Consider the following 72,089-nt stretch of genomic DNA (forward strand, 5'->3'; position numbering starts at 1 on the left):
TCTACGGGTATCACCCGTCGACAAGTAGGTTGCTATACTAATAGGTTGCTTGGATACCAACATTTATCATACTTTTTTTTGAATTGCTTATCTAAATTGTAACATATTATTTTGAGTTGGTGACATATGAAACCAGAAAAATTAAATGGAATTTTATCACAAGCGTGACTATGAATCAATAGACTTATTAATTGAACTTGTTAGACATAAGGGGTGACAACCTTTAGCAAGTTTGGGAGAACAAAACAACCCCTATACCTTTGAATTTTTTTTCTAAAAATATAAAGGCTTATTTGCGGATTGGAAAAACATAAGATAAGAAAAACATAATAATATGAAAGGAATTAACGTTGTGCTTGATTTCAGCTCGAGCTGCCGCCACAGTTGTTGTTTGCGATGATTGCACTGGATCAATGCAAAGAGAGAAGAGCTTGGACTGGATTGTCATTTTCCATGATGTTTCTCGTGATCAAACGGACGATATGACACCAATCGACGACAGACGACGACGCCTCGAGATTGAACCCGCACGACCAAAAAATCTTCCCCAAAACACCCCCCTCTCTCCGCACCGCACCTCATTTCCCTCTCGCCGTTGCCTCGCCTCCCACCTCGCATGCCGCCGCCGCCGCTCGCCGCCGCCGCCCTCCGCCGCCACGTCCTACGCGCCCTCCTCCCCCAATCTCGGCACCTCTGCCTCCTCGCCGCCCACTCCCCCTCCCCCTCCGACGACAGCGACTTCGAGCCTCCCGACCACCCCCTCCCCCGGGCCCCCGACGGCGACGGCGAGCTCGCCGCCTTCCTCCACCGCCTCTCCGACGCCTCCACCGCCGCGTCCTCCCCGAAGCACGCGCTGTCGCTTCTCCTGTCCTCGCCGCCCCCCCCGGGCCTACCTCCTGCCTCCCGCCGCGACCTCCTCGTCCGCGCACTCTGGGAGCTCCGCCGCGACCCGGACGCGGCGGCCCTCGCGCTCCGGTGGGGGGAGGAGGGGTGCGCCGCCGCCGGGGAGCGCGCGGGGCCACCGCCCCCTCCCCCGCCGCCTGCCGAGGCGTGGCACCTGGCCATATGGGCCGCGGGGAAGGCGCGGCGGTTCGACCTCGCGTGGGCGGTCGTGCGCCGCATGCTGCGCCGCGGGGTGCTCACCAGCCGCGCCATGGTCATCGTGATGGAGAGGTGGGTTCTCTCCTCTTCGTAATCTGTCTCCATTTTTCTGTACAGAGGAGTATATAGCTTTCCATGTTGAGATAAGAAACAGCTTTGTGATAGTGCTACTGCTATGGCATAAGTATTTGATTGCTTGGGCAGTATTCAACTGTTGTTGATTGGCTTGTCAGAATTATGTGTTTGCTACTTGTTTATGGTGATGTATGCCTGCATTTTGAATGATTTGGTCCGCCTTACTGATTGGTACTGCCACTGAATGTGCGCCTCCCTCAAGGGACTTGTACATCATATTGATTTGGTGAACAAGCAGTTATCAGCTTGCACAATCATATTAGGAAGTAAAAATGTTGCAAACAAGCAGCTTCTATGGATCCAGGATCCACTTGAATATTATGTTATAACTGTGCTATTGTCTATGATGGTCAACAAATATTCATGGTTGGATCGATTTATTGAATGGATTAGTGTTTGGGAATATAAAGCTGTTGCAAGTCCGTAAGTTACCATTTCCTGTGTTGTTAGTGTTTTAACTAGTGGTAATTCTGGGATTTGGCTCCTTTAATCTTGTTGAACTTATGCATTGGATGAAAAATATATACGGGTCCATTTGTCGTCTTGCTGTGAGGGGGACATCATAATGCCTGCTTTGCAGCAGTCCATATTGTAGTAGCACTTCTTTTTTTGTTTTTTTTAGTTGAGTTGTTTTTATTTGTTGCATAATGGTCGACGGTCATCTCACTGTAAGGACATGGCTATTTCAGGTATGTAGCTGCCAATGAAGTGAACAAAGCAATCAAGACATTTGATGCAATGGAGAAGTTTAAAACGGAAGCAGATCAAACTGTATTTTACTCCCTTCTTCGTGCTCTTTGCAAAAATAAAAACATAGAGGATGCTGAGGAATTGCTTCTCGTGAGAAAGAAATTCTTCCCACTTACTGCAGAAGGTTTCAATATTATTCTAGATGGTTGGTGCAATGTAATCACTGATATAGCTGAAGCAAAGAGAATTTGGAGAGAAATGTCAAATTACTGCATTACTCCTGATGGCACATCTTATACCCTCATGGTCAGTTGTTTTGCAAAAGTTGGAAACCTTTTTGATACCCTGAGGGTTTACGATGAGATGAAAAAGAGGGGTTGGACTCCTAGTATTGCTGTTTATAATTCTCTTATCTATGTCCTGACAAAAGAGAATTGCATGAAGGATGCACAGAATATATTCACTAGAATTATCGATGAAGGCCTCCAACCAAACGTCAAAACTTACAACAGTATGATAGTTCCGCTTTGCGAAAGTCGCAAGCTTGATGAAGCACGGATGGTGTTGGAGGACATGATGTTGAAGGGAATTGTTCCAACCATTTTGACATACCATACATTTCTGAGACAAGAAAACATTGATGAAACCCTGAAGCTCTTGAAAAAAATGAAGGATGATGGCTGTGGTCCTAAGAGTGATACATTTCTCATGCTTATTGATAGATTTTTTCAATTGAATGAACCTGGACATGCTTTGAAGCTCTGGAATGAAATGAAAAGATATGACATCAGACCTTCTTATTCACACTATATGTCAGTTGTGCAAGGTTTGATCAAACACGGATGCATGGAAAGAGCTTTAGAGTATTATGATGAAATGAAGGAAAATGGCTTTGCTTCTGATCCAAAACTTGAAAATGAGTTCAGAACCTTTTTGTTGGCCAACAGAGACCATTGGAGAGGAGCTGGAAAATATAATATTATTCCACAGCGTGGCAAACATTTTGCAAGGCGGTCAAGAATTCAGTGACATTCTGTGCCATTATTATGAGGACTTAATTAACGAAGGTGCATATTTTGGTCTGAACAGTTTGCCCCACTTATCTCTCGTGATCCTGACATCTGAGGTACATATAGTCATTTGTGACTAATGAATAACCACTGAACTTTCCATGAACCTAATTTCCAAATAGTAGCTAACATAGCTTTTTTTTTTTGTTGCTAACACTTCTGAAATTATTTCCTTTGAGCTTGGATTCCACCTACAAATTGTTGCCCTCCACAGAAATTTCTAATGTGGTCATGGATCATTAATATCATCTTTTAACTCAAAAGATGTTAATCTTGTATGTTATTCTATAGACAATCTTTTCACGTCTTTGCATGTCTGGAGCTGAAACAACTATTGTTTTTTTTGGGCAAATTTAAGGAATCAGACTTTTATGGTTTTTAATGGTTTAGCTTATGCCAGAATTAGGGATATCCTTCTCTTTGCGATATTCTTTTAGAGCTACAGTTAGTAACAGAATGTTAGCCCTTATGATGTAGAGATAAGTACCAACGTCAGACCTTTACTATGGGATAAACATGCTTTTGACATATTCCATTGGCCAAAAAAGAAAATTGCCCATCATCTTTTAGTAATTCACATCTTTCTAGTTTTGCACAAGCCTCTGTTTTTGTTAAATTGGAGATGCCCGAAGAAATCAGAGTAGTAAGGTAGCTGCACAACATTGTTATTGTCTTCTACATGAACAATATTTACATGTCTGATGCCTCAACTGAAGTATATATATATATATATATATATATATATATATATATATATATATATATATATATATCTATGATGCTGCATAATATTGAAATTATTCATTAGTGATTAGTGTTTATTGAGTGTAACAGCAGAATCTGAAGATCAGTGTATGTCTAACTAATGGTACAATGCAGTTACTGTCACCTATATAAACGATATCTACTACATATCCTAAATCTCTACTGAGTATGGACGTCTGATACTTTCAGTACATTGAAATTGTTCATCAGACTTTATTCTTTATTGAACATGAAAAATCCACAGTTCAGTACATGTAGAAGAAATATGACAAGGGAACTATCTTGTTGGACTTGGGCACCATATTGCTAACTAATGGATAATTCTGCCCACTAATTATCAGTATTGTAAGACTTGATGGCATATATTTCAAATTAGAGAAATTGACTCTTGGTCGGCCAAAGAGGATCTTGTAGTTGTGTTGTATTTCCTAGAGATCGCACTACTTTAAGTTTCAAAAATATGACATCACCTCAACACCTCCTAAAAACGTGCTGCTGACTTGGGTTTTTGCAGCAGGTTACTTTCAGTTGGGTTGGCCGTCATCACTTTGGCCATATCACTGGGGCTGGCCATCCCAGTCCTTGCTACAGAAGCTCCACAGCTGAGCACAATAAAAATATGAAGGTACAAGATTTCCACCCTTTGAATGTACATGTCCTTCATGTTGTGAATCCTGCTTATCAACAACACAATGACCTATAGTTCACCAACTACACTCCTGTGCACCTCATTCGTCAAATCCAACGGCCCATCTACGTTAGATCCAATGTCTCAGGTCGCCTCTACCTCCCACCTAGCATACTTCCATCCCTCAATCGCCACCCTTGCCAATCCCCGCAGCATCACTCTCGTCCTCTCCCCCTCTTAACCCTTGACGATGCCGCCGTCGTTGCCTCGAACCTCCATCGCTCCCCTAATCTCCCAATCCACCGTCCCAGCCCTCGCTTTTGAACTCTAGATGCCATTGACGTTGCTCTGTCTCGCCTTTTCACCGTTTGCTTGGCCCCCTTCCCTCCCCCCTCACCCTCAAACCCCAGACGCCATCGCTGGCCGTAAGAACAAGGCAGAAGCAGGAGCAGGCGGGTGAGCAGCTCGGTGGAGCCACGGGAGCTCCCTCAACCACGATAGGCTGGCCAGCGTGGAGGGTGACCAGAACGGCTCGTCGGCTGACAACAGGTGGCTTCGGCAGGATACGCTGGAGCTGCTCACGATCCGACCCGAGATGGACACGGTGTTGCAGGAAGCCACCCTCAACGGGGCCATTTGGGAGGAAATCTCCAGGTAGGTAGTAATTCACCTTATGCTAGCTCTAAACGGCCACACACATGTACAGTTAGATGCTAGCACCGGTAGGTGGTTTCATACTTCACCATCAAGAAATGAGAAAAACGATGATGGATGTGCTATGACTTGGCTTGGGTCCACCAAGCCTAGTTTGGAGCACGTGGCGAGGGAAGCAAGACCCAGCTGTCCTGGGCCCCTTGTCAGGGAGCCCGAGTCACGATAAAAACAATCGTCCATGGTAATTCTCCCATTAAATTCAAGGGTTTTAGAGGGGATAATGACAACATGGGCATTCCCTCGGTGATAAAGGCATCGTAAATCCCTGCTTGTACCATAAAAGGAAGGGGTCATGCCACATAGTGGAGGACTTTTGGGATAGGAACCCTTAGAAACGCAACCCTAGAACCCTCATCGGTGGAGAAACCATCTTTGGTCGGTCGGCCAAATTCCACAATAGTCTCGGTTCTAATAAAAACCGGGACTAAAAAGTATATTTAGTCCCGGTTTAAAAGTTGAGAGGTACTTTTTGATCTTACCGGGACTAAAGATCATTTTTAGTCCCGGTTCAAGAAGTTGTGGGTTCAAGACAGACCCCAATTATTTTTACTCCCGGTTGGTATAAACAACCGGGACTAAAAATAGATCTTTAGTCCCGGTTGTTTATATCAATCGGGAGTAAAGAGTACCCCGAACCGCGCACCACCAACTCGGATATTATCCGCGCGCACTCCTCTCGATCTCCTCCCCTCTCATTACTCCTTCTCCATCCCTTCCTCTCCCCCTTCATCCCCTTCCTCTCCCCTTTTCCTTCCCGTTCCTCCCCTTCCCCTCTCTGAGCGGTGGCCGGGCAGGAGCAGCGGCGCGTGACGGGAGCGGCGGTGGCCGGCCGTCTGGGTGTGGCGGCCGGGCGGGCGGGTGCGGCGGCCGGCCGGCCGAGCTAGCGTGGAGGCCGCGAGGACGGTGGTCGGGAGGCCGGTGGCGCCTTCCTCTCTGCTGCCGATTTTTTTTTAATTTGTGATTCATTGGATTTGATCTGTGTGATGTATGTGATGTTGGATCTGATCTGGGAGATGTGATGTATTTCTTTTAGGATCTGTGATGTATTTTTTGTTTGAGATTTTGTGATGTGATGTATTGTGATCTGTGATGCATTTCTTTCCAATATGTGATGTATTTCTTTCCAGATTTGTGATGCTACTTTTATTTGAGGATGATTTGGGAATATGATTGGGGATATTTAGAGAGCAGATCGATTTGAGAAAAAAAATCAACCGGGACTGCTTCCACCATCTTTAGTCCCGGTTGGTAAAGATGGATTTTTAGTCCCGGTTATTTCACCCGGGAGTAAAGATGGGTATCTTTAGTTCTGGATTCGTAGTCCCGGTTGCATAACCGGGACTATAGGGGGATTCCCAACCGGGATTAAAGCCCCTTTCTCCACTAGTGCCTAGTTCAGTGAGCAAGTTTGTATTATGCACTCTCGCATCCACATAGTACCAAACACAGGAGTAGGGTATACTTCCGAGTAGCCTAAACCTGTATACTTCTTGTGTCCTTATTGTATTTCTTTTTTTTACAGCCCACGCGAAACGAACATGACCTCAACTTGCCCCTAGCCGAATCTTCATAGGGGGGTTCCCTCTTCGCCGTTGTGCGAAAATTGCTTCGGCGAAAGTGTAGATTTGTGTCGCATAGATTTCTATGAAAAGTACTTTTGTAATCCATGAACTTGTTAGATTTAATAATCTTTTTATAATATAAAATTGTGATCAAAGTCACACCTCCAAGACTCTGGTCCACATCATGGTCTAGCCACAGTTAAAACAAATTCTCTCTTAGGAAAGCTCAATAGAAAATCCAAGAGATCAATACCGATTTCAAACAAAGCATCTCACTTTCGATTTTAGCAGAGAGCATTCTAACCGGAGTTCATCCAAAACAAAACTGTATATCTTCATATATACGCATGTTTTGGTTGAAAGTATATGAATGTACTTGGAGAACTGGAAAAAAAATCAAAGAAACCTAGAACTACCTCAGAAAAATTATACAAATATATGAATTTCATGGTATAATAATCCTATAATATTGCTATAGGAATATCATATATAAGATAATGTTCATATTTTTCAATAAAAGGTACTTAATTAGTTCAAGTACTACTATGTCATGACATAATTTCTCCTGCCCCAATAAATATTTTCTAGCCACGCTTCCATGGTTTATTACTCCCTTTAGTCTCACATTTGCTTCCTCTCACCACAGAATTCTGTCTTGTTCACGCAGGGGCGCCACATGAACGTCTCAAAATCACCAGAAGCCGCCGCCCACTTGCCAACCTCACTGAAAGGGATTAGGGGCAGCGAATTTATGCGTTCCTCTCTGCTACTTTCTACTGTAAACAGCCAGTCGAAACGTAATGTGATCTTGTTGAGAGCAGTGGCGCTTGCATGCAGCCGTTCCATCAAGCGGGCTTCGCACTTCCGTCCTCGGAAGCCACTTATCTCAACTTCCGTGAGATGTGGAAGCGAGATGATGCTAGTTTGATTACCAGCAGCAATGGTGGAATCCTGTGCAAATGCAATTAAATAAAGGAGCAGCAAATCTTAGCATGTCTGGAGACAAGAAACTAAATAATTGTACTACTCTGGTTATAGTGTCCGTTTCATGATTCTTGAAGTTTAGACAAGGTATTAAACAATTACTACCTCCGTCTCAAAATAGGTGTAGCCGTAGGTATTCGTGTTCAACGTTTGATCGTCCATCATATTTGAAAAATATATGAAAAAAATTAGTCAGACATAAAGTAATATTCATGTTTTATCATCTAATTAGTCAGACATAAAAATACTAATTATAAAAAAACTTCAAATAAAATGAACGGTCAAACATTGGACATGAACAGTACAAAATATATTTTGAGATAGAGGAAATAATATTTTGAATGTTAATAGTAACTTTTAGAACATTTAGTTTAAAGACACCAGACCACGATGTACAGATTAGTCTTATAAAAAGTACTTTTAAAAGATAAATATTTACTTACTTTTTATATATGTTACAATAGAAAATCAAAGATATGTTTTTAGAGACAATGTCGTTATCCAAAACGTTAAATTATGGAACCAGAGAGAGAGAGAGAGAGTAGTCATGCAGTAAAGTTTTTTTTTTTCTACTGTCGTCTAAGAGGTTGTGATACCATAACTTCTATAACTTCTAATATTATTTTGTTGTCAGTTAACACATCACAGTACTTAAAAACCTGAAAAGAAAGCTAAGCGAGCGAAATGGACGCAACGATCAATGCGAGAATGCAAGAGGAACTCACCATAATCGGGGTGGTCATGTTGAGCTGAAAGTATCTGAGAGAGTTACATCGTGCAAGGAGACATGTTACGCCAGTCATAAGAGCACGTTCGTTTAGGGTAGAATCCCTTATTGTCAAAGATGTGACTCCGGGCAAATGTGGTACATCTTTCATCATGTCATCAACCTCTTCTTTCTCTTCCTCTATGAATTCCTCTTCCTCTTCATCTATCAATTCCTCTGCCTCTGCATCCCAGATAACTACGTATTCCTGCACAGAGGATAATCAATGTCATTCGAAAAAGATATATATGGCCTTGTTTAGATTCCAAAAAATTTTGGCTAAAAACATCACATCATGTTTGGACAGATGCATGGGGCATTAAATGGGGAAAAAAGAAAAATCAATTGCACAGTTTGCATGTAAATTGCGAGACGAATTTTTTGAGCCTAATTACGCCATGATTTGATAATGTGATGTTACAGTAAGCATTTGCTAATGATGAATTAATTAGGCTTAATAAATTCGTCTTGCAGTTTACAGACGGAATCTATAATTTATTTTGTTATTAGTCTACGTTTAATACATCAAATGTGTGTCCGTGTACTTTAAAAAAATTTTGGTACACGAACTAAACACGGCCTATATAGAAAAATATGCATGTACAGTTTATAGCTTGGATATATATTATAATATATAAGTACCCCTTTTTACAATGGTCATTATAATATAAGTACCCCTTTATACCATTCACCGTCTTTTCTAATCCAATTGATCATTCCTATTTATACTACCACAAGTTAACTATTCATAGTAAAATATATTTTTTTCTATAGATATATAGTTGTACTACTCATAAATCAACCCTTAAGATTACGACTACTACTAGTGACAATATTGTTAGTTAAAATACTCCCCCGTAAAGGTACTCATAATATACATATAGGAGGGATATAACTCGCATCTATCTATTATATTGTTAAAATAGCTTTGAAAGGAGGCACCACGTTCGCTGTGAGGGCTAGAAATTCTCACATTAATCAGAGAAAAAGAAAAAAAAAGAAAAGGAGAGTCAAAGTAGAAATACAATCTAAAAATAGCTGAAACGGAATTAAAAATAAGCAATATTGAATGAGATTAATCGAAATTCAAAATAAAATCCAAAATTAGAAAAAAAAGGAGAGTCCAATTAGAAATATAATTTAAAAAATAGCTGAAATTCGGAATTAAAAATAAGCAATATTGAAAGAAGTTTCCATATAAGAACCCAATATGAGATTAATCAAAATTCGAAATAAAAATAAAATAAAACCTAAATTAGAAAAGAAAAGGATAGTCCAAGTAGGAATACAATTTTAAAATAGCTGAAATACGAAATTAAAAATATGGAATATTAAAAGAAGAGTCCATATAAGAACCCAATACGAGATTAATTAAAATTGGGAATAAAAAAATAAAATCCAAAATTAGCAAAAAAAATAAAATAAGAGTTCAAGTAGGAATAGAATTTAAAATTAGCAGAAATTCGGAATTAAAAATAAGCAATACTGAAAGAAGAATCCATATAAGAACCCAATATGTGATTAATTATAATTCAAAAAAAAATATAATATCCAAAATTAAAAAAAATAATAGGGAGCTCAAGTAGGAATAAAATTTTGAAACAACTGAAATTAAAAATAAAAAGTAAAAATATTAAAAGAACACAATACAATATTAATTAAAATTTCAAGAAAAATAAATTATGAAAATAGAAAAAGAAAAATAAGATTTCAATTAAGAATACAATTTATAAATAAGTAAAATTTGTGATAAAAATAAAGACTATTGAAAGAAAAGACCATCTAAAACATATGACGAGATAAATTAAGTAACATGCCTATAACGGAGTAGAGTGGTGGCGGTTGATATGACATATAAAAACTGTTAATAAAACACCAAATATAATCCTAACGATGATTAAAAGGAGGGACGATAAGCAAGCCGTGAAGCAAACGAGCAAGACGGTTACTGGGACTTATAGAAAGTAAAAAAAAAAACCCCATTGATAATCATATTCGATTTTTAAAATCTCAATGACAATAAAAAGGAGAAGCACCAGGCGGGATGTATAGGAGTATAGTTGCAGAGCCACCGACGGTTGACTGGACTTCTAGAAAATAAAAAATAAATTCCAACTATAGTTATGTTTGATTTTTAGAATCACGATTACAATAAAGAGTAGGCGGTGGACGGGCCGTAAAGGAGCATAATGGCATCATTTGACAAGGCTTCGAAAAATTATAACAAAAAATAAAACTCAACAAGACAATAAACTCTAAAAACTATAAGGTCCAATTTTTAAATGTTCGAAACTTCTAAAAAGTAAAAAAAATGATAATCATGTTCGATTTTAAAATCTCAATGACAATAAAGAAGGGAGGCAGCGAGCGAGCCGTAGAGAAGTACAATTGCAAAGCTGCTGATGGTTTGGTAGGACTTGTGAAAGTAAAAATAAACCCAAACGATAATTATGTTATATTTTTAAAATCTCAATGACAATAAAGAGAAGAGACAGTGGACATGCCATAGAGGAGTATAATGGCAACGTTTGACGGGATGTCCAGAAATTATAAAAACGAAACCCAACGTTACAAAAAACTCTAAAAACTATAATATCTAATTTTTAAAGGTTCCAAGGAGAATGAATAGAAATAGTGGTAAATCGACCAGGCAAATAAAGAAGAAGATGACATAAGGGGTAGCAACTGATGTGACTTTTAAAAAACTATATAATTAGAAACACGGGATGATAAGGTTTGGTCTTTCAAAGTCTTAAGACAATGAGATAGCTATTTAATAAATTTTAAGTAAAATCAACTTAAAAAATATATGATTTTGTTTGGGTGCTAGCCGCGCAATTGCACAGGCAACCCAGCTAGTTATTAACATATGGGAATAAAAACCAAGGAGTGTGCACATATATACTCCCTCTATCCCAAATAAAATCAATTCCTGGAGGCTAGTTTAGGATTCGTGTGAAATTACCGAAGTACCCTCATTAACTACATCCATCAACAATCCCAATCTCTGCAGTCACATTAATTTACTACTAGTACTTTAGAGGAGTAGTACTCAGAGGAGAAGAAAAAACGAAATGCATTGCCGCAAGGAAGGAACATCTCTCTAATCTAAGAAAAAGAAATGGTTTGAATTCACATATAAGAACAATAGCAAGAACAAAGAAGAACCAAGAATAGAGGAAAAAAAATAGCAAGAAGAAAAACAAAGAAGAACTAGGAATAGAGAGGAAAAAAAATAAAATCGGGATCCTACATCCTCCGCCACCGCCGCATCCATCCGCCGCGCATCCATCCATCGCCGCTGCCGCCACCGCCGCGTCCATCCGCCGGGCCGCATCCATCGCCGCCGCCGTCACCGCCGCATTCATCCATCATCGCCGTCGTCGCCGCTGCATCCATGTGCCGCCGCAGCATCCATGTGCCGCCGCACGCCGTCGTTGCAGCATCCGTCGCCGCGGCTTTTGCCGCCGTCCCTGCAGATAGGAGCGGAAAGATGGTGGAGCTGGAGTGAGAGATTGAGTGGGAGGATGACAGAGGCAGAGGGAGAGAGAAGCGAAAAGAGGGAGGTTGGGAGAGGAAAGGTTACCGTCTGAACAGAGAGAAAGGAAAAGCTGCGATGGCCTGGCTCCTTCTGGACTACCCATGACCACGCAAGATATTAAATGTGTCTCGTTTTCTAGGTAAGAATCGATTTTTTGGGGGACAACCACTCCATCCTAGGAATCGGTTTATTTTGGGATAGAGGGAGTACACCTTATCTGGAGAAACAAGGCGAACACCAAGACTTTCGACGGCAGTACAACGCCGCAGGAGATGAATGGGGCCATCGTTAATGCCGGCGTCGCGGACGGGGTGCCCACGAGAGCTCAGGTCGATCTCCCTGAGTCCCCGCACGCACGACAGGTCACCAACGTCGAGTTGCTCTACGCATTGCCACCTCATGTCTATCACGTTGTTGGAGGATCTCAACTCCTCCAGCCTCGGCGCCGAGATTCTCAATGTTCCAGGGGCGTAACAGCACATCTTGAGGGAGCGAAGATTCGGCGTGTTGAGCTCAAGCACACCAAACGCCCGGTTCCTAGGGAACTGTTGCAGCGAACGTCGGCGTCGAGCCACAGCGCTCGATTTCAGCCCGACTACGCTCACCAGCCGTAGCTTCCGGAGCCGCGGACAGCACGAGCCGGCTGAGTAGGCGGCTGCTATCGGCTCCATCTCCGGCGCCGACGAGCCGTATCCCCTTGAACGAAAGGTCCACAAGAGAGTCGAACACCACGGCGGTGGCGGTGGCAGCAGCGAGGAGCCGGAGCCTTACATAGGCTAACGACAGCGTCATGGTCTCCAGTCTCCTGGAAACCATCGAAAGATCGTCCAGATCTATGGTGTTATCGTCCGCGAACCTGGGATCCTCCGGCAGGTGAAGATCCAGAGCGAGAGATTTCACCGCGTGCCGCTGCCGCATGGCGTACCGAATCCACGCGGCGACGGCATGCGCGGCGCCGCGGTCATACAGTTGGATGGAGATCGCCAGCTGCTCGATGCCGGCTCTGGCGGCGCGCGCGTCGAGGACGTGGTTCACGAAGGCGACGAACCGGTCGAATTTCTCGCGCCGCTTCGGCTTCGCGTCAACGCCGTCCTCGGTGAAGCCGAAGCGCAGGGAAGGAACGCGCGTCGAGAGGTGGCGCCACCGCCGCGACGCCGCGCCCGCGCGCACGACGTCGGCCATGGTGGGTAGGGAGTCGAGGACGTCATCGTTGAGCTCGCTGATTAGGTCGTTTCCCTCGCCGCCGACGCGTCTTAGTTTGCCCATGCGCACCGGCCGGCGGCGCGCGGCACGTATGTATGGTGGGTCGTCGTGGAATTAATCTGGATATAACAGTGATTGATCTGTTAAATATCCGATACGGGTAGGGGTGAAAACGGTACGGAAACATTCCGGATTCCGGGCCTGTTTTCGGAAACGGAATCAGCCGGTCGGAATTTTTTCGGAATGTCTCGGAAACGGAATCGAAAACGGAAATATTTTCTCGGAAACGGAATCGAATTGGAAAATTTCCGGAAAAAATTATCAGAATTTCCGAAGTTAAAAAGGCCCATAGAATCAATAGTCTATAACTCGTCCCCAAGTTTCAAGCCCAACCCAAATCGCGGCATCTATCCAAATAGTGGCTAACCCTAGAGGAGAGAGACAGCCACACGGCATCGCAACTTTGCGAGACTGCAAGCCGGCGGCAGAGCATCGCACTCCACCCACTGCTAGCGCCCACCGCCCGGCGCCCACGCCACCGCTGGTCCACCGTCCTCGGCTCCTCGCGACCTCGCCCCCACCGTCTTTGCCGTCTCGTACCGCCGCCATCTCGTGACGCTGTCCAGCCATTTCGCAGTGCCGTTTCGCGGCCGCGGCGCTGTCCCGCCGTTTCACCGCCGCTACCACCACTGACGACGACGCCACAGCCACACCAAAGAGCCGATGACGCCTCGCCTCGCAGTCGCAGTAGCAGCAGCAGCCCAGCGGCAATAGCCAACAGCCCAGCGGCAGCAGCCAGCAGCCCAGCGATGAGCCGACGAGACTAAACCATTGATTTGATTTCTTTTGTGCTGCAGATTTATGATGGAATCATCAAATGTAAGTAGCTGTTTTGTGATTGATCCAAGTACTGTACTGATGTATTGATGTGTGTTGCTGTTCTGTGATGACCGAAACAATTGATGAACTATGTACTGATGATGGAGTAATAGCTGATAGCAGATTAGCAATATAGCACTGAATAATAGTGTATACTATATATCTTATACAAGGGTGTTTTGCTGTAATTTTTTTTAAATATTTGTTATGCAAATTATATAAAGGTATAGAAGAATATATTTTGCTGTTGAGACGATTTCATATAATTGTGTTGTATGATGAATTGTTGATTGTTGAGACTTGAGAATTGGACCTGACAAAAGTTTGAAGCTCAGTTTGAGGGGTTCTTGTATTCCAATAAATTTTCGTTACCGTATCCGCGCCGGTTCGTTTTCGCTCCGTTTTCGGTTTCGATAATATTCGTTTCCGTTTTCGTTTCCGGGGATTCCGATTCCGATTCCAATTCCGAAAAAAATATGGAAACGAAAACGATAAAGATTGTTTCCGTCCGTTTCCGTACCGTTTTCACCCCTAGATACGGGTCACCTGATACAACGGCAGTAGATCGTGTACGAATTAATCCCCCAAAAATACACGTATATATCCAGATGAAGCCCAGCAGAAACGTTTGGCCCTAACAAAAATTGATTAATTAATACACCAGTTGGTGTTTCTTTTTTTGCGAGGAAATACCCCAGTCGGTGTTGGTTGAAATATAGGGTAGATTGGACTAACAGTCCAATAATTTTGAGTTATTTTAGAAAAAAAATGCCCTACCGTGGAGGGGCACTGATGTTTGATACTTAAGTAGTACTAGTGGCATGCCAGTACTAACACTACGATAATATTTTATAATCTGAATCAAACAACCAAAATATGTGGATGATCGAATTAAAATCATACCACCAATAAAAAAAAGAATTAATTAAACCATACATCGATCATACATTTTTGTAAGATTTCCATGTAATGAAAAAGAAACAATGAAAGCATACATCGATCATACATTTTTTTAGGTTGCCACGTAAGTTTGGCGATCGATCAAAATTTTCAAGTTGCCATAAAGATTTCATGCCCTATTTTTCAGTTCGACAAATCTGTCGGGTAATATTTGATTTTGGCATTCCAGATCTTCACCGGCGGACTCAGCACTAAAATTTAGCTACGACAGATCATCACACCAGGACGAAGTGTATGGTATTTTAAAAATGAAGTAACAATTCTCTATCTCTATCTCTATCTCTACTTATTATTATATAATAAGAGGTGCTTCCATCGTCCGTAAAAAAACCGTGGGAGAAAAAAACCGTGCTAAAAAAACCAGGCAAAAAAAACTATGTCCGATAAAAAAAGGACGAAAAAAAAAAATCCGCGGACGAAAAAAACCGTGTGAAAAAAAAACAAAGTCCGATCAAAACGGGCGAAAGAAGGGAAAAAAACCGGAAAAAAAAGAAAAAAATAAGTCTGATTAGGGGCGAAATAAAGGAAAAAAAAAGAAACTAATCTGACTCGGTCTACACGGTAAAAAAGGACGAAAAAAGGAAAAAAAAATAAACGAATCCGACTCTGTCGACGCGGTAAAGAAAAGGGCCAAAAAGAAAAAAGTATATGTCCTATTCCAAAGAAAATCGAATCCTATTATATGTGACACGGCGTGGTAAAAAAATAAATCGAATCCGATTCCATCGACGTGGTAAAAAACAAGCGTAAAATTTTTTTCTGTCCGATTCCAAAAAAAAGTTGTGAAAAAAGTTTTCCGTTTCTCTCTCTATCTCTATGTGTATCTCTATCTCTATCTCTACTACTTAAAAATTAAAAAGTGTTTCCGTCGCCCATTCGTGAAAAAAAGCGTGAAAAAGAAATCGGCGAAAAAAATCGAATTATATGTGACGTGGTAAAAAAAAATTAAAGATGTTTCTGACATCCGTAGTAATGAAAAAAAGGCAAAAAAATGAAAAAAAAGGAAAGTCCGATTCAATATCTATATATACCTAATTAAAAAAATTTGTATGGCTTATGGGTTATAGAAATGCCATCGCACGTGCGATTGATCCCGCTTTAATCCCTTTCCGATGGCAAAAAATAAAAAAAGAAAAGAAAGAAAAAAAATGAGAGACCGCATCAAATTTGGACCTAAATTCTAAAGAAAACACTACTACAAGAATACAAGATCAGATTCAAGAACACTAAGAAAACACCGACGCCGGAAGGCGAGGGTGTCGCCGTCGCTGCTGAACCGCCACCGCCGTCGCAGGGATGTCGGTATGTCGGGCCGCCGCCACATTGTTTTGAGAGAGAGGGGGAGGGGAAATGATTTAAGGGTTAGGGTTTGGGCCGTTGAACTTTTATATAGGTCGGGATGACCGTCTATCAGATCGGACAGCTCTGGCTTCTCCCACGTCAGGCCGAACGCCATTCCTAGGCTGCCCACACGGAATAAGTTCACTTTAGGTCGCTTAAGTTGTTCCTCCCCGATTCTATTCCCAGGCAGCCCACACTATTGGGCCGCCTCATTGACCATGTGTACGCTCCGTATGTAACAAGTTCACTTTAGGTCACTTCAGCTTAACTTTTTTATTTCATTATAAATATATTTTCTTAAAGGCCTCATATCATGTAAAACTAAACCTTAATCATATAATATTTTTATATTTGTTATAATTTTAATTACCCATCGCAACGCACGGGTATTTTTTCTATGTCAAAAAAAAGACCACGATATACGAGTGAGAGATATATACCACACACACCCGCAGGCTCATGTTTTACTGAACTGACAACAGATTTTCAATTACAGGTCTAATTGTTTTATTTAGGTGATTAAATTTGTTTTCATTTATATAATTAGTTTGCTCTATTTAAGCTTTTTGAAAATTGCTAAAATTTGAGAATAACTTTCCTACTTCGTAATATATTATTTTTAGCTAATGGAATTAATGGAAAATTAATTATATATTTTTATCTTTTTGACCAAAGGTCACTGCAATTTTATTTCATTAATATTATTATTATGATTATGATTCCTTTATTTTTTTCCTACCACTATACATGATTAAAATTACCTTTACCCATTGCAACGCACGGGCATCATTGCTAGTTATTATAAATAAACTATAACATGTTCGCACTTATTAGAATATATGCCATTAATAATGATTATAATCCTAAATTTATCATACAATTTTTACAACAGAAGCTTTATAAATTCATCGTATAACAAACAATGATTATAATCCTAAATTTGTTATGCAGTTTTTACAACTGAAGCCTTAAATTAGTTGTATAACTTCCACGACTAAAGTAAACTTTTTGCGATTGTTCCCTATTTTTTATGGTGTGTTTATCATAGTAAGTAGACATTCACTGAAGTTACATATCTATTTTTTAGCATTCGATTTTTACCTATTAACATTTTGTTGTTAGCTAGGCTCTCTATTCATTTGTGCATACATAAGGCAATCCCATTATAGCTCTTACCACCAGTTAATTAAACGATGAGAAGAGGAAAAAGGATTGGGGGCGCAACAATGAGATGATGGCTCTCGCTGCTGACGAGATCACGTGGCCCATACCGAAATACTCCCTCCATCCCTAAATATTTGATGCTGTTGACTTGATGATGGCTCTTGTTGCCGACGAGATCACGTGTCCCATACCGAAATACTCCCTTCGTCCCTAAATATTTGACATCATTGACTTTTTTAAACATCTTTGACCGTTCATCTTATTCAAAAATATATGTACCGTGTCCCTGATCCTTGCTCCGATCATCTCTCTACCGGTGGCGCTCATCTCCATGTACAGTTGATGGAACTTGTACATTTGTGTGGGTAGGGACTGCAGCTGCTCAGGCTTGACAACGGGTTTACCGAGTTCGTACATGTATTTCACTTCCGCCTTTTCGATTGGTGCGCCTCATAGCAATTGATCCGTAGTTAGCCCGGTGTCATTAATAAATTCTTGTATTCCAAAATTTCACCGGTCACCAACGGCTCGATCTCCTGGTTTGGTTGCTCTCCAAGCTGAGTGTCACGCCCTGAAGTTTCCCCCTTTTCCTTGCTTTAAAAATTTGTTAAATAAATCGTCCGAAGAAATTATCTTAATTAACCTAGAGCTAAATCCCTAATTAATAAAGGCATTTAATAATTGGAATTGACAATGTGGGATTTTCCTTGAGTTCCACATGTCACAATACATTAACAGGATTTTTAGTGGAATTTTCAGAGCCTTGGAAATAATTTTAACCAATTAAAAATCACCAAAGTGCAATTTTTAATCCCAGGAAAATCCTTTTTCTCTTTTTCTTTTCTTTTCCCTCCTTTTTCTTTGTTGGGCCGTCGGCCCGTCCCTCTCCCGCGGCCCCTCCTCCATGTGGGCCGGCCCAAGCCGCCTCTCCCTCCTCTCTCGGGACGCCGACAGGTGGGCCCCACCTGTCTGTCGTCTCCTACCTCCGGCCGTTGGAGCCGGAGCTCCAACCGCCCACGCCGCCGCCGCCGTTTCCCGCCGTTCTCCACGCCCCACTCCTACCGTGCCGCGCGCCCACGTCGCCGCCCCACTCCTCCGCCCTTCCCGCCCGCGCGCACGCACGAAGTGGGCGGGATTCATTTTGAATCCCACCCCACTCTCTCTCTCTCTCCTCCCCACGTCGCCGGCGGTTTCGGCCATCTCCCCGGCCACGTCCGCCCCTCCCTCGCCCATAAAAACCGTCCCCCAAGTCCCCTCCCTCGTTTGCCCCATTTGCCGTCCTCTCCCACGCCCCCTACCGCGCCCGTGCCGTCACACCCGAGCTCCGCCGCTTGCCGCCGCCTTCGGCCGCGCGCCGCCGCCGCTAGAGTCGCCGCCGCGCCAAACCGCCGCCGCCGTTAGCTTCGCCGCCGCAAGAGCTTTCCCGGCCGCTGTCTCGCGTCGCCGGAATCCCACCGGAGCGCCTCTCCCCTCGCGAACCGGTGAGTTTTTCCCTCCCCTCCATCTCCGGCCGGCAATTCAAGCCGCCGTGGTCGTTGTCTCCTCTCCTAACGCCTCTCCATCTTCTCCTAGGGTGTCGCCGCCGCCCGTCCGTGCCTCCGCATCGCCGGTCATCGCCGCCGTCTTCATCCTTCGCGCCGGCCGCCGTGCTCACGGTGAGGAGCTCCTCTCCTCCCTCCTTCCCTCTGTCCCGCACGCGCTGCCGCTCCCCGCGCTCGCCGTCGCCTTCGGTCGACGGCGCCGTCCTGTACCCCGTCCACCGTCGCTTCCCGCGCCGCCGATTGCCGTCGTCGGCGACCGTGCGCGTCGCCGCCGGTTGCCATGGCCGGCCGGCCGGTTTTGAAGCCGAGCCGAGCCGTGCCTAGCCGCCGCCGTGCCGTCCGATCGGCCTCCCGGCCGATCTGGACCGGCGGTGGACCACCCGCGTGGTCCCGGTCCACAGTGGACCGGCAGCCTTGGGCCGCTGACCCGGGGGCCCCACTTGCCGGCGCCCCTCTCTCCCCTTGAGCCGCTGACATGCGGGCCCCGCCTGTCGGCGCCGACCGCCCCCTTGATGACGTCAGCCCTGGGAATTAATTGCGCAATAAATTATTTAAGGACTTTTTGTTATAGTAATAAACACAGTAAATCTTCTAAAATTCATAACTAATTCATCCGAGCTCCGTTTAAGTCCATTCAAGTCTCAGTAAATTCATAAAAATGTAAAGAATCCATTAAAAATGGTTTTGTTTCCTGTTTCAGTAGTCTTATAGCATGTTTTGCTTGTGTGCTTTGTTTGTCGTGTAGGTTTCGGTCGTTTCGTCGATCCGCGGTTTCTCGAAGACGTTGCTGAGGTCTCATCAGTTCGAGAGCAAGGCAAGTCATGCAATACGTTTGATCATATTGTACCCAATTTACCGATATCCCGCATTTCTATTAAATGTTGCATTCTTTTACAATATCATGTGGGATGGGTCCTACTACTCAGCCATATATTGATTTCCTTATGCCATTGACAACCTGGGTATTAAAATGACTAGATGTTGGTTTAGGAAATGCTTAGCCATGCTTAGTTCTACTAGTACACAAAAAGGGAATCACATTAAAGCATAGACTTTGATTATTGGCAATAGCTTTGGATTGGTGCCACCGCAATGGTGTTAGTTAATTAAAATACACTGAATGGTGGGTTGTGGGTGCATGGTTTTGCTGGTCGCACCCATGGCAATTTAGGACCGGTTCACGGGAAACCCTGGGAGACTTACCGTGCTTACCACAAGCGGGAGTGGGTAACTGCTTGATCTGAAGTATAGCTCGACCCTTTCCTAGGCACCGGTGGCGAGGGTGGGCGTGATGGAGTTGGGTCAGCCGGGGTGTCCGGTTTTCCAGCTGCCGGATTCACCGCGGCGCAAGATGGGACCGCCCACTGCCTTTTGAGGGGTGGGGGTGAAACCTTAGCGTGGTGTGGATGGTTAGGGGAGGGTTATGTGGAGGGTCTTGTCACGATTTCCCTCTTTGCAGTATCATGGTGATACTTCGGGGCATGGCGATATGTGTGGAATCGTGTCTTGTGGGTACAGTTGTACACCTCTGGCCAGAGTAAAACTATTCGAATAGCCGTGCCCGCGGTTATGGGCGATGAACCAGATTCACCGTGATTAGCCTCACCCTAGTTTAGCTTAATGAACTGGTGTAGTTCAGGTGGTTGGTTGGGCCTGTTGCAACGTGGGGTAGCGTTGGACAGTGTTTGGTTAATATTGATTAGTTACTACAATTGTTTTACTGCTTTCAACTACTGCTTTTAAATGCTAGCTTTGTGCAAAAGAACCCCTAGCCTCCTTTGGTTGTATTCTGCATCATACCTCCTCTTCCGGTATGACTTGCTGAGTACAGTGGGTAGTACTCAGTCTTGCTCTCTTTTCCCCCACACCAGAGCTGAAGATCTTTCTAGTTGGAGCTGTCTTGCTGAAGTTGGTTTTGTCGCTGCCGTCAAGGATTGCCTGTGGAGTGGAGTCGCCCGCTGCTGAAGTCAAGCTTCCGAGTTTAGTTCGTTCTATCTTTTCCACTGCATTTGTAATCTTTTATATTTTTGTAAGACGTGGATCTGTATGTCAACAATTGTCGTTTGTGTACCCTGGCTGGTCCTGGACAGGGGTTTAATGCACATTCAGCTTAGAAATTCTGGTTCGTGAATTTCTGGGCGTGACACTCGGGTCTATAGGAATCTTCTTTTCTGGACTTCAAGGCTTCAATTGTCTCCTGACTTCTGATGCCACATAAGCGTCAAGCTCCTCTTGCGTGCAATCGTACCCCGGGTCCTTGTTCTTGGCGGTGTCAACTTTTTCCTTCTTCGTTGCCCTTATGGGGGCAGGCGGTGGAGCTTGGGGGGCCCTTGAGTTGGAAGGTGCCGGACGAGGAGCTTGCGGAGGAGTCGGTGTTGGAGCCTGAGGAGGAGTCGGTGCAGGAGCCTGAGGTGGAGACGGTGCTGGAGCATGAGGAGGAGACGGTGCAAGAGCCTGAGGAGGAGATGGCGGAGCTGGAGGAGATGGTGCACGAGACGCCGCTTGTCGCCCAGGGAGGATGATGTACCGCTTGCGCCATAGTATAATGGCGTGGCTTGTGTCTCGTAGATGCGTCTCACTGTCTCCTCTAGGGTAATCCAACTCGAGGTCCTCGTACGCGCCTTCGACCAACTCAACTTCGACCTTGGAGTATCCTGCTGGAATCGGCCTGCAGTTGTAAGTACCTGAAGGGTCCGTTGGGATGGTCATGCCCGACGCCACCTTCACGTGATGAGAGGTTATTTATTAGTAATCAACATATATAAGCAGCATCTTGCGAAATGGACAAATCAAAAATCTATAAATTATGAGCTTACCTTCATTGATAAGTTCTTGAAGGGAATATGCAGCTCACATGGTGTCCGCTGAGTGATGTCATCAACGGGGCAGGTGGTTTCGTCCTGGGTTTGCATGGCATCCATGCTCTATGATCCTACCTGCCCCGTTGAGGCGCAGCTGCTACGATTTCCTGAAGGGCTCACCATTGCAGGAGGAATGGTCGGCTGGGGATCATGGGACCGATGTGCGGCCATGCGTTCATCAACCTTCCTTGCCACCTCCTCTTGCATGCTGAGCTCATAGCTCGATACCCTGTACTCAAGATCTGGAATCTTCGCCTCGGTATCTCTCTTGCTCCTCATCCGACTCCTGTACGTGTGGATGTCCTCCTTGAACCCAATCTTCCAAGGAATCACCCCTTTCCCTCGTGTTTGTCTTGGATGCTCTGGAGTCTGCAGGGCGAGTGACAGCTCGCCCTTCTCTCTGTCGGGTCGGAACGTGCCCTGAGAAGAGGCTTCCACTGCGTCCGTTAGTCGACATGCAGCCTCGCGTATCTGATCGCCGAAGACTAGGGAGCCATCAACTGGGTTGAGCGTTCCACCGTGAGCATAGTACCAGAACTTCGATCGATCTGGCCAATTAGCGGTGGCCGGTTCGATACCCCTCTCAAGCAAGCTTGCCTCCATCTCTGTCACGCCCAGAAATTCCCGAATAGAATTCCAAGCAGAATGTGCATTAAAATCCCCGTCCAGGACCGGCCGGGGTACACAAACGACAATGTTGACATTCAGATCCACGTCTTACAAACATCATAAAAGTCTTACATAAATGCAGCGGAAAAACGAAAGATAGCTGGAGCTAAGCCTTGACTTGATCTGCAGCGGGAACACCACTCCACAGGCATCCTCGACGGCACGGACGAAGCCTACTCCTCGGAGAAACCACCGTCTGACACATACTCATACTCTGGGGTTGGGGAAAAAAATAGAGCAAGACTGAGTACTACCCACTGTACTCAGCAAGTCATATCGGAATAGGAGTATGATGCAGGGAATTATCAAAGGAGAGCTAGAGTGGTTCATTTGCATAAAGCGAGCATTTATAAACAGAAGTTGAAAGAATTAAACAGTTGTAATAATTAATCAACATTAATCATCCACTGTCCAACACTAGGCCCAACCATCCACCTAAACTATCCAATTCCATTAGACTAAACTAGGGTGAAACTAATCACGGTGAATCTGGTTGACCGCCCATAACCGCGGGCACGGCTATTCGAATAGTTTTACTCTGATCAGAGGTGTACAACTGTACCCACAAGACACAGCCCCACGACACGTTACCGTGCGCCGACATGCCACCACGACATACCGGAAAGAGGCCGTGACAGGACCCTTCGCATAACCCCCTCTAACCAAGCACACCACACCTCAGGTTTCACTCCCATCCCCAGCGGGTGACGGGCAGACCCCTCTCGTGCCTAGGTGAATCCGGAAGCGACAGAGGCCGTCGCAGGGCCCGCCCCGCTCCATCACGCCCACCCTTGCCTGGATGCGTCAGCTAGAGGAAAGCTACACTACAAGCCCAGCCGTTGCCCACGCTGGCTTGTGGTAAGCACGATAAATTCTTCCAGGGTTTCCCGCGAACGGTCCTTAATTGCCATGGGTGCGACTAGCAAAACCATGCACCCACAGCCCACCATGTGATTCATTTTAATTAATCAACACCAAAGCGGTGGTACTAATCCAACATTACCATTAGAACCTGCAGTCTATACTTTAATAGGATTTTTCCCCAATGTGTGCTAGTTGAACTAAGCATGGCTAAGCGATTCCTAGTCCAATCTCTAGTCATGTTATATCCCAGGCTAACAAAGGAACATGGTACCAAAATAGCATGGCTGTAACAATAGGTAAACATCCCATAGTAACATTATAAAATAATGCAGTATTTGAAGAAAAACAATACAGCATTTGCAATATAGGATTAACATGTTCAAGTGACAAGCATGACTTGCCTTGCTCTGCTGCTGGAGGAACCTCGGCGACTAACTCGAAGTACACCGGAGCGTCGGAAGAACCGGAATCTAAGCGACATACAAGGCAAACAATGCAAGTAGGCTATAAGACTACTGAAACAGAGAACAAAACCATTTTTAATGGATTCTACACATTTTTCTTGATTTACTGAGACTTGAATGGGCTTAAACGGAGCACGGATGAATTAGTTATGAATTTTAGAAGATTCTCTGTGTTTATTACTATAACAAAAATCCTTAAATCATTTATTGCAAATCCCAGGGCTGACGTCATCAAAAAGGGGGGCGGCGCCGACAGGCGGGACCCGCATGTCAGCGGCGCACGGGTGGCCGGTCTACCGTGGACCGGGACCACGCGGGTGGTCCACCGCCGGTCCATGGGATCGACGGCCCGGATTGGCCCGGGGCCGATCGGACGGTGCGGCGGCGACCTGGCTCGGCTCAGCTCGGCACAAAGCCGGCCGGCTGGCCATGAGGGGGGGTGCGGTGGCGGCGCACGCGACCACCGGCGACGGCAAGCGGCGGCGCGGGCGGCGGCAGCGGACGACGCCCCGGCGGCGGCGACGACCGAAGGCAACGGCAAGCGCGGGTGGCGGCGGCGCACGGGGAAACGGGGAAGGAAAGGAAAGGGGAGGGAGTTCTCACCGGAGGGGGCGGCGATGACCGGTGACGAGGAGCGACAGAGGGAGGTCGACAAGCGGCGGACGGGGTCCGGGACGACCTAAAGAACGAAAAGGAAAAGATTAGAGAGGGAGAGAGGGGCCATAGAAGGCGGGAACGCCGGCCAATGGCGGCGGACATGGCGGCTCTCACCGGCGCACGGCGGGAATGGCGCTCCAGCGGCGAACCTCGACGGAGGAGGGGTGGACGGGGTGGATCTCGGCCTCTCGAACCCAACGGCGGCGACGGCGCGGTGCGGCGGCGAGTCTAGTGGCGGCTAGCGGCGGCCGGAGTAGCGGGAGCGGCGGCGGCGGATGGGTGCACAGCGCGGCAGCGATGGAGAGCTCGGGAGAGTTCGGCGAGATGGGGAAAAAGAGAGAGGGGTGCCGGTGGAGCTTAAATAGGGGAGGGGGAACTCGGACGTGGCCGGTAGGGGTGGGATTCGCTGGCCGACGTGGGGAGTGGGGAGGGAGAGAGAGAGGCGGGATTCGAATTTCGAATCCCGGCCATCTCGGGCGCAGGCGCGGGCGAGAGGGAGGAGGAGTGGGTGCGGGAGGCGTGGCGCATGCGCGGGCGTGGCCGGCGTGGCCCGGAGGAGGCGGGGACGTGGGCGCGGCGGCGGTTTCGGCGGTGGTGGCGACGTGGGGGCGGGCAGCCGGAGGAAGGGGACGACCCCGATAGGTGGGGCCCACCTGTCGGCGTCCCGGGGAGAGAGGGGAGGCGGCCGGCCTGACTGGGCCTCAGCCTGCGGCCGGCCCAGCGGGAAGACGGGGAGGAAAAAGGAGAATGGGCCGGCGGCCCAATTGAAGGAAAAGAGAAAAGAAAAAGAAAAAGAAGGAAAAAGGATTTTCCCGGGATTAAATATTGCTTGTTCTCATTTTTAATTGGTTAAAATTATTTCTAGAGCTCTGAAAATTCCACTAAAAATCTTGTTAGCGAATTTCGACATGTAGAACTCAAGAAAAATTCCACATGCCAATTCCGATTGTTATTTGCATTAATTTATTAAGGTTTACTCTTGCTTTACACTGGTATTTTCTTGAGACCATTTAAAACTCCAATTTAGGCTTGGGAAAGAACTTCGGGGTGTGACAACCTCCTCCCACTTCGGCATCGCGACACTATAGCCGCCAGACCCCAAGTGGTGATGGTACTTCTTCTTGGTGGCATTTTCTTTGTTTCTTTCCATGATCGTCTGCCCTTGTTGACCTGTCTTATATGCAACGAACTCGTCCCAGTGATCCCGTAGCTTTGGGAATGTGTCGAAGTTCGGTGTCTGCCCCTTCAGGATATATTTCTGGTACAGATCTCCCTTGAAGCTCTGAAACTGTTCTGCCATTTTCTTTAGAGTCCACCTTTTCACTTTGTCCTCTGTACCCGCGGGAAGGGTGAATGTCTCGAGCATTGTGGTCCACAGCATCTCTTTCTCCGAATCTGGGACAAAGCTCTCATGATCTCTGCGTGTCCTTGTTCTGCGCCAGTACACCGTACTGACAGGCACGTTATCCTGCACAACCCAACCGCTGTGACGTACGTAGTTCTTGGCTGCTTCCGCCGGGACACTAGGTCGGCCGTCTTCGTCCACTTCCGTTATGATGTGCCGACCCTCAAGGTTCTTCGCGGCACCTCGTTGCCCACGTGCCCTCTTCTGTCCAGCGGAGTTTTGACTTCCACTAGCCTCCTCCTCCTAGTTCCCCTCCACATCCCTCTCCACGTGCCCCTCCTGGTTCCCCTCCGCATCCCTCTCCACGTTCCCTTCTTCGTTCAAGTACTGGTTTGGATCCTCGTTCCCCTCTTCTTCGTTCCAGTACTAGCTGCTTCCCTCCGCGATTGTATCGTACAATATCTGTTCCTCATCGTGATCAGCCATCTGTTCATACAAGAAATAGTTGCTAAGTCATGAGACATTTTTGCTTTAACAATCTTATATGCTAACAATCATATATGCTAAGTCATATATGCTAAGTCTAACTGTCGTATATGCTAAGTCTAATTACAAACCTAATAATCTTATATTAAAACTATAATAACCTTGTACGAAAACTCAAATAATATTGTATTAAAACTGTAATAGTCAACTATGCCAAGTCTAAGTGACGTATATTAGGACCCTAGCTAGTCAATAATTATATACTAAGTCTAATTACAAATATAATAATCTTATATTAAAACTCAAATAATCTTATACTAAAACTCAAATAGTCATATATGCTAAGTCTAACTGTCATATATTAGAACTCTACACAATCTTATATGCTAAGTCTAATTACAAATCTAATAATCTTATATTAAAACTATAATAATCTTATATTAAAACTCAAATAATATTGTATTAAAACTCTAATTATAATGCTAAGTCTAAGTGTCGTATATTAAATCTAATAGTCTTAACTGCAATAAAAATCTAACAATCATATATTTACATCGCTTGCCTGCACGAATTCCTTCGAGGGCTAGCTACCACTCCGGCTTGAGGGACGACGACGACAAGGTCTTTTCTGCAACATACAAAAAGATGTATTAGGATAAACGCGAAGTAACATATATTGTATTTCACGTTCGCGTTCTCGTTAAGTTCACGTTTCGTTCATGTTCGCGTTCTCGTTAAGTTCACGTATCATTCACCTACGTTCGTTCGTTCACGTGCGTCCATGTTAACGTACGTTAAGTAATGTTCGCGTTCTTGTTAAGTTCACTTTTCATTCACGCACGTTCGTTCGTTTACGTACGTTCAAATACAACGTTAAGTTCACGTTCGTTAACGTTCACGTTCGTTCACGTTCGTTCGTTCGTTCACGTTCGTTCGTTCACGTTCACGTTCTCGTTCACCTTCGTTCGTTCACGTGGCGGCAGCGGAGCGGCGGCGGCGTGGCGGCGCGGCGGTGCCGTGCCGCGGCAGCGTTGTGGCGTCCCGGCGTGTCGTGCCGCCTCGGCGTCGTGGCGCGGCTTCGTCGGCACTGCCAGGGCGACGGCGTCGCCGGTGCCGGCCGCATCAAGGTCGGGGTCGGCATCGTCGGCGCGGCGAAGTCGTGTTCGGCCGCGACGACGTCGGTGGCGGCGTCGGCAACGAGGCGGCTGGCGGCGATTTCGGGAAAGAGAGAGAGAGAGAGATCGAGATCGGAGAGAGAGAGGGAGGCGGCGGCGGCTCTCACCCCATAGATGATGCGGCGGCGGAGGTGGCGATGACGACGCGCGTGAGACGACGGCGAGATACGACGACGGCGTCGGTGCGGGGATGCCCTAGGCAGTGGCGGCGAAGGAGAAGCCGAGAGAGATCGATCGGGGAAAAAACTTCTAAGTGTTGGTGGAGAAGACGAGGGCGCGTATGGGGAATATATATACCCCTAGATCTTTAGTCCCGGTTGATGAGAACAACCGGGAATAAAGATATCTTTACTTCGGGTTGTTCTCATCAATCGGGACTAAAGATATTTTCCTGCTATTTCCAAATTCTTTTTAAACCCAATTAGGGTTAGGAACCGAGACTACTGATAAGCGCACTGAATATTAATATCCATTACATATTTGTTTCTAAAATAGAAAATAATGCATTAAAATTATTTAAAGTCGAAAAGTTAATGACAATTACTTCGAAAAATTATTGTTGTCTGTAGTAAATTAAGTAGATAAAACGTAATAAGCAAATATATGATTCAAAATTAATAAAAAATCTAATAATCATATATACTTAGCATATGAATGATATTAAATTGTTAAAAATTGGAATTAACATATGTATATACATACGACATGCATGATTTAAAATTAATAAAAATTCTAATAATCTTATATAATTAGCATATGAATGATATTAAATTAACTCTTAAAAACTCTAATTAACATATGTAAATACATACGACATGCATGATTTAAAATTAATAAAAATTCGAATAATCATATATAATTAGCATATGAATGATATTAAATTAATTGTTAAAAATTCTAATTAACATATGTAAATGTCACAAGCATGATTTAAAACTTTTAAAAATCCTAATTATCGCATATAACTAGCATATGCATGATCTAAAATTGTTAAAAACTCTAAGTAACATATGTAAATGCCACATGCATGACTTAAAACTTTTAAAAATTCTAATTATCGCACATAACTAGCATATACATGATTTAAAATTGTTAAAAACTCTAAGTATCATATGTAAATGCCACCTGCATGATTTAAAACTTTTAAAAATTCTAATTATTGCATATAACTAGCAATTACATGATTTAAAATTGTTAAAACCTCTAATAATCGTACGTAGTTAACATATGCCATACAAAAATTGATTTATATGGATAATCAATACATCCAAAATAGTTTACATTGTGTACACAATAATTACGGCAATACATCGGCAGTGACGGTTGACCGCACGTACTTTCTCCTCACTATTGTTCCCTCCTTGTGATCGCTACGTGAGTAAGGGGTGTCTTCATTTGATAGGAGGATGCTAGGGTCAATCGTCACCGTGAAAGGGGGTTGCCCATCAAACTGATCGTAATCCTCGTCAGTCTTGTCCTCAACTCCGACGATTTTTCTTTTGCCTGGGAGAACCACGTGACGCTTCGGCTCGTCAGGCCCTCTGCCCTTCTTTCCTTTGCTAGACATGTCCTTCACGTAAAAGACTTGCGTTACATCATTGGCAAGGACAAAAGGTTCGTCCGAGTATCCAACCTTGTTAAGGTCAACCGTTGTCATCCCACTGTCATCAATCATTACGCCTCCACCAGTCAACCTAACCCATTGGCACCGGAACATAGGGACCTTGAGAGGACCATAGTCAAGTTCCCATATGTCCTCGATGGCACCGTAATACGTGCCAGTTGTTCCATCGTGTCCCATGGCATCGATACGAACAACGCTGTTTTGGTTCGTGCTCTTCATGTCTTGGGCTCTCGTGTAGAATGTGTACCCATTGATCTCATATCCCTGGAATGTCGCGATCGACCCAGATGGTCCCATCGCCAGGAAGACCAGTTGTTGGTTGATCGTCTCGTTACCCATGAGATATTGTCGTAGCCACGCGGGGAAAGTATCAATGTGATGCCGTGTAATCCATGCATCGGACTTACCGATGTTTCTGGCACGAACTAGAGCCAAGTGCTCCTTGATGTAAGGAGCTACCAATAAAGATTGTTGCAGAACCGTGAAATGGGCTTTACGGAATAAATTGTTGTCTACCGTCATTATTGCTTTCCTTCTGAGAGTTCCCTTTCCCCGTAGTCTCCCTTCATGGCGTGATTCAGGTACCCCAATTGGGCGAAGGTCTTCAATAAATTCTATGCAAAATTCGATGACCTTCTCTGTTCCATACCCCTTGGCGATGCTTGCCTCTGGACGAGCACGGTTACGAACGTACTTCTTCAGAACGCCCATGTACCTCTCAAAAGGAAACATGTTCTGTAGGTACACAGGCCTGAGAATACTGATCTCTTTGACAAGGTGACAAAGCAGATGCGTCATTATATTGAAAAATGAAGGTGGAAATATCAACTCAAAACTGACAAGACATTGCACCACATCATTCTGAAGGGCTTCTAATCTATCCGGATCGATGACCTTCTGCGAAATTGCGTTCATGAATGCACATAGCCCGGACATTGTCTGGAAGGATACCCCTTATTACAACTGGTAGCAGTTGTGTCATCAACACGTGACAGTCATGAGACTTTAGGTTTGTGAACTTCTTCTCTTTCGTGCTTATTATTCGCTTGATATTCATGGAGTATCCAAACGGTACCTTTATGCTCTCTAAGCATTCAAACATACTTTCCTTCTCTGCCTTGCTAAGAGTATAGCTGTCTGGACTCAAGTAATGGCTTCCTTTCTCCTTTGATTCCGGGTGAAGGTCGTCGCGTTGTTCCATATGCTTCAGATCATTACGTGCTTCCAGTGTATCTTTCGACTTTCCATATACACCTAGGAAGCCAAGAAGGTTTACGCAAAGGTTCTTAGTGAGGTGCATCACGTCGATTGCGTGGCAGACGTCCAAGAATTCCCAATAGGGTAACTCCCAGAATATAGAGTTCTTTTTCCACATCGCCGCGTGACCATCTTTGCTCTCTATAGGCTGGCTTCCAGGCCCCTTTCCGAACACTACTTTAAGATCTTTAACCATAGAAAACATTGTTTTCCCGCTGCGATGTTTAGGCTTCGTACGGTAGTCCGCCTTATGTTCAAAGTGCTTGCCTTTCTTCTGTACCGGGTGGTTTGCTGCAAGGAATCGACGATGACCCATGTACACAACCTTCCTACAGTGCTTAAGATACGTACTTTCTGTTTCATCCATACAGCGAGTGCAAGCCTTGTACCCCTTGTTGGACTGTTCGGATAGGTTGCTAAGTGCAGGCCAATCGTTGATGGTTACGAACAGCAGCGCTCGTAGGTTAAACTCCTCCTGTTTGTCCTCGTCCCACACGGGGACACCTTCCTTCTTCCACAACAGTTTAAGATCTTCGACCAGTGGTCTTAGGTACACATCAATGTCGTTACCAGGTTGCTTGGGGCCTTGAATAATAATCGGCATCATTATGTACTTCCTCTTCATGCATAGCCAGGGGGGAGGTTGTAGATACACATCGTAACGGGCCAAGTGCTATGGCTGCTGCTCATCTCCCCAAAAGGATTCATGCCATCCGTACTCAAACCAAACCGTATGTTTCGTGCGTCCTTTCCAAAGTCTTTAAATTTTCTGTCGATGTTTCGCCACTGCGAACCATTGGCGGGGTGTCTCAGCATCCCGTCCTGTTGACGCTCTTCAGCGTGCCATCGCATCATTCTAGCATTCCCCTTATTCCTGAACAAACGCCTTAGCCGTGGTATTATAGGGAAATACCACATCACCTTAGCAGGTATTCTCTTCTTTGTTAGCTGCCCGTCAACTTCTCCTGGATCGTCTCGTCTAATCTTGTATCGTAGTGCTTTGCAAACAGGGCATGCTTCTAGGTTCTCGTACTCCTCACCGTGATATAGGATACAGTCATTCGGACATGTGTGAATCTTCTGAACTTCCAGTCCTAGAGGGCAGACTATCTTCTTAGCCTCGTACGTTGTCTCGGGCAATTTGTTTCTCTCCGGAAGAATGTTCTTGACGAGTTTCAATAAATCGCCAAATGCCTTGTCACTAATACCATTTTTTGCCTTCCATTGCAAGAACTCCAGAGTGGTATCCAACTTTTTGTGCCCCTGCTCGCAACCTGGGTACAACGACGTTCTGTGGTCCTCTAACATCTTGTCCAATTTATGGGCCCCCTTTTCACTTTCGCAGTCCTCCTTGGCGTCCTGCAACATCTGACCAAGATCATCCGCAACGTCGTTACCATCAGCATCCCTTTCCTCCTCGCCCGTTTGATTTCCTTCAAATCCAACGTAAGTCCTGAATATTGTCGTCTTCCACTTCATCTTCTTCCATTTCAATACCTTGCTCTCCGTGGGATATCCAACAATTATAGCTTGGCATGAACCCCGACTCAAACAAGTGGAAATGAATAGTCCTGGATGCAAAATACTCCTTCTGATTCTTGCACTTATTGCATGGACAACAAATAAAACCCTTATGCCTGTTAGCTTCGGCCACTCTCAAAAAATAATGCACGCCGTCAATAAACTCTTTGGACCGCCGGCCAGCGTACATCCATTGCCGATCCATCTACATGACATGAAAAAAAATCGTACACAAATAATTATTCTTACAATAATGACAATCATACAATAATTATAAAATAATTACAAACTCTTTCAACAGTCATACAATAATGACATATCATTATTCACACAAAAATTATAAAATATTACACCAAATAATTCTTATTTACTATTTCTAATGTTTTAAACTAATATTAATGTGTTTTACTTCTTTTAATTTTCATTTTAGTTTGTTTTCTATTATTTAAGATTAACTTTCACTATATTTTCCTTCTCGACTATTTTATAAAACCTTCTTTAGCAAATAAACTAAATTTCTATATATTCTTTCTTCCCCACACAAATTTTCTCTCTCATCAACTTACAACTAAATTTTGGAGACAAAAAAGTGTGCAAAACATAGCTCCAAATGTAATATGACAAAAAAAAACATTGTAGGATAAAGTTGCTAACCTTTTAGGCACCTCCGATTTGTATATAATCACCAAAATAAATTCACTAGAAATTTTAGCATGACCTCCCCTCTTTTTTGAAGAAGTTTTGAAGCTTGCTCGGGCAGCTGGAGGAGGAAGAAGACATATATATATATAGGGGTCGATCTTTAGTCCCAGTTCATAACACCAACCGTGACTAAAGTTACGATCTTTAGTCCCGGGGGGCCTGACAGGCCCTGACAGCATTTGAACCGGGACTAAAGATCAAATATGCCCGTTACCCTTTTTAACCGGGACTAAAGATTTTAGCCCCAGTTTTTATTGCAACCCGGGACTATTGTGGAATTCGGCCGACCGACGAAAGATGATTTCTCTACCAGTGAAACCTCCCACCACGGTCCGCCACAACCGTCCACGTATCCCGCTGCCCTCACAGCCCGTGGGGGATAGCCTCACCGACAAGCTCTCCCCACCACCGCGGATCAAGTTGTGCCTATGGGTGGTTGGGGGTGTCACTACCACCTGTTCAGTAAGAGCTTTTTAGGATTGGAGAAATTTAACGGTGCTGGACACAATGCCTGACCGGGACATGGTCTCCTAAAACACCATGCTCACCGCTGCACTGCATACTCGTATCGAAATGGCTCTTTGGCGATCAGTCGTGCAACTCTGTAGCGCTTGATCAGATCTGCCCCACCATTATTGGCCCATGTGTTTTTGTCCACTTTTGGCGATGCGAGGTGCCTAAGTCATTTTTGTGGCGCGGTGGGCTCGGCCCATTTTCAATTAATTTTCGCTCGGTTCAGCCCATCATGGGCATTGGTTGTGGGAGGCGGAGCACCCCAGACTGTTAAAAAAAATGAGTCTGTTGCATTTTGAACATTTTCATTTTTCCTATTCCCATCCATCTCTCTATTTTTCCCACTTTTTTCCTAGTGAGAGATTTGAAAAGAGGCGTAAGGCAGGGGTGTCGCCTGTTGGGTGAGAGCTTTTCTGGATTGCGGAAGTTTAACCATGCATGGGAGAAGGAAGAAAGAGGTAGGAGGTTGGCGGCTAGAGGAAAAAGACGATGATGAGTAGTCCTCATGACATGTATGCAAAAAATGAAAAAAAAATTAAGAAGCAATCTCTCTCCAGTGACAAATTTGTATGAATAGATAAGGGGCATATAGAGAGTTGTCAAATCTAATAGTGACAAATAGTTAAATTACTTCCCAATAGTAAATACGCACATTTTTTTTCCTTTAATAAGCATGATGCTTCCATTTTTGTTTACTTCTCATCTTGGAAACTCACGAGATATAATTATATCTCTCTTCTTCAGACGTCGGCGTCCACACAAACGTCCCACACAGTTACGATGAGTCCAGGTTGCCGTCCATCTACCAAGCACAGAGAAAGGAATTCGAGGTAGCAAATCTTCATATTCCTTTCCGCGTCTTAAGTTTCAAAAAAGCAAATCTTGTTAACAACTGGGGCGCTTCTATGTAGCCATTCCATCAGCCTGGCTTCGCACTTTGTTCCTTGGAAGCCATTTATCCCAATTTCCACGAGATGTGGTAACGAGACGCTGAGGTAATCGGCTTGATTACCAGCAGGATCTGTTGGTTTCGTCTGCTCCTATACAATTAAAAGGAGAGAAAAAAAATCCGAGAGTTGTTAGCATATCAAAACTTGTAATGTTTAATTTTTTTTAATGAACTGACACAAACTGTGCTAATTTCATAATGTTTGATTGTTGTAATGTTAAATTAGCACATTTGCAGTGTGCAGCAATGCAAATTAACCCTAACAAAAGTTTATCGAAATGGACGTCGAGATCAATTCAGTAAGAGAGGACTTACCACAAGATAAGCGTCGTTCATGTCTTAGAGAGCTCCATCCTGGAAGGCGTGCATGCTAGCCACTTGATCTGATGCATGCTTTTGAGAAGTTTGATGAGTTATATTTTTAGTTATACTGCAGTTACATCCTAGTTACAATATAGTTATAATATAACTACAATATAATTGCATTGTAACTACATCATAACTACTATGTAACTAAACTGTAACTACATTATCATCTCTATATAATTTAGATATAGTGTTACATATATTATTTTAATATTTATATACGAGTTACATTATACTTATATACGAAATTATATTGTAATTATACTATAGTTAGATTTGAAAGTTTTCTCCTTAAAAAACTGTCGGAAGTTATCTAGGTAGTCCCTTTGTATGCTCGTCTACATCAGAAAAAGGCTCGTCCTCGGGAGAAAAAGGATTTACCGTCAAAGATGTGACAAGAGGCAAATGTGGTATGTCGTTCATCATCATCACGTCATCAATCACCCCTTCCTCTTCCTCCTCGCCTTCCTCATCGGCATGAGATACCTTACAAGCAAGGTGGACATCGAGGGATTCGACGGCGGGGCATCGCCGGAGAAGGCGTCCGGAGACATCACCGAAGCCGATGCGGAGCCCATCAGATCTCAAGTACAGATTTTTGAGGCTCCCCACGCGCGACATTATGTCGCCGACGTCGAGCCTCTCCAAAGTTTCCCAGTTGAAGGATGATTTCAGCTCCTCTAGCCCCGGCGCCGACATCGTCAGCGTAGTGTGGTGGATGAAGTAGTATTCAATGCCAAGAACACGAAGCTTTGGAGTGTTGAGTTCCACCAGGGTCAGGCCCACGCCGTCCCAGATCAGGGACAGCTCCAGAAGCTCGCCGGCGTCGAGCCGTAGCTCCTTCAACCCGACTATTTCCTCCAGGGCTAGCTTCTGGAGGCGCGGGCAGCACGCCGACGAGAGGAGGCGGCCCAGAAGGTGGACGTCGTCGAGCCGGATTTCGTTAAGTGAAAGATCCACCAGAGAATCGAACGCCACGGTGGCCGGGAGAGGAAGAGTTAGGTAGGTCAGTGGGCCATGGACTCCAGCATCGTCGAGCTAGGGAGCTCGTCCAGGACCAAACCGTCGGCGTCTTCGTCGAAGTCGTAGGACCGTCGCTGTTCAGGCAGTGGCAGCAGGTTGGGCTGGTCAAGTTTCAGGGCGAACGATCTCACCCCTTGCTGTTCCATGGCGTACCGAATCCACGCGTTGGCGTGTGCGCCGTGGACGGCCGGCCCGGCCCGGGCGCAGCAGCCCTCGTGCAGCTCGATGGAGATCGTGAGCTGCTCAACGCCGGCGCGGCGCGTGGCGAGGACGCGGTTGACGAAGGCGACGAACCGTTCGACATCCTCCTGCTGCTTCATGTCGCCTGATGGGTTAATTAGATGAGATAGAGAAAAGCGCAGGCTGGGAACGCGCGCCCGGAGGCAACGCCACCGCCGCGACACGGCGCACGCGCGCGCCACGTCGGTGGCGTTGGGCAGGAGGCCGAGGACGTGCGCGAGGACGTCGTCGTTGAGCTCGCTGATCAGGTCGCCGCCGTGGCGGCGGCGGAGGTAGTACCGGCGATGCGTCGACGTTGTCTGTGGTCGTCTTCTCTTCCCCATGCCAAACAGAAGGCGAGATGTAGCTGCACGGGTATATACTTTTTTCTTTACGGATATATATAATTTTTTTTATGGAAACTGATCGGATATATTACCTTTTTTTAATGGGAACTGATCGGATATATACTTTTTTTATGGGAACTGATCGGATATATAACGTGATATTTCTATATACGTGTGATCCCTCATGCGCACGAATAGGTTTCCCTCGCGTGTGAAATCGAATCCAAGTATAGATGACCATAAGACCCGCCCGGCACGGCTCGGCCCAGACACGGCTAGGCATGGCCCACCAGCAATCGGGTCGTCACGGCCCGATCGGCACTTCGTGCTGGGCCGTGCCAGCCCATGGTCTGCACCTCTAGCCTAGGCACGACCCATCAGCTGTCAGGCCGTGCCGTGCCGGCCCGAAGGAACGTGTGGCCCATCATGCCTTCTTAAAATAAGTCTATTTTTCATCTCCTCTTTGGGCTGTGACATATATATAGCTAAAATAAGTCTATTTTCCCTCTCTTCTCTTTGGGCTGACATGTATATAGATAAAATAAATCTATTTTTCATCCCTATTCTTTGGTGACATATAGTATGTCTAATTTTACTCCCTATTGTTTATATGTCGGGCCCGGCTTGCCGGCCCATCGTGCCATGCCGGCCCGGTCATGCCAGACCGGCCCAACGTGCCGGTGGGGAGGCCCATGCACGGCCCGGCGGTCGTGGGCCAGGCCAAAATATCGTGCCGTGGGCTGGGCTGTCGGGCATCGGGCATTATGGCCATCTATAAATCCAAGTATAGCACTTACAGCAACTCCAGTGTATGGACAAATCGAACCGTGAGACGGAAAAATCGTGTGTAATCTGTATCTAGAGATGAAACCCAACACAAACACAGCACATTAAAGGCCCCGGAAACGGTAAATTGATGTGGATTCGAATTTAAAAATATTGGGCTAATAGCTAAGCCCAATAATATGGGGTAAGGGATTTATTGGAGTTATTTACGGAAGAAACAACAGTTCAAGATGTGCGATATTATGCGTATAATTAGGAGGATGCCACGTGTCGGACATCTGATAATTTCACAAATATCGAATACTCAACACCACACAGTCGCGCGCCTGCAGAGCCTACAGGCATGCATACCCATGCAGGTGCATGTGCTGTTGTATTCCCCTATCTACCGAGTAGTGCATTGTTGCATGCCTTGCCGCTGCTTGAGCGAGGACTGAATAGCCGTCTCGTAGATGTACTCTACCCATGGAAGCCAGCGTAGCCACTGGCAGGGACGATCTCCAGTGAGGCAGCGGAGATACATGGCGATGACCTTGTTCACGGCTTCGGTCTGTCCGTCGGAGTGGGGATGAAATGCCGACGTCATGTGGAGCTTGGCGCCGATGAGACGCATAAGCTCAATCCAGAACAGGGAGGTGAACACGGGGTCCCTATCCGAGACCATAGACTGCGGCACTCCGTGGAGGCGGCCAATCTCGCCGAAGAATGCTTGGGCCACGGACTCCGCCGAATATGGGTGCGCCAAGGGTATGAAGTAGCAATACTTGCTGAAGCGGTCGACCACCGTGAGGATGATTGACTTGCTGCCCACGTGGGGTAGCGCCTCGATGAAGTCGAGCCTGATGTCTGCCCAAATGGACATCGGCACTGGGAGTGGAAAGAGTTACCTAGCCGAGTGAAGATGTTCCGACTTGTAGCGCTGACAAGTGATGCATGCGCGGACGTGGTCCTGGACCACCGTGCGCAGGTTGGGTGAGTGGAAGTCGCAACGGAGTCAATGAAGAGTCCGCTGCACCCCCTCATGGCCATCGCCGTGTACCGCGGCAAGGAGCTCTTGGAGAAGAGGTGAGGCCGGCGGGATGTCACCATGCCGTCGGTCAACGCCCATGGGGTGGCGCGCTGGTGCACCATGAACTCCTCCCTGAGTGCCATCAGCGCCAGATCGATGTCTTGGGCTTGGCACAGACGGTCGATGAAGTCGAACCGCGGCCCAGAGATGGCCAGCAGCATGGTCTCGTCGGTGTCGCGTCGTGACAGGGCGTCGGCCACTGTATTGTTGACACCGGCCTTGTACTCCACTGTGAAATCAAAGCCGAGAAGCTTGCCAACCCAATGATGCTGTTGGATGGTGGCCAAACATTGATCGAGCAAAAACTAAAGACTGAAGTGGTCAGTTCTTACGAGGAACCGGTGACCCCATAGGTACGGTCTCCATTGGCGGATGACGAGGATGAGGCCGATCAATTCCTGATCGTATGCCGCCAAGGATTGATGTCGCAGGGTGACGGGGTGGCTAAAGAATGCCGTGGGGTGGTGGTCCTGGAGGAGGACAGCACCGAAGCCATAGGTGGAAGCATCACACTCGACAACAAATGGCTTGGCAAAGTGGGGCATAACGAGCACCGGTGCGGTCGTGATGGCTGTCTTGAGGGTGGTGAAGGCTGCTCCTGTCTATCAGACTAGGAAAACCCTTCCTCGCGTAGCAGTGTGGTGAGTGGTGCTGTGGTCGTGCCGTAGTTCTGGACAAACTTGCGGTAGTAGCCCGCCAAGCCGAGGAATCCTCGTACCGCTCGCACCGATCGCGGTTGTGGCCAGTCGGAGATGGCTTGAGCCTTGGCCGGGTCCATGGCGACGCCCTCGGAGGAGAAGATGTTCCCAAGATAGCTGATAGAGGAGACACCGAAAGCACACTTGGACCGCTTGACAAAGAGACGGTGCCGCTGTAGGACTTCGAGGACAGTGCGTACATGACGTAGGTGGGCTGCCCATGAGTCGCTCTATATGAGGATGTCGTCGAAGAAAACGAGGACGAAGAGACGTAGGAATGTCCGGAGGACGTCGTTCATGAGTGCTTGGAATGTGGTGGGGGCGTTGCAAAGCCCGAACGGCATGACCATGAACTTGTAGAGGCCGTCATGTGTGCGGAACGCGGTCTTGGAGACGTCGGCAGCATTCATCCTGACTTGGTGGTATCCGGAGCAGAGGTCGAGCTTCGTGAAGAAGCGGGCGCCGTGTAACTCGTTGAGGAGTTCGTCAACCACTGGAATGGGGTACGCATTCTTGACCGTGATGGCGTTGAGGGCGTGGTAGTCGATGCAGAATCGCCACGACCCGATAGCTTTCTTCATGAGGAGAACCGGCGAGGAGAAAGCCGATGTGCTGCACCGAATCAATCCTTGTGTCAGCATAGCGGCGCACTGCCGCTCCAACTCATCCTTGTGGGAAGCGGGGTAGCGTTAAGGGCGGACGGCCACCAGCGCCGAGCACGAACGAGGTTGATGTAGGGTTCCCGTGATCGAGGTGGAGGCATGCCCATTGGTTCGGCGAAGACGGTGGTGAATTCCTCGAGCAGAGCTCCCATGATGTCGTGGCCGGCAACGGCTTGCAGCGATGGGGCCGCCGAGCCTGCAACACCCTGCCAACAAACACAGTGGTCGTGCTGCCAAAAAGACATGGATCGTGAGTCGAAATCCCACAAGATGTGCCCAAGGGTCGCCAGCCACTGCGTGCCCAGGATGACATCGTAGCCCGCCAGCGGCAGCGCGAAGAAGTTGGAGTGGAAGGTTTCAGCGCCGATGGTGAAGGCCGTGTCGCGGTACAACCTCGGACATGGAACGCGTTCACCGTTGGCGACCGTGACCTGCATCTTGCCACGAGGGAGGAGCGGAAGCTTGGTGCCGTTGGCGGCCAACGTGGAGATGAAGTTGTGGGTGGAACCCAAGTCGAGCAGTGCGAGGAGTGCGGCACCGCCAAGGATGATGCAGACTTGCATGGTGTCGCAGCAACGGACTCCCGCAATCGCGTGGAGCGACACCTGTGGCTCCGTCTCCCCGGTCCCCTCTTGGGCGCTGTCGTCATCGTGGTCATCGTCGGGCACGGCCAAGTCAAGGAGGAAGAGGCGTTGGCAAACACGGTTGTGGCCATGCGAGAACCTGTCGTTGCAGTTGAAGCACAAGCCGAGGCGACGCCGTTCCTCCATCTCAGCCTGAGATAGGCGCTTGACCATGCGGCCCTCAACGGTCACCGTGGCAGGGGCTGACACTGGTGGTTGACGAGGCACCGGCAGGGCGAGTTGCTGGGGCAGCGCCGGCAGTAGGCCCCGCTAGTTTTGGCACTGGTTCGGAGGCCCTGGTGCGGCAGCTGCGGCGCACTGGTCGCGCAGCTCGAGCTTGCGGGCGATGCTCATGGTGAAGGCGAGCGTCTGTGGATTATGGATCTCGACGTCGAGGCTGAGCGGTGGTTGAATGCCGGCCATGAAGATTTGCATGCGTTGTTCCTCCATGAGTGTACCTGCGCGAGGCAAGAGAGCCTCGAACTTGTCTTGGTACTCGATGACGGAGTTTGTGCGCTTGCATGCCATGAGCTCGCCGAGAGGATTGGAGCATAGGGGAGGGCCGAAATGGAGGTGGAGCAGCTCGGTCAAGCGACGCCATGGAGGAGTGCCTTCGTCTTGCTGGACTTGAATGTACCACATTTGCGTGCCGTCTTCCAGGTTGTAGGAGGCCATCCAAACCTTCTCCTCATCCGCAATGCGCTGCTGATGAAAGTATGATTCTGTTAACGACCAAATTTGGTAATATCAGCATCGGAGATGAAGATGAAATCGAAGCGGAATCGAAGATAAGGGTTCTTTCCGGAAACAGAGTAAGAATCAGCTGGAATCCGGATCGGCTATGACTGGGATCGACTAAGTCTGAGTTGGACTGGTTAAGTGATACAGCCGATTCCGACAATACGACTCGAGTGCGATATTGGGTTCGAGTTGATGTACATCAAGATGATTGCCACGCATGGATAGAGTCCTGGGAAGGCGATTGTATCTATTAATTAGGATATTTTGTGTAAATTCCTTAGAGATAAATGTGGGCAAAAGTCTGCCGCAAAGACTTATGGTATCTAGGAGTTTGTTAGAGTTAAGAGTCGTGTCCAATATGGACATATCTTGTATTCTCGGGTATAAATAGACCCTGAGCCCTATGTAAAAAACAACACACACGTTCAATACAATTTCGGCGCATCGCCACATTTTTTTGCTTTAGTTTTATTTCGATGAGTTATTGCTTTCGGGTTGAGCTGCATCGGTTTCGATCTTCAACAAGAGGTAAAACTTGTTATGGTGGCTTATGTTCTCGAGATTAGCGCTTCCATTTTTATGATACTCTAATCTTGTTTATGTAATCCGTCAAGTTATCATATATCTTGCATAATCCTTGACAATATCGTCATTTAACCTACAATCGGCTAAACATCTCTTAACAGAAGGCAGCCGATTAGATTAAATAACGATGTTGGCTTAGATTATGCGAGATATCCACCACTCTATGAAACATCCAGCGGCTTGATTGTCTAGATATTGTTCTTCTTTTTATACTTAATGCTGTATCAGTTGAGTTTGATCTATTAAGTCATGCTTAGAATTTCAATCTTTAGCCTGCCTACTGGTTGCCGATTAGGGTAGTATCGGAGTTTCAGCCGATCTTATCTGATCTAATTGCTTTTATTTTACATGCTCGATTAACATGTTAGATCCGCCCTTTATATTAAGATCTTGTTGCACTTAAGTATATTAGATTTCTGTTTAATATATTCTATTTGCTTTAAATATCTTAGTATAAAGTAGTATCGGAGTATTAGCCAATACACGCTAGATCTACCTGATCGGCTATGCTATGAATATATATATATAATTTCATTATTAATATATATTTCGATCTAAGTGATTTATACTATCTCGGCAAGGTGACCGATCTATCCCAATCACTTGATTCAAGTATATATCGATATAAGGATTATATATCATTGATATCTACAGCCGATCGAGTAGATTTAGTTCTAATTTGTTATTTAACAATTGCCGATCGATTTACACATGACATCGGCTCAAAGATAAATGATATGTCATCGGCAACTAGCCGATCGACTATCATTTATGGATTTAATCACGGTTTCTTTGTCTTTGTTTCTTGTTGATTGCAGGATCAAATCAACTGGCACGCTCATACACCCAAAGGTGAGTTTTGGACCTGCACTGGAGTTAAGCAGATCTCCCAGGCCTCGTGTTTTCTATCAACACGCTTTTGGCACGCCCGGTGGGACTGATCAGAAGTCAGAAGAACAGCTTCCTTCATGGCTGAGAAACCACCACTGTCTCCGTCGTCGGCCAGCCCGGGTAGTGGTAAGGAAAAGACCCAGAAATTCGGTCTGACTGACGTCCATGAAGGAAACGTTGTACCCATCGATCCAGAGAAGTTCACTCCTGAACAGAAGAAAGACTTCAATGCAATGATGCAGCAAGCACGAGATCAATTTTTAAGTTCATTCATGCAAACTCGCAAGGGCACATTTGTTTAGAAGTACAAGGTGAAGGTGGTTCCTGAGGATTTTGGGATCGGTTCTTCTAAAGAGGGAGAAAAGAAACAAATTCCAGACGGATCAGCCCAGCCGAGTAACAAAGGTATTACTGATGGCTCTCTAGGAAATCAAGGCGACGACCTTCAAGGGGTCCATGAGGAGCAAGGTGATGGAGTCCACGGAGTTGAAGGTGACGGCACTCAGGGACCACAAGGGGGAAATCTTAATCAGAATGACAATGCATTTCAGGATTTTTTTCAATAACTTTCAACATCGGGTTGACTATTCTGTGTATAATGCTTTGATTAATCAATCTGGAGCGTTGACTAATACCTTGTCAAATATGATGAAATCGGTAGCCGATGGTTCAATAGCTGAACATCAAGCTGCAGGCCCAGTTTACTTGCAAGGGGGTACTTTTCCAAATTATTGAACTTTGATCACCGATGTTCATCCACTTACTCAGGGAGGTCCTCCTGTTGCATCATTAGCTCAGCCGACGGCGCCAGCATTGGCTCCAGCACCTGCAGCGCCGTCATCGGCTTCAGGTCAATTAATCAATCCCCAATTATTGGTAAGAGAACAATCACATTCCTGGACCGAATGTGAGTCAGTTAACACAAGACCAGGTTGCATCTATGTTTCTACCTCCTCAAAATGCTATTAATTCGGCTCAGCAGCAGCCGATTGAACAAGCATCCCCAATTCAGCAGGCTGTGCAACCAGTTCAGTAGACGCCAACAAGGCAACCGGCTTTACGGCCGATTCAGCAGACACCATTGAGACAGCAGGTCGTTCAGCCGATTCAGCAGCAAGCCTCAATGAGCGCGTCGTCTGGGTTTGCAATGCCTGGTGGTCAGCCTGTGCAGTACCTTGCGGATCAGGTGATCCCGGAACACTTGGTTCATCATGTGCAACCGGATGGTTCGGTGGTGCCTCAAGTTATTCCTGAGCATCTGGCACGTGGTATTCGGCCGAACCTTCACAATTACCAGGGGGGCAATCTGAGTTATCAATATCAGCCTCCATCACCCCAAGTTCAATACCAACAGGCAGGATCGGTTCAGCCTCAGTTCTACAACCAGTTTGAGCCTACACCACAACAACCTTAAGGATCACCTCAGCAGCGACCATGGGCCGACGTGATAGCTGACGTAATGAGGGAGCAATTTGGGCTTAAACCAAAAAAGACTGGGAATTTGTACCGACAACCTTATCCTGAATGGTTTGAAAGAGTTCCTTTACCTAACCGGTTTAAAGTACCAGACTTCTCAAAGTTCTCAGGACAGGATACTACATCGACCTAGGAGCACATCAGCCGATTCTTAGCTCAGTGTGGTGAGGCATCGGCTGTAGATGCTTTGAGGGTTAGGTTATTCCGGTTGTCATTAGCTGGGTCAGCTTCTACTTGGTTTTCTTCTCTGCCACATGGGTCGATTAATAGTTGGGCCGATTTAGAGAAGCAGTTTCATAGTTATTTCTATAGTGGGATTCACGAGATGAAGCTGTCTGATCTCACGTCAATCAAGCAAAAACATGATGAGCCAGTGCATGAGTATATTCAAAGGTTCACGGAAATGAGGAATAAATGTTACAGCTTGAATTTGACTGATGCCCAGTTAGCCGATTTGGCATTTCAAGGGATGATTGCTCCGATCAGGGAAAATTTCTCATCTGAAGATTTCGAAAGCTTGTCACATCTTACACAGAAGGTAGCTTTACATGAACAAAAGTTCGCGGATGCTAGGAAGAACTCTAGGAAGATTAATCATGTCTATTCTTATATGTATGGATCGGATGATGAGGATGATAATTCCGAAATAGCTGCAGCCGAGTGGGTCAAGAGCAAAAAGGTTATACCATGCCAATGGGTGAAGAGCTCAGGAAAAGAGGAGAGGTATGACTTTGACATAACTAAGGCTGATAAGATATTTGATTTACTACTTCGCGAAAAACAGATTCAACTTCCTGCTGGACATACAATTCCATCGGCCGAAGAGTTGGGCAAGAAGAGGTATTGTAAGTGGCATAATTCTGGGTCTCATACGACTAATGACTGCAAGGTCTTCAGGCAACAAATCCAAACGGCTATTAAGGGAGGAAAAATCAAGTTTGATGATTCGAAGAAACCAATGAAGGTCGATGGTAATCCTTTTCCTATTAATATGGTACATACAGCTGGCCAATCAGCTGATAGGGTCCGTGCAAAGGGTTTTCAGGTGAGTTCGGCTAAGATAATCAACAAATATCAGAGGAAGTATGACAAGAAGCAGGAGAAGCATTATGAAGAACACGATGATGGTTTTGATCCTCATTGGGGTTGTGAGTTCTTTAGATTCTGCTGGAATGAAGGCATGAGGTTACCGTCCATCGAAAACTGCCCTGGGTGTAGTGATATCATTGAGAGCTCAAGCCGGTCATATAATAGGAGTAATCGGCTGAGGCAGGAAAGAGTGTCTGTTCATCAAAGGTTGGGCCCAGTGAATCAAGGCCGTGGTCAGGAGGATGAGATAGTTAGGACAAATCAATGGTGTCCTTCTGGTATTTTCACGAAGAATCAGAAGAGAAGAGTTCAAAGGTTGAGGAACAGGGAGCGTCTTTAAGTGGTTGAGCAAGGGTATAAGCCAAACGTCTTCTCCTTCTGGATCCTTTTCCTTCAACTGAGGTTGATTGATTATTGCAAGGTGAGGATATGACATACTCCGCAAGCCACACAGCAAATATGCAAGTGTACAAGGATACCAAAGGATGGCATAATATAGGCTCATTTGCAAAAGCAGCATTTAGAATCAAAAGAGAAGGGTTCAAAGGTTGAGGAACAGGAAGCGTCTTCAAGAGGTTGAACAGGAAATTAACCATCGGCTAAAGAAAGCAAAGCCAAGACAGGAATGGCGTGTTAAGAATCAGGTTCCTGTAGCCGATGATGTTGCAGCCGAAGAGGCAAAAAGGTTGGCAAAAGGGAAGAGTGTTGTAACAGCACCAATTAACATGGTCTTTACATTGCCAGCCGAATCCGGGATTGATCAGGCCGATGTAGACGAAGTGGAAGAGGAATCGGCTAAGTTAGTTTTGTCACCGGAGCGAGCAATGTTCAAAAAACCTGAGGGGACAGAGAATCGGCATCTTAAACCATTGTATATAAACGGTTATGTCAATGGGAAGCCGATGTCTAAGATGATGATCAATTGTGGGGCTGCAGTAAACTTGATGCCTTATGCTACGTTCAGGAAATTGGGTAGGAACGCCGAAGACCTCATTAAAACGAACATGGTGCTTAAAGACTTTGGTGGCAATCCATCAGAAACCAAAGGGGTTTTGAACGTGGAGCTGACAGTCGGCAATAAAACAATCCCTACAACATTCTTTGTCATCGATAGGAAGGGGTCTTATAGCTTGTTGCTTGAAAGGGATTGGATTCATGCTAATTATTGTATTCCTTCAACCATGCACCAATGCTTGATTCAATGGCAAGGCGACAAGGTAGAGATCGTGCCGGCTGACAGGTCAGTCAATGTTGCTAGTGCCGATTTAGCTCTTTGGGAGATGGATGGCCTTGATTGTTTATCTGGAAGGGTCTGGGATGGAGATTTTTTAAAAGTATCCTATTCTGATATACAGCCAATTGAAGATGGAGAACCCAAGATATTATTTTGAGGGCGTCGTGGAGGGTTCGAACGTCTACACCAAGGATACAGTGGATGATCTCGATGACAAACAAGGTCAAGGTTTTATATCGGCTGATGATCTGGAGGAAATTGATATAGGTCCAGGCGATCGGCCAAGACCAACATTTATTAGTAAAAATTTATATGCAGAATTCAGAACCAAGTTGATAAAGCTCTTAAAAGAATTTAGAGATTGCTTTGCTTGGGAATATTATGAAATGCCAGGACTCAGCCGATCGATTGTTGAACATCGGCTACCTATCAAACCCGGAGTTAGACCACATCAGCAACCGCCGAGAAGATGCAAAGCCGATATGCTTGAAGCAGTTAAGGCTGAGATTCAATGCTTATATGATGCTGGTTTTATTCGTCCTTGCCGATATGCTGAGTGGATTTCTAGTATAGTTCCTGTTATCAAGAAAAACGGCAAGGTTAGGGTATGCATTGATTTTAGAGATTTGAATAAAGCTACCCCAAAGGACGAATATCCAATGCCAGTGGCCGATCAACTGGTTGATGCTGCGTCAGGGCATAAGATTTTGAGTTTTATGGATGGAAATGCTGGATAGAATCAAATTTTTATGGCAAAAGAAGACATTCATAAGACGGCTTTTCGGTGTCCCGGTGCAATCGGATTGTTTGAGTGGGTTATAATGACTTTTGGCTTGAAAAGTGCTGGGGCAACGTATCAAAGAGCTATGAATTATATATACCATGATTTAATCGGCTGGTTGGTTAAAGTCTACATTGATGATGTGGTTGTTAAGTCTAAAGAGATAGAGGACGACATAGCCGATTTGAGGAAGGTTTTTGAGAGAACCAGGAAATATGGCTTGAAGATGAATCCGACAAAATGTGCTTTTGGCGTGTCGGCTGGTCAGTTCTTGGGATTTCTTGTTCATGAGAGGGGAATTGAGATTACCCAAAGAAGTATCAGTGCGATCAAGAAAATTAAGCCTCCGGAGGATAAAACAGAATTGCAAGAGATGATCGGCAAGATTAATTTCGTTAGAAGGTTTATTTCTAATTTATCTGGAAGATTAGTGCCTTTTACGCCATTATTGCAATTGAAGGCCGATCAGCAGTTTACTTGGGGGGCAGAGCAGCAAAAAGCTTTGGATAATATTAAGGAATATTTGAGTTCTCCTCCAGTTTTAATTTCTCCACAGAAAGGAATACCTTTTCGGTTATATTTGTCGGCCGGTGAGAAGTCAATCGGCTCGGTTTTGATTCAAGAGCTTGAAGGAAAAGAGAGAGTTGTGTTTTACTTAAGTCGTAGGCTCTTGGATGCAGAGACTAGATATTCTTCTATGGAAAAGTTATGTTTGTGCCTATATTTTTCATGTACAAGGTTAAGGCATTATCTGTTGTCCAATGAATGCACTATCATATGTAAGGCCGATGTTGTTAAGTACATGTTGGCGGCCCCAATTTTGAAAGGAAGGGTTGGAAAATGGATATTTTCTTTAACTGAATTCGATCTTCGGTATGAGTCGCCGAAGGCAGTCAAAGGGCAAGCTATACCCGATTTCATAGTTGACTGTCGTGATGGTTCAATCGGCTCAGTTGAGATTGTGCCCTGGACTTTATTTTTTGATGGATTGGTTTGTGCTCATGGTTGTGGTATCGGCTTAGTTATAATTTCACCTCGGGGGGCGTGCTTTGAGTTTGCTTATACTATTAAACCTTATGCGACGAATAATCAAGCTGAGTATGAGGCAGTTCTTAAAGGGTTGCCATTGCTCAAGGAGGTTGATGCCGATGCTATTGAAATCATGGGAGATTCTTTGTTAGTTATCAGTCAGTTGGCAGGAGAATATGAGTGCAAGAATGATACGTTGATAGTTTATAATGAGAAGTGCCAAGAACTGATGAAGAAGTTTCAGCTAGTGACTTTGAAGCATGTATCTCGAGAGCAGAATATTGAGGCCAATGGTTTAGCTCAAGGGGCATCGGGATATAAGCCAATGATCAAAGATGTTCAGATTGAAGTTGCTGCCATAACAGCCGATGATTGGAGATATGATATGCATCAATATTTACGAAATCCATCTCAGTCGGCTTCTAGAAAGTTAAAATATAAGGCGTTGAAATATGTTTTATTGGATGATGAGCTTTATCATCGAACGATTGATGGAGTATTGCTTAAGTGTTTGAGCGCTGATCAGGCTAAAGTTGCAATCGGTGAAGTTCATGAGGGAAACCAAACTCGAGTATCTTTTTGAAAGCCTTCATAGAAACTGCAGAACCAATCTTTGAGCAGTTCGGCTGATAACTTTGCTCCAGCATCGGCCGGTGTGGATGTGTATTCTCCATATGATATACATCGGCGATGAGTGCGTTCTTCTCCATTATCTTCCACAATTGGCTCCAACCTTGGGAATTCAGCTTCTGTCACAGATGGCCGATTGACGGCTTTCATAACTACCAAGTTTAGCCAGGTTTGCAACAACCACCATGGTCCACCTGCCCCAACTACTGAGCTGACGGCTATCTTGGCCGATGCATTATTCAACATTTGATATAGATAGCCGAGGAGGATTTTGCCCAAGGGAAATTGTTTCTTTGATTCTAGGGCTTCGGCTACAAATTGCCAATTGGTAGTAGGGCCACAGCTTGATCCACAAAAAAGGAATTTTTCTAGCCACATCAGCAGAAAGGCTACATGCTCTCGAGGAGTGACGGGCCCTTTACCCATGTATGCTGCTACATAGCCTGACCAACCGCCTATGCTCTTGGTCTTGAAATCGTATTGATTCTTCGTGTTCAGGCTCATAGGGTTAGCCGATGAGGTGACATCCAGACCCGTAATCATAATGATGTCTATAAGATTTGGGGTCATCAGCCCTTGGTTGAATAGGAAGGCATTGATGGCATTGGACCAGAAATAGGTGGCGGCAGCTATCAGAGGTTCGTCCTTAGCAGAATTAGCTATGGTAAGGGCAAGCGCTTGGCTGATTCCGATCTCATCCCAGTGAGCTGCTTTACTCCCCGATACACGCTTGTACCATGTGGTCCAACTCTTCTCAGGGGCAGTTTTCTCGAGAGATGGCCAAGATTTGAAGCTATTCTTCCAATGATTCAGATTAGGGTTGGCTAATCTAAAGGGGATTCTATTGGTTTCACCAGTGATAAAATCAGTAGGGTCAAGGTTGCCGATTGGGCCGAGAAAGTAATGGTTCTCATGCAACAGACTCGGAATCGCAACCAGGTTGGACAGATGCTGCAGATGCAAGTAGGGATGGAAGAGAAGAAAACAAGATAAGGCGAAAGAAAATCAATCTGCTGCGGGAAAAAGGGATCTAGCCGGTGGGTGCTTACCTCTGCGTATTCGGCCGATGGCGCGGCGGATAGATTGGTGGAAGTCGACATTACCGCGGGCAGAGATCTGGCTGGGGACGGAATCGTCTTGAAATCACCTGGTGCATCAGAGGAATCGCCAGAGAGAGAGAGGGTAAAGTTTCGCTTGAGCGGTGAAGACAGAAGTCACGGTGTGAGATTTTTCGGGGATAACGGTTAGTATTTGAAGCGCTAGGGTGACAATCGGGAAAACGGCAGAGTGCGAAACTTGCTCGGAGTCGATTCACGGCAAATCCAGAACATTACCAAATATCCCGGACTTGGGGGGCATGTATTAACGACCAAATTAGGTAATATCAGCATCGGAGATGAAGATGAAATAGAAGTCGAATCGAAGATAAGGGTTCTTTCCGGAAACAAAGTAAAAATCGGCTGGAATCCGGATCGGCTATGACTGGGATCGGCTAAGTCTGAGTTGGACTGGTTAAGTGATACAGCCGATTCCGACAATACGACTCGAGTGCGACATTGGGTTCGAGTTGATGTACTTCAAGATGATTGCCACGCATGGATAGAGTCCTGGGAAGGCGATTGTATCTATTAATTAGGATATTTTGTGTAAATTTCTTAGAGATAAATGTGGGCAAAAGTCTGCCGCAAAGACTTATGGTATCTAGGAGTTTGTTAGAGTTAAGAATCGTGTCCAATATGGACATATCTTGTATTTCTCGGGTATAAATAGACCCTGAGCCCTATGTCAAAAACAATACACACGTTTAATACAATTTCGGCGCATCGCCACCTTTTTTTGCTTTAGTTTTATTTCGATGAGTTATTGCTTTCGGGTTGAGCTGCATCGGTTTCGATCTTCAACAAGAGGTAAAACTTGTTATGGCGGCTTATGTTCTTGAGATTAGCGCTTCCATCTTTATGATACTCTAATCTTGTTTATGTAATCCGTCAAGTTATCATATATCTTGCATAATCCTTGACAATATCGTCATTTAACTTACAATCGGCTAAACATATGTTACCAGAAGGCAACCGATTAGATTAAATAACGACGTTGGCTTAGATTATGCAAGATATCCACCACTCTATGAAACATCCAGCGGCTTGATTGTCTAGATATTGTTCTTCTTTTCATACTTAATGTTGTATCAGTTGAGTTTGATCTATTAAGTCGTGCTTAGAATTTCAATCTTTAGCCTGCCTACTGGTTGCCGATTAGGGTAGTATCGGAGTTTCAGCCGATCTTATCTGATCTAATTGCTTTTATTTTACATGCTCGATTAACATGTTAGATCCGCCCTTTATATTAAGATCTTGTTGCACTTAAGTATATTAGATTTCTGTTTAATATATTCTATTTGCTTTAAATATCTTAGTATAAAGTAGTATCGGAGTATTAGCCAATACACGCTAGATCTACCTGATCGGCTATGCTATGAATATATATATAATTTCATTATTAATATATATTTCGATCTAAGTGATTTATACTATCTCGGCAAGGTGACCGATCTATCCCAATCACTTGATTCAAGTATATATCGATATAAGGATTATATATCATTGATATCTACAGCCGATCGAGTAGATTTAGTTCTAATTTGTTATTTAACAATTGCCGATCGATTTACACATGACATCGGCTCAAAGATAAATGATATGTCATCGGCAACTAGCCGATCGGCTATCATTTATGGATTTAATCACGGTTTCTTTGTCTTTGTTTCTTGTTGATTGCAGGATCAAATCAACTGGCACGCTCATACACCCAAGGGCAAGAAGAGGTATTGTAAGTGGCATAATTCTGGGTCTCATACGACTAATGACTGCAAAGTCTTCAGGCAGCAAATCCAAACGGCTATTAAGGGAGGAAAAATCAAGTTTGATGATTCGAAGAAACCAATGAAGGTCGATGGTAATCCTTTTCCTATTAATATGGTACATACAGCTGGCCAATCAGCCGATAGGGTCCGTGCAAAGGGTTTTCAGGTGAGTTTGGCTAAGATAATCAACAAATATCAGAGGAAGTATGACAAGAAGCAGGAGAAGCATTATGAAGAACACGATGATGGTTTTGATCCTCATTGGGGTTGTGAGTTCTTTAGATTCTGCTGGAATGAAGGCATGAGGTTACCGTCCATCGAAAACTGCCCTGGGTGCAGTGATATCATTGAGAGCTCAAGCCGGTCATATAATAGGAGTAATCGGCTGAGGCAAGAAAGAGTGTCTGTTCATCAAAGGTTGGGCCCAGTGAATCAAGGCCGTGGTCAGGAGGATGAGATAGTTAGGACAAATCAATGGTGTCCTTCTGGTATTTTCACGAAGAATCAGAAGAGAAGGGTTCAAAGGTTGAGGAACAGGGAGCATCTTCAAGAGGTTGAACAGGGGTATAAGCCAAACGTCTTCTCCTTCTGGATCCTTTTTCTTCAACTGAGGTTGATTGATTATTGCAAGGTAAGGATATGACATACTCCGCAAGCCACACAGCAAATATGCAAGTGCACAAGGATACCAAAGGATGGCATAATATAGGCTCATTTGCAAAAGCAGCATTTAGCAAAAATATTGAGAATGTAAAACAATAGAGTAATTAATCAATTTTAATCAACACTGAACAGCACACCCATGCTGCTCAGGCCCAACCATTCTGAACAACCATATCAAGCTGTACAGATCTAACTCCAAACCAGGAGCTAAACAAATTATTACCAGTTATAGCATCAATAATTATTATGAGAGGTGTGAGACTAATCACGAAAAACATTGCTCAACCCGCCCATGACCGCGGGCACGGCTATTCGAATAGTTTTACTCTGGCCAGAGGTGTACCACTGTACCCACAAGATACAGCCCCAAAACATGTCACCATGCTCTCAGTATCACCACGGTACCTCAAAACGGACTGTGACAGTACCCTTCGCACAACACAACTCACCACAGTGCACCATTCCTGGATCATAATCACCTCCTCAATAACTAGAGGCATGGACTCCCCAGCGACCCCCATGGACTTTTCGCCGCTTCTCAGTCTGGTGCCCCGCAATGAATCATGCTATACAAAAGGTAAAGCCGTTGCCCACACTGGCTTGTGGTTGGCACGGTTAATGTCTCACAACAGTAGCTCGCGAACCGGTCCTTAATTGTCATGAGCACGACCTTCAAAACCATGTGCTCACAACCCCCCTTTGCCAAGTTTTAATTATCATAACACGATTAACCATCGTGAGCTACCATTAAATATAACCATAAATAATAATGTAGTATGATTCATCCCATTAATGAGCTAATGTTTCTAGGCATGGCTAAGCAATTATATATATATATATATATATATATATATATATATATATATATATATATATATATATATATATAGCTTTTAGCTGAACCAAACCAATATATAAGGTTCAAGCTAATCAATTTGTTACCCAAGGTATCAAGGAATAGAGTAATCAATGCGAATTGGCCATAACAAAGGAATAGGTTCACACCACCCGGTGACATTCGAAAATAAATGCACAGTTGAAATAAATAGAGAATTTAAATATAGGATCAACATGCTCAAAGGAACTATGTTTAGGATCTGTGTGACTTGTCTTGCAATAATCGGTCTTCAATTAGTCTTCAGAACCACTTCCGACGCACTCGCGAACCTTCGCAACGACGGAAACGGCAAGCTAACATGCAAAACAGGGAAAAAGACTAATAAAAACCAAATAAACAGTACATAAAAGTAAACAAACATGTAGATCATGATTTTAGATGATTTTAGATGAATTCCAATTAAACCTATTAAAGAAAATACTATTCCAAATTAATTAAACCATTTACAAATGATTTATAACTGAGAGAAAAGATTAAAACAACCTCCGAAAAAGATTAGATTATATTTGGTAGATGACATATATTAAAAAGAAATAATATGCCATTGAAAAGAGAGAACGGATAAAAGTCTCACCGAACCAAAGCGATCGGAGAGGAAGGGATGATGACAACGTTCCAGCAGCAACACACGGAGATGACAACGCTAGACCAACCACGGATTAGATTATATTGGATTAAGACCCTAGGGATAAACTACACCGTGAACGACATAGGAGCGGCGGTTGCCGGCGAATCACGACACAATAATGCAAACGGAGGGCACCGGGAGGTAGAGGAGGCGACGGCGATTCTTACCAACCCTTACGTGATGACGGACAGCGACGGAAGATGGCCGGCGACTCTGGACAACAGCGGCGACGACCAACGGTGATGCTCCAACGGAAACAAAGGGCACAGGAAGGAATAGGAGGACACAGCGAACTCACCAGTGGTGGCGGCAACGAGAAACAGCGACAGGAGATGGCCGGCGACAAGCTCCAAAAGGCGACGAGGTACTGTCCACGGTGGCGACGGCTTTTCGGCGACCTTCAGCGACAATGGAAGGGTGGCCGGGCTTCACTTCGCAGCTGCGAATCCAATGGAGGCGACGGCGAAGCTTGGCGATGACGAGAGGAGCAGCAGAGCCTCACCGGAGATCAAAACACGATGGCGAACTTCGGGTTGATGGCGACGACAGGCTTCCCGGGGTCTTCGGCGCAAGGGAACCAGCTGCTGGGCTTTCTCTTGACCTTGCGGAGCCGAGAGATGTGGTGGCACAGGAGGGCGTCGGCTGAGGCGGCGGCAAACGGTGGCTGGAGTGGCTGCCGGCGGCAGAGAGAGAAGACGAAAACGAATTTGCGTCGAATTCAAAGGGATAAAGTCGGATTTTTGATGGAAGAGATAGAGGAGGATAAGAGGAATATTTCCCCTCAACTAATTTTAGGAATGCACGAGAGATAAGGCCGGATTCGGAGGAGAAAAACCGAGCCAACTCGGTCTCAGTTTGGCAGCCAGAGGTTGAAGATGAACAGTACCAGGGAGGTAAAGTAGACTTTCTCTGTGAGGTTCCTTTACTAGGCCGGATTGAAGGAGAGACCAAAAATGGACTTTGGAGGAGGGATCAGACCAGCTGAAAGGAAGGGAGAATGGGCCGAGGACTAAAGGTGAACTTTTCCAGTTTCAGCCTGAAAAGGAAAAGGGGATTTTAATTACTTTTCTAATTAAATTAATCACTGAAATGATCTTTGAATAGTTAAAAATACTTCCAATACTCAAATAATTTCAAGAAAAATCCTGAAAATACTTGGACACCCAAAGTACTTAACAAGATTATAATAAGACCATTTAATGATTAATTTAATATGTGGATAATTACTGAAATATTCTTTGTATTATTAAAATTAGGAATTGAGCTCCGAAAAATCCGAGAAAATTTTAGAGAGTATAATTAATCATGTAGAATTAAATAAAAATTAAATCCTGCCATGATTTATATTTAGGAAATTTTATTTCCCATATTTAACTTCACTTGTAAATTAATGAACATTTAATATAAATTCTAATAATAATTTATTAAATAATTTATAAATCCTAAAACGAAAATCAGGATGTGACATAGCGGCTAGTGTGGGAGGGAGAATATTAAAGGTGCCGGTTTTTGGTCGAGAACCGGCACCTTGTTTTGTCATACTAAGAACCTGCACCCTTGTGTAGGGCCTGCTGTCGGTCATGAAAAGCACTATTGAAACAAAGGTGCTGGTTTTGGGTTGAGAACTGGCACCTATGTGTGGGGCCCGCCAATGGCTAGTGTGGGAGGGAGAAGATTAAGGGTGCCGGTTTTGGGTCTAGAACCGGCACATTTCTCTGACACAGATTTTAGGTGTCGGTTTTATTTAAAAACCGGCACATATTTGGACATAAAGGTGTCAGTGTTTTGTGTGCCAGCACCTATAGTGACGACATCTATTTGCCTTTTTTAAGTAGTGCTCGGATTAGATGTGACATATTCTAGTACAATGAATGTTCAAATTTGTAGTACTATACTAGGATGTGTCATATCCAGTATTACGTTAGTTTTTATGGAACAGAAAGAGTATACCATATCATTTTATTCATAAATTTTTTGGATAGATGTTAATACAGTGCAAATTATAATGAAGAAGACAGCGTCTTTTTGTTTATAAGATAATCCATGAAATGCCATTGACAAGCGTCTAAGTCCCAGAAATGCCATCGACAAGTGTGAGTTCCAAGAAATGCCATCGTACAAACGTTTTTGTCCCAAAAATGCCATCGCCGTTAGGGTTCCGTCTATTCCGTGCCGTTAAGTTCTATAGGACGAAACCCTAACGGCGATGATATTTTTGGGACGCTTGTCAATGGCATTTCATGAATTATATCTTTGTTTATCATACGTGTATTTAGGTTTTATAGAGAAATGCTGATCGTGTTGATATATCTAGTTTGCTTTAGCCCCATCTTGATGTAAATCATGGATTCGCCACTGGTTGCTGATCCTGCAGTGTCAAAGCAGTCACTATGACACGTCTAATCGATCCTTAGCTGCCATCAGCATCAGCTGAGCTCAAATCAAAACGCACAATCGATGAGCTGCAAGAACTAGGTATGGCAACGGGGCGAGACAGGTGCGGGTCCACCCTGCTCCCCCTGCGAGTCCACCCGGCCCCATCCTACTAGAAGAGATGAACCCGGGCCTCGTCCCTGGCCTCTTTGATGACCCGCACCACTGGGGCCCGCACAGCGTGCCTCACTCACAGGCAATAATAGCGATTGGTGGGAGATGAAGGGTGCGGTCGGCTCGCCCCCGTTCACCCACGGGTGATAATTATCCCCCGATCCCAGCCCTTAGGGTGGGTCTCCGACCCCAACAGGGAAATTTCCGCCTCTAGCAAGAACTTGGCGTAGCCGATCGATGATCTCATCCAACATCGACGCCTTGATCATCTACAAGCAAAATCAAACCAAATCAAGGGCATGTTTGGATCTTCAGCTCCAACTCCATCTCTTCTAGAGTTGGAAGTCCAAACAAAAAGTTTTAGCTCTAACAATAAAAAAAAATAGAGTGGACTAAAGTGCTCTCACAAAATAAACTCAAGAGGTGAAGCTTGATTTAGAAAGACTTAATTTTTAGAGTTAGAACTCTATCAAAGATGTCTTAATTGTTCAGATCACATAGGTTGACGTGACGTAGATTAAGGTGGTGTTTGGATCCAGAGACTTAACTTTAGTTTCTCTATTTAAACACTAATTTAGAGTATTAAATATAGACTACTTACAAAACTAATTACATAAATGAAAGCTAATTTGCAAAACAAAATTTTAAAGCCTAATTAATCCATAATTAGAGAATGTTTACTGTAGCATCACATAGGCTAGTCATGGATTAATTAGGCTCAATAGATTCGTCTCGCGAATTAGTCCAAGATTATGGATGTGTTTTATTAATAGTCTACATTTAATATTTATAATTAGTATCCAAACATCCGATGTGATAGGAACAAAAGTTTTAATCCCATCTAAACAGGGTTTAATTTGGTGAGGGGTTTGATAACGAGGCTGAACCCAACAGTCCACTCGATTCATGTGACTTTTTTTTAAAAAAAAATGAGAATTTTATTGCCACAACACAAACACTTCTTCCAGGAGGAATATTAACTCCAAGGTTCACACAATTCTCACTCACTTCCCTGTGGACCCCACTCCACTGGTCCCAAGCCTCCCCAGCCCCACAGGCCATAGGTGACAGCCCTACACCAGAACAGTGCCATCCCATCCAGCCCAGTGCCTCCTCAAAAGGCCAAAACAGCAACGGTAAGGTCCAAAACAGAAGCATCCTTTCCCAGTGCTGAGAAGCAGCAGCAGCAAGCCAGCAACAGCCTGCCACTCCTCCCATCCCATCCCAATGCCAGTGAATGCTGTCGCCACGCGTCTTCGCGGCACCCGATGCTACTCTACTGCCTCCCCTCCCGAACGTTCGAATACCCCAACGGCTACCTCCACTCCACCACCCTATTTATATCCGCCTCCCATGGCCGCCACAGCATCATCTCCTCCTCCTCGTTCCCCTGTTTCCCTCCTCTCGTGCTCTCGTGTTCTACTTCTGCTAGTCCTCCCACCCTACTTCGATGGCGAAGGTGTTGGCTACCGTGCTCTGCGCCGCGCTGGCCTTCGCCGCGGCCGTGGCCGTGGCGGACGCCAGGGACCTCGTGGTCGGCGGCAACAACGGCGGCGGGTGGAAGGTGCCGGCGCAGCCCGACGCGCTCAACAGGTGGGCCGAGGCCACCCGCTTCCACATCGGCGACAACCTCGGTGAGTCAACAAAGCTCGATTCCTTCCTCGGTGTTTCTTGGATTCCTCTGTTTCTTGATTTGTTCTGATTTCTTCTCCTTCTCTGGTTGGGCTGGCGCAGTGTTCAAGTTCGACGGCGCGGCGGACGCGGTGCTGGAGGTGACGCGGGACGACTACAACCACTGCGGCACGGGGAGCCCGGTCGCCACCCACAAGCCCACCGGCGGCGCCGCCACGGTGCCGCTGACGAGCTCCGGGTACCACTTCTTCGTCGGCGCCGCGCCGGGGAGCTGCGACAAGGGCGAGCGCGTCATCGTCCTCGTCATGTCGGAGAAGCACAGCCGCCGCGGCCAGGGGTTCTTCGCGCCCGTGCCGGCCCCCGCGCAGTCCCCGCTGGCCGCCGGCCTCTTCCAGGCCCCCGCCCCAGCGCCGGCGACTGGGAACGCCGGGAGGACCGCGGCGAGCGGCGCCGTGCTCGTTGCCGCCGCCCTCCTCGGCGCGGCGGTGGCCGGGTTCTGAGAAGATGGTGTTCGCTTGGGGCTTTAGGAACTTGGGGGGAGGATTTGGGGATTCTTTGATTTTGTCTAGATTTGGTTGCTGTATGAGAGCTCAAGAAGAAAGTGCTTCTTCTGTCTGTAGAAGAATGGGGGTAAATTTATAAATTATAAATGAATGATGAATCTATCTGATGAACCTGGTTGCATCAAGATCTGGTTTTAGTCTGGTCTTTTATGGTTCAGTGGTTTTTCTTCCCGTCCTGATTAATCGCCTTACGGTCTCAAATTACAACAAATCAAAATGAACAAGGACGAAGTGTGTAGCAAAATCATAACATATGTTTAGCAAAATCCAAGCCAAGCAACAGTGTTTCCAGCATTTTGTTTAAGCTGTTAGGCTGTTTGCATAACAGCCGCCTGCATGCATACTCGGACCTCCCTCATCTGATGCGTCCAGTCCATTTTTGGTCAGTTCTGTTCTTGTCATGTCCGAACAAGACGAGACGAGCCAGCACACGCACGCAGACTCGCCTCGCTATGAAAAAGTTGCCCATCCAGACAATGCACAGGAGTACAGTACTGGACGACAACAGGCAGGGTTTGAAATTTCGAAACATATGTTATAATTTTGCTGCAGGTAGGGTTTGAAATTTCGAAACTAAGGCTGTGTTTAGTTTCTTTCAAAGTTGAAAGTTGTTTGTATCTAAACACAGCCCAAGATTTCTGCTGCAGGTGGGCGAAAGAACCGATTTTGGATTTTTTTTACGAAATTTTTGAAATTTTGCTGATTTTAAATAAAATTTGACCAAATACACAAAAAAATTGCAAAAAACCAAAAATTTCGGACGAGATGTGAGCATTTCGGTGGGGGGCAAAATTTCGGAAATTTCGAACCGAAATTTCAAAACCTGGCTGCAGGAAGAACTCGAGACGTCATCTCGTTATTTATATGACACTTAGTTATGAAAATAATTATAACTTCATAAACATGTAAAGTTAAATTTAATTTTTTTTATATGTTGCAACAAAAAAAATAAATTTAATGTGAATATATGTTAACTAGTTGTAGTTAATTTGTTACTCTTTTATATGTATTTTACTTATAAAAGTTAAATTATAACTTGCATGCTTTTGGAGTGGTATACTACATGTTAATATATTTTCTTAATTGTTTTGAAATTTTTTCATAATTATTCGAGTGATATACATGTTTCCTCCAGAGTTTAAAATCCACTCTTGAGAATTGGTGTTTTTTTTTTTTGCCTGGCGTTTTGTTTGAAGTGGTTTTTATTCTACTGCCCCTAGTAGTACTGTAATTGGCCATTGTGAGAGTATGGTCAAGATGTCTCTTATGATCGAATGGGTGTGATCAACTTGATGACGTGGAGCAACCACAGTGCAGGAGATTAGTAGGTGGGGATAACTTGTATAGGTATATACTTCCTTCCAATAGATGGCTTATATTTAACTCCCTAAAATATAAAAATAAAAAGGTAAGCCTCCCTTTACCCGCAACTTATCAAGATCATATCATATATCATCTAGTGTCAACGCCCTTCCGCTTACCCCTTTTCTCGGATGGCATTCTCACTCAAGTGACCGAAATTGGGAGCGAGAACGATTCCCAACTTTTGGAGAGCGAGAGTGAAGTAGAATGGAGTACTGATTTTTGAGAGGAAGCGTAGGGAACAGTTGAAGCAGTTTTTTCATCAAAAATCCTGAAAAAAAAAGGATCGGAGACGGAGTAGGGTACTGCTAGTGATGCTCTCAGCAACTTTAGTAATCTAAAGTTTCAAAATAAGGGATTGGTTCCACTTTAGTACTAACCTAACACATTGGTCTCAGAGCATCACTAATTCTGCGTTCGGGAGGTGGAGTTAGGAAAGTGAAATAAAAAAAACTCAACCTAAAAGATATCCAAAACTCTATCCCAAAATTTTGTCTCCAAGACAACCAAATAAAACAATTCAGAAATAAGTGGTAATTTTTTTGCTAGCCTTTAATATGTGGTTCTGAGTGATACCCTAAACCCTAAGTAGGAGTACTAGATGTGCTTTACGAAGTTCGGACTGTCAATAGGTGAATCTCTTCAATCATTTTTTCTATTATCATGATAGGAACATATGGTATGATAAGGCATCATGGAGTTAGCAATGGCATCACCCAAGCTAGACTCAGAGTGAATGTTAGCATGTGTTTGATTGGAGGAATGGAATGGGTCTAGATGGGGCGAACCTATTTTTCAGGGTGTTTAGCTTGAAGATAGGTAGGAAGGCATGATCTCTAGAATGAAATATTCTCTCTAGATAAGGTGTGTTTGGTTGGGTGGATGAGGCTGGATAGGAGATGGCCGTCCGGTTTTTCGTAGTGTTTGGTTGGAGGGCAAGGTGGATGAGGCGGCCCAGAATAGAGAATATTCCCTCAATATGCTGGATGAGTGCATCAGACTGATTTGGCTAGATGAATCCATCCAGTTTTGGTCTGGGTGATGTGTCCTATTCTGATTGGCTGTTGTTGGTTTGATTTTCTGTTAAGTAAGCTCCAAATGATTTTTTCTCCTAAACTGTTTATCTAATTTGTTACAATTATATTTGATTACACCATTATATTTGTTACAATTAAATCTTTAAAACAAGATCTCGGATGATTATATTTTGATAAAAAAATATATATGACAAATGGGTCCTACTAACTTTTGGCTTTTTCCATCCATGCTATATCCCTCCAACCAAAGAAGAAATCGGATCGCCATATCCATACAAACCAAACAAAAAATTGGTCGCTATATCCAACAAAATATGGATGGCCATATCCCATCCATGCATGACCGTGAACCAAACACAGATGGACCAATCTAACTAATTTTTTCTCTCTCATTGATGTATGGACCACATCCTTCCAACCCTTAAAAAAGTAGGATCATTATAACCTTTATGTCAAGCACGTAGATGTAGATGGAATCATCCAATCCCAAAAAAAATAGAAATAGGATGAACCTAATCCATCAAACTTCATCCCCAAACTAAACACACACTTAAGTAATTCCAGGCTTTTTTCCATTCATGTTTGCATTTTGGAACAATAACTCTCATACTAGTAAATTGTTTATGTTCTATGTGTAGTTTTTCTCGTAGAAACAGTTGCTTCTTTTCCTTCTTAGGCAAAATGCCATCCATTTTTACAATATATTTGTAAATGATTGTGTAGTCGCATCATATGAACAGACCCATCGCTTCAAAAAAAAAATGGTAGAATATTGTTTATTGCAATAACATGATTTTTGGGCAAACTGATTTAGCATGATATTTTACCTGGCTAGCATTGTATTTCTTCTTAGGCCTTAGGCGTTAGGCTTGTTAGGTTAATACTAAAGGAGTGATTAAATGGAATTGAAGAATAATAATTTCATACCATAATAGGTATTGAATAAATCCCATACAAATTCCTCTTGATTCTCTTGTGGTCGGGATTAACCAAACAAGATCTTAACCAAATATATTTGTACAGCATACAAAATTGCAACTTGCAAGAGGACATTCCGTCTCCCACGTTCAAGGTTTTATACAGGCAACAAACATTAGAACACCTCCAACCGTCTTGCCATCCCACTCTCTATCCCAAATAATAAGAACACCACTCCAACAAGCTCTCTATTCGAATTGCATGCCATTTCTCTAGTCAATCTCCAACGGAAAAAATCTACTACCTCCGTCCCAAAATAAGTGCAGCCATAGATATCCATGTTTAGCACTTTGACCATTCGTCTTATTTGAAAAATTTATGAAAAATATTAAAAAAATTAGTCACACATAAAGTACTATTCATGTTTTATCATCTAATAACAATAAAAATACTAATCATAATATTTTTTCAAATAAGACGAATGGTCAAACGTTGAACATGAACAGTGCTGTTGTCCCAGAACACTTGGTTCACCACGTACAGCCGGATGGCACAGTAATGCCTCGAGTTGTTCCTGAGCACTTGGTACGTAATATCCAGCCGAACCTTCATAATTACCAAGGGGGTAACTTGAATTATCAATATCAGCCTCCTTCCCCGCAAGCCCAATATCAGCTAGGGGGATTGGCTCAACCTCAGTTTGCGTCTCAATACGGTCAGTTCGAGCCCATGCAGCAACAAGGGGCATCTCAGCAACGGTCATGGTCCGATGTGATTGCTGACGTAATGAGGGAACAGTTTGTGCTTAAACCAAAAGAGACTGGAAGCTTGTATCGGCAGCCTTACCCTGAGTGGTTTGAGAGAGTTCCTCTTCCCAATCGGTTCAAAGTTCCGGACTTCTCTAAATTTTCGGGACAAGATGGTGTGTCAACTTATGAGCACATTAGCCGATTCTTAGCTCAGTGTGGTGAAGCATCGGCTGTAGACGCTCTGAAGGTTAGATTATTCCGGTTATCTTTGTCTGGATTGGCTTTTACTTGGTTTTCCTCTTTGCCGTATGAATCGATCAATAGTTGGGCCGATTTGGAGAAGCAATTCCACAGCTATTTTTACAGTGGGGTTCATGAGATGAAATTATCTGACTTGACAGCGATTAAGCAGCGGCATGATGAACCTGTGCACGAGTATATTCAGAGATTTAGGGAGATGAGGAACAAATGTTTCAGCTTGAGTTTAACTGATGCCCAATTAGCCGATCTGGCCTTTCAGGGTATGATTGCTCCGATTAGGGAGAAATTCTCGTTTGAAGACTTTGATAGCTTGTCACATCTGATACAGAAGGTGTCACGCCCAGAAATTCACTAGTAATTTCCGAACTTCTTTGTGCATTAAATCCTCGTCCAGGAATCAGCCGAGGTACACAAACTGACAATTAATATACAGATTCATCAACGTTACATACTTACAAAAGAAAAGAGAAAACAGCGGCGAAATTACGGTCTAGCGAAGCTCTGGCTCCACTCTCACAGGCAGCTCAACTGGGGTATAAGCCAAACGTCTTCTCCTTCGCAACTTGTCTTCAACTGAGGTTTGATTGATTATTGCAAGGTGAGCATATGACATACTCGGCAAGCCACACAGCAAGTATGCAAGTGCACAAGGATACCAAAGAATGGCATAATATAGGGCTCATTTGCAAAAGCAGCATTTATCAAATATTTGAGAATTGTAAAACAGTAGAGTAATTAATCATCAATATTAATCAACACTGAATAGCGCACCCATGCTGCACAGGCCCAACCATCCTGAACAACCATACCCGGCTGTACAGATCTATCTCCAAACCAAGAATGTACTATTCCAAACCAGGAGCTAATCAAATTATTACCAATTATAGCATCATTTATTATGGTGAGAAGTGTGAGACTAATCACGAAAGACATTGTTAGACCCGCCCATAACCGTGGGCACGGCTATTCGAATAGTTTTACTCTGGCCAGAGGTGTACCACTGTACCCACAAGACACAGCCCCACAACATGTCACCATGCGGCTCAATACTACCACGGTACCTCGGAAAGGAGCTGTGATAGTACCCCTCGCATAACACAATCCGCCACAGTGCACCGTTCCTGGATCATAATCACCCCCTTATAGACAAGGCATGGACTCCCCAGCGACCCCCGTGGGCTTATCTCCTCCAGTTGTCAGTCTGGTGCCCCGCAATGAACCATGCTATACAAAAGGTAAAGCCGTTGCCCACGCTGGCTTGTGGTTGGTACAGTTAATGTTTCACAACCGAAACTCGTGAACCGGTCCTTAATTATCATGAGCACGACCATCAAAACCATGTGCTCACAACCTACCATTATCAAGTTTTAGTTGGCATATTAATTAATTAACCAATCACGATTAGCCATCGTGAGCTACAATTAAATATCCATCATTAAGTGATAGCGGAACATTAGTTATCCCAATCATGTGCTAATGTTTGTAAGCATGGCTAAGCAATTATATGTAATATCTAGCTGAACCAATATATAAGTCCAACTAGTCAAATTGTCACCCAAGGTATCAAAGAATAGGGTAAGCAATGCATAGTGGTCATAACAAAGGAATAGGTTCACACCACCCGGTGACATTCGAAAATAAATGCACAATTGAAATAAATAGAGAATTTAAATATAGGATCAACATGCTCAAAGGAATTGTGTTTGGGATCTATGTGACTTGCCTTGCAATATTCGGTCTTCAATAAATCTTCTGGAATACTTCCGACGCACTCGCGAACCTTCGCAACGACGAAAACGACAAGCTAACACGCAAAACAAAGAAAAAGACTAAGAAACTCCAAATAAATAGTACATATAAAGTAAAGAAACATGTAGATCATGATTTTAGATGAATTATGAGACTTGAACGGCCTCATTCTGATTTCATACGAATTAATTACAAATTTTACAAGATTTAATTCCAATTAAACCTATTAAAGAAAATACTATTCCAAATTAATTAAAAAATTTAGAAATGATTTATAACTGAGATAAAGATTAAAACAACTTCCGGAAAAAGATTAGATCATATTTGGTAGATAACATATATTAAAAAGAAATAATATGCCACTCAAAAGAGAGAACGGATTTATATTGATTTTGGACGGCTGAGATTAATCTTGATCGAGAGTTGACCAAGATCGGATGGCTTAGATTGATCTGGCAAGCGGGCCTCACGAGATACCGACTCAATGAGTCAATTCTACGTGACACGGGATCACCCAAATGATCAACCGAAACCGGCGAACGGAACCGGCGGCTCTAAACGGCTCTAAACTAAAGGACGACTCCACACGGACGAACGAACGAAACATGGGGGACACCTCGTTCGAACGAACGAGCGAACGACTCAACAACGGCTGCGACTAAATCGGTGAGTTAGACACGATTCACGGTAAAGCCCCGGTACGGTAAACGATAGGCCGGTAGGAATTAAGGGATGCACCAACGGCTAAACAACTTGGCTACCGAGCAACGGCTAAAGCGGCGGCTAGGTTAAAGCGGCACACAGTTGCGACATGGCGGCACTAGGGCGACTTGGCTTGGCTAGGCGGCGGCGACTCGGCGGAGGCACGCGGCTAGGGTTAGGATGACGGCACAGTGATGACAACACACAGCGACGCCAGACTGTGGCTATGGTAGTGGGACGGCAGCGACTTGGCATGCACGAGCAGCAGCAGCATGGCTATAGCAGGGAGCGGCACAGCGACGGCTAGGCGGCTAGCGCAGCGGCGACGCTAGGGCAGCAGCTAAGCGTGGCACGGCGGCGGCTACTCGACGACAAAAACGAGAGATTAAAAACTAAACCGAGGGAACACGGATAGAAGTCTCACCGAACCAAAGCGATCGGAGAGAGAGATGACGACGGTGACCCGGCGGCAACACATGGAGACGACGACGACGCTAGACAAACAACGGATTAGATTGAATTATGACCCTAGGGATAAAGTACACTGGTGAATGACATAGGAGCGGCGGTTGCTGGCGAACCACGGCACAATAATGCAAACAGAGGGCACCGGGAGAAAGAGGAGGCAACGGCGATGCTGAACAACACTTACACAGCGATGAATGGCGTAGGAGATGGCCGGCGACGACTTTCCGGTGATCTTCGGCGGATGACAGATGGCGGACGGGCTTCTCCTCGCAGCTGCGAATCAAATGGAGACGACGGCGACCGAAGGCGACGGCGGACGACGACGAACGGCGCGGCTGGAGGCACGGTGGCGACGGCGGCGCTCCGGTTCACGATGATGGCCAATCTCCGGTTGGATTTGGCCCAAAAGAACCACCGGCCGGGATAGAGCTCGACTTTGCGGAGCCGAGGGAGGTGGTGGCGCTGATCGGCGACGGCCGAGGCGATTGCGCACGGCGGCTATAATGGCTACCGGCGGCGGAGAGAGAAGGAGCTCGCGGGGAGGGCGATTCCGACGACGGCGGAAGATGAGACTTGAGGGGATAGGTAGAGGACGACTAGGGGGTCCTTTATATAGGCACGGGAGCTCGGGTCCGAGCCCAAATCGACAGGAAAACTCGGGAAAGTCTAGGGTTCTCGCTGGAGTAAGGAAAGATTGAACCGCGAAATTGGAAAGGATTTCCATAGAAACTTTTGGGGATTTCTTGGGGAAAAGGAAGAGGAGATTGAGAGGATTCCATTCCCACACAACTAATTTGGAAAAAGGAGCAACGAGGTGGCCGGATTGGTGGGAGGAGGCGGCACGGCTGCACAGGCTTGGGACGGCTTGGTCTCTGTCTGGAGGTTGAAGATAGAGTACTGTAGCGCCAGGGAAGTCAAACAGACTTCTCTGCGGGCTGAGAGGAGAGAATGGAATGGGCTGAATTCGGCCCAAGACTAGGAAGAGGATTATTATTACTTTTCCAAATAAATTAACCAATGAGATGATCTTTCAATTGTTAAAAATACTTCCAATGCTTAAATAATTCCAAGAAAAATCTTGAACATACTTGAACACTCAAAGTATTTATTAAAATTGAAACCAGATCATTTAATGATTAATTTAACATGTGAATAATTACTGAAATGTTCTTTGTATTATTAAAATTAGGAATTGAGCTCCGAAAAATCCGAGAAAATTTCAGAGAGTATAATTAATCATGGAGAACTTAATACAAATTAAATCTATCCATGCTTTATATTTAGGAAATTTTATTCCCACATTTAACTTCACTTGTAAATTAATGAACATTTAATATAAATTCTATTAATAATTTATTAAATAATTTATAAATCATAAAACGGAAATTCAGGCTGTGATAGAAGGTAACTTTGCATGAGCATAGGTCTGCGGAAGTTAGGAAAAGCTCTAAGAAGGTTAATCATGTTTGTCCGTACATGTATGGGTCGGATGATGATGAGGACAATTCTGAAATAGCTGCAGCCGAATGGGTGAGGAGTAAAAAGGTCATACCATGTCAATGGGTAAAAAGTTCTGGAAAAGAGGAGAAGTATGACTTTGATATTACTAAAGCTGACAAGATCTTTGATCTGCTACTCCGAGAGAAGCAAATTCAACTTCCTGCTGGTCATACAATCCCATCGGCTGACAATACCTAGACAATCAAGCCGTTGACTGATTTTCAGGGTGGTAGATGTCCAAACCAGAGCAGTCCAAGAGGTCGAATGTACTGATACAGTCTTGAACGACGCTGACGTAGATGAGACAATTGCCTGGGCCGACGGAACATTGGACTTACCCCTTCGCCAGAGATCGAACATCGATGCAGCCCCGCGTCAGGTGCCAAGTCCCGCCGGATGATAAAATAAAGTAGAAAAGGTAAAAGATGGCGATGCACCGAATTGTATTGATCGTGAAGATAGATTACATAGACCCTGGGTGTACATATTTATACCCATGGGTTGATACAAGTCCTTGTCGGACAAGAAAGAAACTAACCTAAAGATAAAAGAAAAACATAAAGTCCTTATCGGACACTAAACACACTTTCCTAAAGATAAAAAGGAAACTAACAAACTATTCCTAATTAATAGATAAACTGTCATGCCGCATCCTCTTTAAACTCGGTCACTTAGGGATAAGCTTCCTTTAGTAGATTGATTTCCTTAACCGAATATAGCAGGAATCCGATAATGATTCTAAGCCGATGACATCTTTGCCGATTACCAAATTTCACTGTTAACACACGGTCAACCCATCATCTTCACACCTCTCAATTAATTTATATTTCATTTCTCAAAAGGTGAGAGGAGAGTTAAAAATACAATTCTCACCTACCTTACCACACATATAAACCTAGAGTACATCTACATGGGCCCATTTGTCATCCATGTACCAGCCATCTACTCATGTGTTCACTCATTTATAATCTATATATACTTCATCAAAGAGAGAGAGAGGGAGAAAGAGAGTTAGAGTCCAAGTTTCACCCAAGAACTCACCATACCTCCCATTTCTTCTAGGAAACATCTATATGGGGCCACTAGACAGCCACTCATACTAGGTTAACTGAAGTACAAGCTGAATCTCAGCCCTAAACTCAATCCTCTCTCCAAAAATCGTGTCAAAGCCATATCATGCCACCTATCTCTCCATTGCCAGCACAACATCCATTCTTTGATTAACCACTTCACCAGATAACTCATCCCACTTTCCTCATCATGTTCCAAGGAAGAATTTAGAGAAAATTCCCTCGGAATTTCCGAGAACACCCACTTGTTCATCCTTCCCGAAGGTGTTTGATCCGTTGTATGTCTTCTCTGGTGAGCTTCGCCACAATCTAATCATGAGAACGTGATCTACAGACCATGCCTAACTCACTTCTGTTCTTTTTCATCCTTTCCATGGATCAAACACATTCCGTCGAGCTCGTCGGCGTCCTCGGTGTCCAGAGCGCCGCCGTCGGTCGCTTCGCCGTTCCCGATGATCCGGTGCATCTCCGACCTAGCCGCTGCGCCATAAGCGTCGCCAAGGTTATAGGATAAGGCCTGACAAGGGAATCGCGCTGAAGAGCAGCCGACAAGGAGATCCTCTCTTTCTTCCTCAAGTCCGGCCGCCGGCCAACGTCGTCCGTTCCTCGCTCTCGGATGAGCTTCGGCGCAGTTCCTCGTTCGTGTAGCATCCTTAGATTGTCTTTGAGCCGTTCCACTTCTCTTCTTGGCAGTCCGGAGTCTGGAAGGAGGCCGACGCCGTTGCCATGCCGTTTCTTGCCGTCGCCGGAGCATCCTTCACGCCGTCGTCTCCATTCAAGCGTTACCGGCGCATGTCCAACCCACAGTAAGCTTCCAGCAACCCCGTAGAGGCACATGCATACACTCATTCACACCGAGCTCGACATGCACATGCATGCCGAAGCTCACCGCCGCTCGCGCTGCCACCATCGCTGACACCGACCACCGCAGCCCGCGAAACCACCACCATTAGCTTCGCACGTTCCACTCTGCATTTTCTATTCTGGTCGCATCGTGAAATCTGCCACCGTTCACCGCCGGCGACGCCGTGAAGCCGCTGCTGTCGCCGCTGCTCTGTCCTCCTCCTCTCAGGCTAGCTGACATGTGGGTCCAGTTGGATTAGGCACTAAGGACTTTCATTACTGAATGTTTAGATCTGGTAAGGTTGTAACTTCAAATAACCTTACTATGACATGTGGACCCAAGAACATGCATGTAAATAGATTAAAACTCAAGAACTCTTAATGAAGATTCAATTAAAACGTGCTAGGGACCTCGGGACCTATTACTAGAGCCTCTAGTAATCTTTCTGCAAAATATCTCTCACTGACCAGCGGGCCCTATGTGTTTAAAATCTGGAAAAATATAAGGAAAATGCCTTAGTGAATATCTAATCAACAGAAAAAATAGGTTAAATTGTAAATTTCATATAAAATTCATTTTAGCTCCAATCTGGATGAAATAAATTTCTATAGAATCACCAAGTTATGAACCTTAATATGGAAACATAAAACTTGGCACTTGCAGTAGAATAAATAGCTCTAATAATTCACATAAGAAATAATGAACATAGAGCAATCTCCAACTTAGAAAATTCATATAAAATTCATCTTAACTTAATTTGGAGTGAACCAAGTTCCAGTATTCTCACAAAACCATGTTCTTAATTTACATGAACTAAAACCTGATACTTTCTGTATTAAAATCATCACCAACTATTTAATTGGTAAAATAACTAGTATAGTGTAATCTAGGAACTATAAAACCCATAAGTGATTTATTTTAACTCCAAATGAGATGAGCTAAAATTTGTTAGTTTGGTAAAAGCATATACATTTGTTCTGTAGATAAATCTGTAGAAGAAACCGTATCCAAAAACATCACTAAAATTTGAATAATGAATTAAAATTAAAAGATGGTATAGAAACTTCTAGAATTCATATAAAATTTAATACCAGTCTAAAGGAAGTGATCTCAAGTTTGTTAGGTTATAAGAACCATGAACTTAGTTTTTATAAAATAAAATATGATACTTTCAGTACCCAAAACTTGTCTAAAATTTGAAATAGTTAACAACTACTATAATAAATCACTTAGCTTGTAAAATTCATAGTAAAATCATCCCAACTCTTAAAAAATGTGAAACCAATTTTGTTGAACACCTGAGAACATCCCCTTCACTGCAGCAAGCCAACAATTCATAAATCATAGACCTAAAATGCACCTAAGAACTATTAGAGCTTAATTAATCTAGTGCTAGTATTAAATCTTGAAAATTTATAACTCTCTAATGCAAAGTGATAAAATATAAATTCTTTCATCTAAATTCATCTTAGACCAGTACCTAACCACACTAGTAAACTCATGCATTTTAGAGCATTTTAGATTTTTACATGTTTTGGCATTTATCGTTACCGTTATTTCTTTTAGACGGTGAATTCGTTACCGGTGAGGTGATTGGTCTTATAGCTGATTTCAAGAAGGTCTTATATCAACCAAGGCAAGTGTTGCCCTTCCTTTGAACACATTGAATCCCATGTTTTCGGGCTAAATGTTTTGATTGTAAAAGTTGCATGCGTCATTCGAACTATCGAAGCTTTCAAAACTATGGATTGTAGATATGACCAAAAAAAAAATTGCATGAACCCTTTTGAAAATCACTCCCTTGCTGTTTTGAACCTTAGGAATAATTAGAGTACTTTTATTGTGCTCATATAGCTAAGTTAAGCTTTTATAAAATGCTAATGCTTACCCTTGCTTAGTAACAAATAAAAACATGGCTATGGAATCACTTATTATACTATTTGGAAAACCTTTTTATGTGATATGGGCAGCGATGTGTTCGCTGGATATTTGTGAAATAAAATGAGATGAAATGTGATTTTTAGACTTGGGCAGCATGTGGTATGCATATGGTGGTAGTTGCATACTGATAGGGGGAGTGTTCGCCCGAGTCGATTAAGGACCGAACATCATATCACCCATTATGTTTACCGTACATCCACATGTGCTAGTATGGGATGGCCTAAGCTGATTAATCTATTTAAGACTAGCCTTGCATTCTGGTAGGCCGGTGTGTATGAGTTAGTCGATAATTCTGAGAATTTTGTCGATAACTTAGAGGAACTACCCATGAGTGTGTGTTTGTGATGATCATAGGATGATACATTCCCTATGTGTGTGTGTGTTCCGTGAGGGGTGTACTGATCCACCTCACGGCATGGGCGTCTAAGTCTGTCCAATACAACGGTATTGTGCCACGTGGTGGTTTCCCGTTGTGTCCGCCACCACGGCATTAAGTTTAAGGCATGGGCCCACCACTTAACGGTTCTAGACATTTCCAAGTATACCTAAGATGGAGGAACACGTATCGTGCTGGTGCAAGGCTAGATTCTAAGTAGTATAAAGGCTTCGTTATGACCTCTAGACCACACTCAACGTATAGAGTGTGGTGGTGCGTCGCGAGCACAAAACAAACTGGAGTGTTGTTCATATGTTGTGGGTAAAGCTGCACAAACTCTGCAGAGTTCTAAAAACTAATTGATTAGCCGTGCTCATGGTCATGAGTGACATGATGATGTGCTATGGGTATAATTTTGTGATTTCTAAATGCTTTTGAAACTAAAGGAAAAAGTACGAATTACCCCCCCGAACTATCGCGGTCATCCGAATTACCCCCCTGAACCACAAAACCGGACATTCTTCACCCCCAACTATGCAAACCAGACGAATTACCCCCCTCGACCCAATCAGTGGTGGTTTTGGTCTACGTGGCGTACGCGTGGCAGTCCAGTCAGCAATTTATTTATTAAAAAATAGGTGGGCCCCACCTGTCATACTCCTATTGCACTTTTCCTCTCTCCCTTCTCTCTCTCACTTTTCCTCTCTCTCTTCTCTCACTCTGTCTCACGCGCACTGCGGCAAGCGGGGGGCGGCGAGCGGCAGCGGCGAGACGAGGCAGCGGCGGCGGCGGGAGCTCGCGCTGCTAGAGCGAGGCGAGGAGGCGGCAGAGGAGGAGGCCAGTGGCGGGGGATAAGGCGGTGAGCGTCGGCGGATGAAGCGGCGAGCGGCGACGGGGTGCGGCGGAGCTCGCGCTGCTTGAGCGAGGCGAGGCGGCGG

At 44.7% G+C, this 72,089-nt stretch overlaps 3 protein-coding genes and 1 pseudogene across 10 annotated transcripts; 2 read left to right on the plus strand and 2 right to left on the minus strand.

Annotated features, from left to right (window-relative positions):
• Window positions 1-573: 573 nt before the first annotated feature.
• On the plus strand, window positions 574-7,839 carry LOC127783248 (pentatricopeptide repeat-containing protein At1g80880, mitochondrial). Of its 8 annotated transcripts, none has more exons than XR_008019263.1 (4): window positions 574-1,173; window positions 1,926-2,993; window positions 4,279-4,386; window positions 7,333-7,839. XR_008019263.1 is itself a non-coding variant. In XM_052310488.1 (3 exons), the coding sequence occupies exons 1-2, from the start codon at window positions 617-619 to the stop codon at window positions 2,953-2,955; spliced, it is 1,587 nt and encodes a 528-aa protein (XP_052166448.1). In that variant the 5' UTR covers window positions 574-616; the 3' UTR covers window positions 2,956-2,993; window positions 4,276-6,622. The 8 variants fall into 8 exon arrangements, 3 of the variants coding, with proteins under 3 accessions (XP_052166448.1, XP_052166447.1, XP_052166446.1); XR_008019262.1 differs by having other exon boundaries at window positions 575-1,173; window positions 1,926-3,052; window positions 4,276-4,386; XR_008019261.1 differs by having other exon boundaries at window positions 575-1,173; window positions 1,926-3,052.
• Window positions 7,287-12,024, minus strand: LOC127783015 (uncharacterized). Its single transcript, XM_052310311.1, has 4 exons — window positions 11,669-12,024; window positions 8,374-8,623; window positions 7,755-7,810; window positions 7,287-7,616 (listed from the first exon to the last, which is right to left on the minus strand). Exons 1-4 carry the CDS (start codon window positions 11,750-11,752, stop codon window positions 7,287-7,289), a joined length of 720 nt encoding a protein of 239 aa, XP_052166271.1. The 5' UTR covers window positions 11,753-12,024.
• Window positions 12,025-23,053: 11,029 nt separating this feature from the next.
• On the minus strand, window positions 23,054-32,157 carry LOC127781183 (uncharacterized; annotated as a pseudogene).
• A 25,176-nt stretch (window positions 32,158-57,333) lies between these two features.
• LOC127782580 (early nodulin-like protein 3) lies at window positions 57,334-58,420 on the plus strand. Its single transcript, XM_052309845.1, has 2 exons — window positions 57,334-57,613; window positions 57,714-58,420. Exons 1-2 carry the CDS (start codon window positions 57,430-57,432, stop codon window positions 58,109-58,111), a joined length of 582 nt encoding a protein of 193 aa, XP_052165805.1. The 5' UTR covers window positions 57,334-57,429; the 3' UTR covers window positions 58,112-58,420.
• The last annotated feature ends 13,669 nt before the right edge of the window (window positions 58,421-72,089 follow it).

The sequence above is a fragment of the Oryza glaberrima genome, chromosome 8 (assembly GCF_000147395.1).
Source record: "Oryza glaberrima chromosome 8, OglaRS2, whole genome shotgun sequence".
Lineage (NCBI taxonomy): Eukaryota > Viridiplantae > Streptophyta > Magnoliopsida > Poales > Poaceae > Oryza > Oryza glaberrima.

What these genes read in the sequence shown, in the direction of transcription:
- LOC127783248 (XM_052310488.1), top strand. Translation starts at nt 617, where the DNA reads ATGCCGCCGCCGCCGCTCGCCGCCGCCGCCCTCCGCCGCCACGTCCTA. An exon ending in ATGGTCATCGTGATGGAGAG is followed by an intron (nt 1,174 to 1,925) that starts GTGGGTTCTCTC and finishes TGGCTATTTCAG; the next exon opens with GTATGTAGCTGCCAATGAAG.
- LOC127783015 (XM_052310311.1), bottom strand. Translation starts at nt 11,752, where the DNA reads ATGCGGCCCGGCGGATGGACGCGGCGGTGGCGGCAGCGGCGATGGATG. An exon ending in ATGCGGCGGTGGCGGAGGAT is followed by an intron (nt 8,624 to 11,668) that starts GTAGGATCCCGA and finishes TCCTCTGTGCAG; the next exon opens with GAATACGTAGTTATCTGGGA. An exon ending in CATGACCACCCCGATTATGG is followed by an intron (nt 7,811 to 8,373) that starts TGAGTTCCTCTT and finishes TTTCAAATATGA; the next exon opens with TGGACGATCAAACGTTGAAC.
- LOC127782580 (XM_052309845.1), top strand. Translation starts at nt 57,430, where the DNA reads ATGGCGAAGGTGTTGGCTACCGTGCTCTGCGCCGCGCTGGCCTTCGCC. An exon ending in CCACATCGGCGACAACCTCG is followed by an intron (nt 57,614 to 57,713) that starts GTGAGTCAACAA and finishes GGGCTGGCGCAG; the next exon opens with TGTTCAAGTTCGACGGCGCG.